We start from the raw sequence: 72,089 nt of genomic DNA, 5'->3' as shown, positions 1-72,089 counted from the left end.
ATAGACTGGCAGGAGGAGAAAGAGAGGGACTGGAGAGAGAGAGACTGGTGGGAGGAGAAAGAGAGGGACTGGAGAGAGAGAGACTGGTGGGAGGAGAAAGAGAGAGACTGGAGAGAGAGAGACTGGTGGGAAGAGAGAGAGAGAGACTGGAGAGAAAGAGAAACTGGTGGGAGGAGAGCGAGAGACTGGAGAGAGAGAAAAAGAGAGCGAGAGAGAGACTGATGGGAGGAGAACGAGAGAGAGAGAGAGCGAGAGAGAGAGACTGGTGGGAGGATAACTACAGATAGACTTGAGAGTGAGAGAGAGAGAGAGAGAGAGAGAGAGAGAGAGAGAGGGAGAGAGAGAGAGAGAGAGAGAGAGAGAGAGAGAGAGAGAGACTGGTGGGAGGAGAACTAGAGAGAGAGAGAGAGAGAGAGAGAGAGAGAGAGAGAGAGAGAGAGAGAGAGACTGGTGGGAGGAGAACTAGAGAGATACTTGAGAGAGAGAGAGAGAGAGAGAGAGAGAGAGAGAGAGAGGAGAGAGACAGAGACACAATGTGTATTATAAAGAGAGCGAATAGAGGAAGTTTCCTCCCCGGCACAGCAGATTAACATCCACATTAACCTCCTGGTGGATCTAATTGTTGGTAAATTGAATGCAGGTCTCAGTGAGAAGGAAGGAAGAGGATCAATATATTGATTGGGTCTGTAGCTCGGTTTCCACTGCTGCTAATCCTGCAAACCTACCAGAGCTCCTGAAGTGCCCTATTGAATAAGTGAATCATCTAGCTGCACTGCTTAAGCATAATTCATGTAATGCAGTGGGCTCTGTGTCTGAATTAATTCATGCCCCAATTATTTCAGAAGATCACTAGACCTTTCTAAGTTTTTCTCTTTGAGATGTATTCAGTTGCAATGGTCGTTAACTACTGCTGCCCTGCTGCCATAGAACATTGTAGCCATGTCTCTGTGTGGTGACCTGGAGGGCTTTGTCTGTGTGTTGACCTGGAGGGCTTTGTCTGTGTGTTGACATGGGGGGCTTTGTCTGTGTGTTGACCTGGAGGGCTTTGCCTGTGTGGTGACCTGGAGGGCTTTGTCTGTGTGGTGACCTGGAGGGCTTTGTCTGTGTGTTGAACTGGAGGGGTTTGTCTGTGTGTTGACCTGGAGGGAAGGCTTTGTCTGTGTGGTGACCTGGAGGGAGGGATTTGCCTGTGTGGTGACATGGAGGGAAGGCTTTGTCTGTGTGGTGACATGGAGGGAGGGCTTTGTCTGTGTGTTGACCTGGAGGGAGGGCTTTGTCTGTGTGGTGACCTGGAGGGCTTTGTCTGTGTGATGACATGGGGGGCTTTGTCTGTGTGTTGACTTGGGGGGCTTTGTCTGTGTGTTGACATGAGGGCCTTTGTATGTGTGTTGACATGGGGGGCTTTGTCTGTGTGTTGACATGGGGGGCTTTGTCTGTGTGTTGACCTGAAAGGAGGGCTTTGTCTGTGTGGTGACCTGGAGGGCTTTGTCTGTGTGGTGACCTGGAGGGCTTTGTCTGTGTGGTGACCGGGAGGGAGGGCTTTGTCCCTGTGTTGACCTGGGGGGATTTGTCTGTGTGGTGACCTGGAGGGAGGGCTTTGTCTGTGTGGAGACCTGGAGAGAGGGCTTTGTCTGCGTGGTGACCTGGAGGGAGGGATTTGTCCCTGTGTTGACATGGGGGGCTTTGTCTGTGTGTTGACCTGGAGGGCTTTGTCTGTGTGTTGAACTGGAGGGCTTTGTCTGTTTGTTGACCTGGAGGGCTTTGTCTTTGTCTGGATATATTGCTGGTAGTGGATATATTGCTGGTAGTGGAAGGATGTAATGCTGGTAGTAGAGTGATGTAATGCTGGTAGTGGAGGTATGTAATGCTGGTAGTGGATGTATTGCTGGTAGTGGAGGGATGTATTGCTGGTAGTGGAGGGATGTATTGCAGATAGTGGAGGGATGTATTGCTGGTAGTGGAGGGATGTAATTCAGATAGTGGAGGGATGTAATGCTGGTAGTGGAGGGATGTAATGCTGGTAGTGGAGGGATGTAATGCTGGTAGTGGAAGGATGTAATTCTGGTAGTGGAGGGATGTAATGCTGGTAGTGGAGGGATGTAATTCAGATAGTGGAGGGATGTAATGCTGGTAGTGGAGGGATGTAATGCTGGTAGTGGAGGGATGTAATGCTGGTAGTGGAGGGATGTAATGCTGGTAATGGAGGGATGTAATGCTGGTAGTGGAGGGATGTAATGCTGGTAGTGGAGGGATGTAATGCTGGTAGCGGAGGGATGTAATGCTGGTAGTGGAGGGATGTAATGCTGGTAGTGGAGGGATGTAATGCTGGTAGTGGAGGGATGTTTTGCTGGCAGTGGAGGGATGTAATGCTGGTAGTGGAGGGATGTAATGCTGGCAGTGGAGGGATGTAATGCTGGTAGTGGATGTATTGCTGGTAGTGGAGGGATGTAATGCTGGCAGTGGATGTTTTGCTGGTAGTGGAGGGATGTAATGGTGGTAGTGGAGGGATGTAATGCTGGTAGTGGAGGGATGTAATGCTGGTAGTGGAGGGATGTAATGCTGGTAGTGGAGGGATGTAATGCTGGTAGTGGAGGGATGTATTGCTGGTAGTGGAGGGATGTAATGCTAGTAGTGGAGGGATGTAATGCTAGTAGTGGATGTTTTGCTGGTAGTGTAGGGATGTAATGCTGGTAGTGGAGGGATGTAATGCTGGTAGTGGAGGGATGTAATGCTGGTAGTGGAGGGATGTATTGCTGATAGTGGAGGGATGTAATGCTGGTAGTGGAGGGATGTATTGCTGGTAGTGGATGTTTTGCTGGTAGTGGAGGGATGTAATGCTGGTAGTGGAGGGATGTATTGCTGGTAGTGGAGGGATGTATTGCTGGTAGTGGAGGGATGTATTGCTGGTAGTGGAGGGATGTATTGCTGGTAGTGGAGGGATGTAATGCTGGTAGTGGAGGGATGTAATGCTGGTAGTGGAGGGATGTAATGCTGGTAGTGGAGGGATGTAATGCTGGTAGTGGAGGGATGTAATGCTGGTAGCGGAGGGATGTAATGCTGGCAGTGGAGGGATGTAATGCTGGTAGTGGAGGGATGTAATGCTGGTAGTGGAGGGATGTAATGCTGGCAGTGGAGGGATGTAATGCTGGTAGTGGAGGGATGTAATGCTGGTAGTGGAGGGATGTAATGCTGATAGTGGAGGGATGTAATGCTGGTAGTGGAGGGATGTAATGCTGGTAGTGGAGGGATGTAATGCTGGTAGTGGAGGGATGTAATGCTGGTAGTGGAGGGATGTAATGCTGGTAGTGGAGGGATGTAATGCTGGTAGTGGATGTATTGCTGGTAGTGGAGGGATGTAATGCTGGTAGTGGAGGGATGTAATGCTGGTAGTGGAGGGATGTAATGCTGGTAGTGGATGTATTGCTGGTAGTGGAGAGATGTAATGCTGGTAGTGGATGTATTGCTGGTAGTGGAGGGATGTAATGCTGGTAGTGGATGTATTGCTGGTAGTGGAGGGATGTAATGCAGGTAGTGGAGGGAGGTAATGCTGGTAGTGGAGGGATGTAATGCTGGTAGTGGAGGGATGTATTGTTGGTAGTGGAGGGATGTAATGCTGGTAGTGGAGGGATGTATTGCTGGTAGTGGAGGGATGTAATGCTGGTAGTGGAGGGATGTAATGCTGGTAGTGGATGTATTTCTGGTAGTGGAGGGATGTAATGCTGGTAGTGGAGGGATGTAATGCTGGTAGTGGAGGGATGTAATGCTGGTAGTGGATGTATTGCTGGTAGTGGAGGGATGTAATGCTGGTAGTGGAGGGATGTAATGCTGGTAGTGGAGGGATGTAATGCTGGTAGTGGAGGGATGTAATGCTGGTAGTGGAGGGATGTAATGCTGATAGTGGAGGGATGTAATGCTGGTAGTGGAGGGATGTAATGCTGGTAGTGGAGGGATGTAATGCTGGTAGTGGAGGGATGTAATGCTGGTAGTGGAGGGATGTAATGCTGGTAGTGGAGGGATGTAATGCTGGTAGTGGATGTATTGCTGGTAGTGGAGGGATGTAATGCTGGTAGTGGAGGGATGTAATGCTGGTAGTGGAGGGATGTAATGCTGGTAGTGGATGTATTGCTGGTAGTGGAGAGATGTAATGCTGGTAGTGGATGTATTGCTGGTAGTGGAGGGATGTAATGCTGGTAGTGGATGTATTGCTGGTAGTGGAGGGATGTAATGCAGGTAGTGGAGGGAGGTAATGCTGGTAGTGGAGGGATGTAATGCTGGTAGTGGAGGGATGTATTGTTGGTAGTGGAGGGATGTAATGCTGGTAGTGGAGGGATGTATTGCTGGTAGTGGAGGGATGTAATGCTGGTAGTGGAGGGATGTAATGCTGGTAGTGGATGTATTGCTGGTAGTGGAGGGATGTAATGCTGGTAGTGGAGGGATGTAATGCTGGTAGTGGAGGGATGTAATGCTGGTAGTGGATGTATTGCTGGTAGTGGAGGGATGTAATGCTGGTAGTGGAGGGATGTAATGCTGGTAGTGGAGGGATGTATTGCTGGTAATGGATGGATGTATTGCTGGTAGTGGAGGGATGTATTGCTGGTAGTGGAGGGATGTAATGATGGTAGTGGAGGGATGTAATGCTGGTAGTGGATGTTTTGCTGGTAGTGGAGGGATGTAATGCTGGTAGTGTAGGGATGTTTGGCTGGTAGTGGATGTTTGGCTGGTAGTGGAGGGATGTAATGCTGGTAGTGGAGGGATGTAATGCTGGTAGTGGAGGGATGTATTGCTGGTAGTGGAGGGATGTATTGCTGGTAGTGGAGGGATGTATTGCTGGTAGTGGAGGGATGTAATGCTGGTAGTGGAGTGATGTATTGCTGGTAGTGGAGGGATGTAATGCTGGTAGTGCAGGGATGTAATGCTGGTAGTGGAGGGATGTAATGCTGGTAGTGGAGGGATGTAATGCTGGTAGTGGAGGGATGTAATGCTGGTAGTGGAGGGATGTATTGCTGGTAATGGAGGGATGTATTGCTGGTAGTGGAGGGATGTATTGCTGGTAGTGGAGGGATGTAATGCTGGTAGTGGATGGATGTAATGCTGGTAGTGGAGGGATGTATTGCTGGTAGTGGAGGGATGTAATGCTGGTAGTGGAGGGATGTATTGCTGGTAGTGGATGTATTGCTGGTAGTGGAGGGATGTATTGCTGGTAGTGGAGGGATGTAATGTTGGTAGTGGAGGGATGTAATGCTGGTAGTGGAGGGATGTAATGCTGGTAGTGGATGTTTTGCTGGTAGTGGAGGGATGTAATGCTGGTAGTGGAGGGATGTAAGGCTGGTAGTGGAGGGATGTAATGCTGATAGTGGAGGGATGTAATGCTGGTAGTGGAGGGATGTAATGCTGGTAGTGGAAGGATGTAATGCTGGTAGTGGAGGGATGTAATGCTGATAGTGGAGGGATGTAATGCTGGTAGTGGAGGGATGTAATGCTGGTAGTGGAGGGATGTAATGCTGGTAGTGGAGGGATGTAATGCTGGTATTGGAGGGATGTAATGCTGGTAGTGGAGGGATGTAATGCTGGTAGTAGAGGGATGTAATGCTGGTAGTGGAGGGATGTATTGCTGGTAGTGGAGGGATGTAATGATGGTAGTGGAGGGATGTAATGCTGATATTGGAGGGATGTAATGCTGGTAGTGGAGAGATATATTGCTTGTAGTGGAGGGATGTAATGCTGGTAGTGGAGGGATGTAATGCTGGTAGTGGAGGGATGTAATGCTGGTAGTGGTGGGATGTAATGATGGTAGTGGATGTATTGCTGGTAGTGGAGGGATGTAATGATGGTAGTGGATGTATTGCTGGTAGTGGAGGGCTGTAATGCTGGTAGTGGAGGGATGTAATGCTGGTAGTGGAGGGATGTAATGCTGGTAGTGGAGGGATGTAATGCTGGTAGTGGAGGGATGTAATGCTGGTAGTGGATGTATTGCTGGTAGTGGAGGGATGTAATGCTGGTAGTGGAGGGATGTAATGCTGGCAGTGGATGTTTTGCTGGTAGTGGAGGGATGTAATGCTGGTAGTGGAGGGATGTATTGCTGGTAGTGGATGGATATAATGCTGGTAGTGGATGTTTTGCTGGTAGTGGAGGGATGTAATGCTGGTAGTGGAGGGATGTAATGCTGGCAGTGGATGTTTTGCTGGTAGTGGAGGGATGTAATGGTGGTAGTGGAGGGATGTAATGCTGGTAGTGGATGTTTTGCTGGTAGTGGAGGGATGTATTGCTGGTAGTGGAGGGATGTAATGCTGGTAGTGGAGGGATGTATTGCTGGTAGTGGAGGGATGTATTGCTGGTAGTGGAGGGATGTAATGCTGGTAGTGGAGGGATGTAATGCTGGTAGTGGAGGGATGTAATGCTGGTAGTGGAGGGATGTAATGCTGGTAGTGGAGGGATGTATTGCTGGTAATGGAGGGATGTATTGCTGGTAGTGGAGGGATGTATTGCTGGTAGTGGAGGGATGTAATGCTGGTAGTGGAGGGATGTAATGCTGGTAGTGGAGGGATGTATTGCTGGTAGTGGAGGGATGTAATGCTGGTAGTGGAGGGATGTATTGCTGGTAGTGGATGTATTGCTGGTAGTGGAGGGATGTATTGCTGGTAGTGGAGGGATGTATTGTTGGTAGTGGAGGGATGTAATGCTGGTAGTGGAGGGATGTAATGCTGGTAGTGGATGTTTTGCTGGTAGTGGAGGGATGTAATGCTGGTAGTGGAGGCATGTAAGTCTGGTAGTGGAGGGATGTAATGCTGGTAGTGGAGGGATGTAATGCTGATAGTGGAGGGATGTAATGCTGGTAGTGGAGAGATATATTGCTGGTAGTGGAGGGATGTAATGCTGGTAGTGGAGGGATGTAATGCTGGTAGTGGATGTATTGCTGGTAGTGGAGGGCTGTAATGCTGGTAGTGGAGGGATGTAATGCTGGTAGTGGAGGGATGTAATGCTGGTAGTGGAGGGATGTAATGCTGGTAGTGGAGGGATGTAATGCTGGTAGTGGATGTATTGCTGGTAGTGGAGGGATGTAATGCTGGTAGTGGGGGGATGTAATGCTGGTAGTGGAGGGATGTAATGCTGGTAGTGGATGTATTGCTGGTAGTGGAGGGATGTAATGCTGGTAGTGGAGGGATGTAATGCTGGTAGTGGAGGGATGTAATGATGGTAGTGGAGGGATGTAATACTGGTAGTGGAGGGATGTAATGCTGGTAGTGGAGGGATGTTTTGCTGGTAGTGGAGGGATGTAATGCTGGTAGTGGATGTTTTTCTGGTAGTGGAGGGATGTAATGCTGGTAGTGGAGGGATGTAATGCTGGTAGTGGAGGGATGTAATGCTGGTAGTGGAGGGATGTAATGCTGGTAGTGGATGTTTTGCTGGTAGTGGAGGGATGTAATGCATCAACATACGCTAGTGCTGTTACAAATAAGTGTTTCAGTCTGAAAATGAAATGCTCTTTTGCACACCAGTATCTCTACCTGCACATGACCATCTGATCATTTATCACTCCAGTGTTAATCTGCAAAATTGTAATTATTCGCCTACCTCCTCATGCCTTTTGCACACAATGTATATAGACTCTTTTTTTTCTCTTTCCACTGTGTTATTGACTTGTTAATTGTTTACTCCATGTGTAACTCTGTGTTGTCTGTTCACACTGCTATGCTTTATCTTGGCCAGGTCTCAGTTGTAAATGAGAACTTGTTCTCAACTAGCCTACCTGGTTAAATAAAGGTGTTCTCAACTAGCCTACCTGGTTAAATAAAGGTGTTCTCAACTAGCCTACCCTGTCTCTTATCGATGGCGGTTATGATATCGTTAAGGACCTTGAGCGTGGCAGAGGTGCACCCATGACCAGCTCGGAAAATTAGATTGCATAGCAGAGAAGGTACGATGTGATTCAAAATGGTCAGTAATCTGTTTTTTTAACTTGGCTTTCGAAGACCTTAGAAAGACAGGGTAGGATATATATAGGTCTGTAGCAGTTTGGGTCTAGAGTGTCACCCCCTTTGAAGAGGGGGATGACCGCAGCAGCTTTCTAATCTTTGGGGATCTCAGACGATACGAAAGAGAGGTTGAACAGGCTAGTAATAGGGGTTGCAACAATTTCGGCAGATAATTTAAGAAAGAGATGGTCCAGATTGTCTAGCCCGGCTGATTTGTTGGGGTCCAGATTTTGCAGCTCTTTCAGAACATCAGCTATCTGGATTTGGGTGAAGGAGAAATGGTCGGGGATTGGGCGGGTTGCTGTGTAGGGTGCCGGGCAGTTGACCGGGGTAGGGGTAGCCAGGTGGAAAGCATGGCCAGCCGTAGAGAAATGCTTATTGAAATTCTCAATTATAGTGGATTTGTCAGTTGAAACAGTGTTTCCTAGCCTCAGATCAGTGGATAGCTGGGATGAAGTGCTCTTATTCTCCATGGACTTTACAGTGTCCCAGAACCTTTTTGAGTTTGTACTGCAGGATCGAAATTTCTGTTAAAAAAAGCTAGCATTAGCTTTCCTAACTGCCTGTGTATATTGGTTCCTAACTTCCCTAAAAAGTTACATTTCACGGGGGCTATTCGATGCTAATGCAGAATGCCACAGGATGTTTTTGTGCTGGTCAAGGGCAGACAGGTCTGGAGTGAACCAAGGGCTATATCTATTCCTGGTTAAAAAAAAAAATTGAATGGGGCATGCTTATTTAAGATGGTGAGGAATACACTTTTAAAGAATAACCAGGCATCCTCTACTGTCGGGATGAGGTCAATGTCGTTCCAGGATACCCCGGCCAGATCGATTAGAAAGGCCTGCTCGCAGAAGTGTTTTAGGGAGCGTTTGACAGTGATGAGGGGTTGTCGTTTGCTTGCAGACCCATTACGGATGCAGGCAATGAGGCAGTAATCTTGGTTGAAAACAGCAGAGGTGTATTTGGAGGGTGAGTTAGTTAGGATGATATCTATGAGGGGTTATATCTGGTAGGTTCATTGATAAGGTGTGTGAGATTGAGGGCATCAAGCTTAGATTGTAGGATGGCCGGGGTGTTGAGCATGTCCCAGTTTAGGTCACCTAGCAGCACGAGCTCTGAAGATAGATGGGGGGCAATCAATACCCATGTGGTGTCCAGGGCACAGCTGGGGGCTGAGGGGGGTCTATAGCAAGTGGCAACGGTGAGACTTGTTTCTGGAAAGGTGAATCTTTAGAAGTAGAAGCTCAAATTGTTTGGGTACAGACTTAGATAGCCTGCAGATTTCTGTATTACTAACTTTCAGACCTGGATAGTAAGACAGAACTCTGCAGGTTATCTTTGCAGTACATTGCAACACCGCCCCCTTTGGCAGTTCTATCTTGTCGGAAAATGTTAACATGCATGAAACCAAGGCTTTTACGGTTGCAGAAGTCAACAAATTTGGGAATGGGAGTAGAGGTGGACACTGCAGGGCCTGGATTAACCTCCACATCACCAGAGGAACCGAGGAGGAGTAGGATAAGGGTACGGCTAAAGGCTAACAGAACTGGACGCCAAGTACGTTCAGAACAGAGAGAAAAAGGAGCAGATTTCTGGGCACGGTAGAATATATTCAAGGTATAATGTACAGACAAAGGTATAGTAGGATGTGAATACAGTGGGGGTAAACCTGTGCATATAGTGATAATGAAAGAGATATTGTCTCTAGAATTAGCATTTAAACCAGGTGATGTCACTGCGTGTGTGGGGGGTGGAATTAAATTGTTAGCAGAGGCGTGTTGAGCAGTGCTAGAGGCATGGTGACGTTAAGAAAAGGCATGCGTAGCCGGGTTATCATACAGTGCGTGGCTTCAAGCAGCTAGCGGCACGGGGCTAGCAGGCTAACAGAAAGGCCTTAGAGGGATGACGCGACGGAGGGAAGTCTGTTGTGCCCCCCTCGTGCAGTTACATCAGCGGACAGATCAGCATGGCTCCGAGTGGTAAACCAGGCCAATTGGCAAAATATGCATAATGGCCGAAGAAATATGTCCGAAGGGCCTCTTAAGCCAGCAGTCCAATGTGCTTTAGATAGCTAGCAGTCCAATGTGCTTTAGATAGCTAGCAGTCCAATGTGCTTTAGATAGCTAGCAGGCCGCAGATTAGCCGCTGTGCGTTCAGGGGTCGTTAGCTGCTATAATTCCAGGTGGAAAAAAATATATAAAAAAATATCATAAGAAAAATGTAAATAAAATAAAAAATAGGTTCAGAACTTGCGGTAGGAATCCGGAGATATCGAGAAGAATACGTCCGACTAGCTCTGGTTTGAGTCACGCTGTACAGACTGGCGAGAGTTGTCCGGGATAAAGGTAGCTGATGACCGCTACCAAAGGATAGCTGACTGCTAGTTAGTGGCTTCGGAATGTATTCGATGGGCCTCGTTAGCCAACAGTCCGTTGTGCTCTAGACAGCTAGCATTCAGGGGACGTTAGCTGCGAAGGTCGGAAGGTGAGAAGGTTCAGAGCTTGCGATAGGAATCCGGGAATATGGAGAGAAAAAATAGGTCCTTTATGCTCTGGTTGAATCGCGTTGTACAAACTGGCGAGAGCTTTCCGAGCTAAGGTTAGCTGATGACCGTTAGCTGGCTAGTTAGCTGGCTAGTTTATATTGGAGAGATTCCAGTAAGAGGCAAAGAAAAATGTGTTAGAGAAAAAGCAGGTCCAGACCACATTGAGTGAGGCGGGTTGCAGGGGAGTATTTTGAAATAAGGGGTTAGAAAAATAAAAAAATATATGCGAAGAAAAATATATATACATGGGACACGACAAGACGAAGGACAAAGACGTCTGACTGCTACGCCATCTTGGATATAGAGACAGTCTGGACAGCTGTAGGTAATTCCCCATATTATCATGTTCCAGTGAGAGGAGAGGACATTACCTGCTTCACTACCATCCCATTTATCATCAGCTAGAAATGTAGACCCTCATATTACAGCTGTGTTTGTGTGTGTGTGTCTTCAGTATAGCCTAAATAGCAACATTTCTACTTGTGTTCAATTAGCTACGCATATCTATTTCAGTCTTTAATTACTGATCAATAAGAATTAAGGATGAAAGGATTTGAAGGCGGACTGAGGAGACTGGGTTAACCCAGTGATCAACACTCCTAAATCTTCAAAAACGTACGGTTCCAAGTGCCAATTTATTCGCTAATGATAATGATAGAACCAGGAAGTCCCAAGGTGCACCTCTTCACAGAACCAGGAAGTCCCATGGTGCGCCATGATGGATCAAGCCTCTCCACTACCTCATGTTTATTCAGATTCTGTAAAGATCTAATAGTATCATAATCCCTGTGATCACTAGCGGGAGTATTAATGAGGAACAACCAGACAAGTGGGATTAAAAAGCATGAGATTGTATGGCAATTCAGAGATACAGTTGGACATAGAAAGGATAAGTAGACTAAAACTAATCAACCAATCACAGATCACACCTCACCCAGGAGCAGCAAAGCAGGAAGTCATTATGTTTACATGCACACACACACACACAATGCCAGGGTAAGATTCGTTGTTATTGTAACGCTGACAGTACACTGTTGGGGTAAACGGAGATATGAGCGCTTGAGTTTATGGCGAGGGTTCAGATTTGATTCACATGCGACTGAAGATAAAATTTCAAATGATCTGATAAAGAGAAGACGTTTGAAATGTTCATATAACCATATAATATATGCATCAAATAAAATATTTTTTCAAAACATTTTTATTCCTTAAAAAAAAAAAAAATCCCAAATCCCATATCCTAAATACACTGAACAAAATAGAACATGTAAAGTGTTGGTCCCCGTGAGCTGAAATAATAGATTTAATTCATTTCATTACACACCAAAAGCTTATTTTTTTCACATTTTGTTTCCATCCTTGTTTTTTGAGCATTTCTCCTCGGCCAAGATGATCCATCCACCTGACAGGTGTTGTAACGAGTAACGCTGAGAGTCGGCAAGCAAGTTCAGGCAGTGAGTGTTTTAATAAACAAACAAAACAAACGCACCGACATGAAACAGAGGCAATAACACCTGAGGAAAGAACCAAGAGGAGAGACAGATAGAGGGAAGATAATCAAGGAGGTGATGGAGTCCAGGTGAGTGTTATGAGGCGCAGGTGCGCGAGACAATGGTGACAGGTGTTGGGGGATAATCAGCAGCCTGATGACATAGAGGCATATCGAGAAGCTGATTAAACAGAATGATCTGGGGACAATAAACAGCCACTCTAAAATGTGCAGTTTTGTCTCATGAGAAAATGCCACAGATGTCTCAAGTTTTGAGGGAGCGTGTAATTGGCACGCTGACTGCAGGAATGTCCACCAGAGCTGTTGCCAGAGAATTGAATGTGGATTTCTCTACCATAAGCCACCCCAGATGCGTTTTACAGAATTTGGTAGTACGTCCAACCGGGCTTCACAACCGCAGACCACATGAATGGCGTTGTGTGGGCAAGCAGTTGCTAATGTCAATGTTGTGAACAGAGTTCCCCTTGGTGGCGGTGGGGTTATGGTATGGGTCAGCATATGCTACAGACAACGAACACAATTTAATTTTTAAAGATTTCAATTTGAATGCAGAGGGATACCATGGTGAGATCCTGAGGCTCATTGTCGTGCCATTCATCCGCTGCCATCACCTCATGTTTCAGCATGATAATGCACGGCCCCATGTCGCAAGGACCTGTACACAATTCCTTGAAGCTGAAAATGTCCCCAGTTCTTCCATGGCCTGCATACTGAACAGGCATGTCACCCACTGAGCATGTTTGGGATGCTCTGGATCTACGTGTACGACAGCATCCAGCAACTTCGCACATTCATTGAAGAGGAGTGGGACAACATTCTACAGGCCACAATCAACATCCTGATCAACTCTATGTGAATGAGATGTGTCACGCTGCATGAGGCAAATGGTGGTCACACCACACGGGTTTTCTGATCTACGCACCTACCTTTTTATAAGGTATCTGTGACCAACAGATACATATCTGTATTCCCAGTCATGTGTTTCATTCTTACCATACTCCACCTATTAAACTATTACACTACCCTCGGTACTATGGCTGTGGAGAGGAGAGGAGAGGAGAGGAGAGGAGAGGAGAGGAGAGGAGAGGAGAGGAGAGGAGAGGAGAGGAGAGGAGAGGCTAAAAATTGACAACTAAGTAGTCAGGAGAGAAGCAAAGAGGAAAGGTTGGCTAAACTGAGTTCAGACAATGGTACCCTATTCCTTATGAGTCTGGCGCTGCGGTCTAAGGCGCTGCATCTCAGTGCTAGAGGCGTCACTACAGACACCCTGGTATGATTCCAGGCTGTATCACAGTTGTCTAAGGCGCTGCATCTCAGTGCTAGAGGCGTCACTACAGACACCCTGGTTCTATTCCGGGCTGTATCACAGCGGTCTAAGGCGCTGCATCTCAGTGCTCGAGACGTCACTACAGACCCTGGTTCGATTCCAGGCTGTATCACAACCGGCCATCATTGTAAATAAGAATTTATTCTTAACTGACTTGCCTACTTAAATAAGGGTTAAATACATATAAATATATAAATATATATAAAGTAGTGCACTACAGGGCAGTGGTTTCCAAACGTTTTTGGGTCCGGGGACCCCTTTTGTGACAGCAAATTCATCAGAAACCTCCTCAAAATCAAAACTCCTGCTTCAGAATGCAATGAAAATAGCATACCCCTACCTCTTCGCATCAGAGCATAAATATTGCAGTTTTTAAGCTAATTTCCTCCAGTTCTACAAATGTTCACGTAAGGCAGAGAGACAATTTAGCAGCTTTAACATTTAAATTACAGTGCATCTATGTGTAAAACAGCAGACCCTGGTCAAATGTAATGCACCGTATAGGGAATAGGCAGTCATTAGGCACAGAACCATGTGTTTCTACAAAGCAGCGCTAAATCCTTTCAACTGGCTGGGGGCTGTGGAGAGGGTTGGACTTTTACGTAAGATTAGCTTGGTTATAACTGTGCCACTCGCTGCCAAAATGTATTAATTTAGCAAGGCGGGGACTTGAGGAGGTAAGCAGCTCTATAATTTCAATTATGATTTCTTTTGGGGAGATTGAATTTTGGTGGATGGACTACTTGGAATCGCAGTACATAATCAAACTGCATGGTTATATAGAGAGAGAAACATAGCCGAGATGAAATCAGTCACATACTGGAAAACTCAGTCACGTCGCTCAAGATCCAAGGCGAAATTTAATGTCAGTCCAGGCAACCAGGATATCGGGAGACTACTTAAAAACCAGCCACTAGGGGTGAGCGCTACTACCATCAAGCCGCTTGTGGATTGCAAGGGTGTTGTTGATGGGGATGAAGGGTAGTCGTAAAACGCGATCTCTGGTTCTGAGGGTCGTGTGTTCAATCCCAGTGGGACTTTTTATCGCATTTTGTTATCTTTTATTTTTTTTAATCCTATTCCAAACCTTTACCTAAACCATTCAGAATTAATCCCTAAACGTAGTGGTTTAATCCTATTCCTAACCTTTACCTAAACCATTCAGAATTAATCCCTAAACGTAGTGGTTTAATCCTATTCCAAACCTTTACCTCAACCATTCAGAATGAATCCCTAAACGTAATGGTTTAATCCTATTCCAAACCTTTACCTAAACCATTCAGAATTAATCCCTAAACGTAGTGGTTTAATCCTATTCCAAACCTTTACCTCAACCATTCAGAATGAATCCCTAAACGTAATGGTTTAATCCTATTCCAAACCTTTACCTAAACCATTCAGAATTAATCCCTAAACGTAGTGGTTTAATCCTATTCCAAACCTTTACCTCAACCATTCAGAATTAATCCCTAAACGTAGTGGTTTAATCCTATTCCAAACCTTTACCTCAACCATTCAGAATGAATCCCTAAACGTAGTGGTTTAATCCTATTCCAAACCTTTACCTCAACCATTCAGAATTAATCCCTAAACGTAGTGGTTAAATCCTATTCCAAACCTTTACCTCAACCATTCAGAATTAATCCCTAAACGTAGTGGTTTAATCCTATTCCAAACCTTTACCTCAACCATTCAGAATTAATCCCTAAACGTAATGGTTTAATCCTATTCCAAACCTTTACCTCAACCATTCAGAATTAATCCCTAAACGTAATGGTTTTTAATCCTATTCCAAACCTTTACCTCAACCATTCAGAATGAATCCCTAAACGTAGTGGTTTAATCCTATTCCAAACCTTTACCTCAACCATTCAGAATTAATCCCTAAACGTAGTGGTTTAATCCTATTCCAAACCTTTACCTCAACCATTTAGAATTAATCCCTAAACGTAGTGGTTTAATTAATCCTATTCCAAACCTTTACCTCAACCATTCAGAATGATTCCCTAAACGTAATGGTTTTTAATCCTAATCCAAACCTTTACCTCAACCATTCAGAATTAATCCCTAAACGTAGTGGTTTAATCCTATTCCAAACCTTTACCTTTACAACCATTCAGAATTAATCCCTAAACCCTGCCTATTCCCAGTAGTGGTTTTTAATCCTTTACCTCAACCATCAGCAAAACTGATGCTTTTAATCAACATGACCGAATAAAGGCTATCAAACAAGCTAAGCGCCAGTACAGAGACAAAGTCTCAAACCTTTACCAGTCAATCACGGATTCACGAATGAAGACTAAATAACCCTTTACCTACCTGACACCCTAGACCCAACCATTCAGAATGAATCCCTAAACGTAATGGTTTTTAACCCTATTCCAAACCTTTACCTCAATCATTCAGAATGAATCCCTAAACGTAATGGTTTAATCCTATTCCAAACCTTTACCTCAACCATTCAGAATTAATCCCTAAACGTAATGGTTTTTAATCCTATTCCAAACCTTTACCTCAACCATTCAGAATGATTCCCTAAACGTAGTGGTTTAATCCTATTCCAAACCTTTACCTCAACCATTCAGAATGAATCCCTAAACGTAGTGGTTTAATCCTATTCCAAACCTTTACCTAAACCATTCAGAATTAATCCCTAAACGTAGTGGTTTAATCCTATTCCAAACCTTTACCTCAACCATTCAGAATTAATCCCTAAACGTAGTGGTTTAATCCTATTCCAAACCTTTACCTCAACCATTCAGAATTAATCCCTAAACGTAGTGGTTTAATCCTATACCAAACCTTTACCTCAACCATTCAGAATGAATCCCTAAACGTAATGGTTTTTAATCCTATTCCAAACCTTTACCTCAACCATTCAGAAAGAATCCCTAAACGTAGTGGTTTAATCCTATTCCAAACCTGTACCTCAACCATTCAGAATTAATCCCTAAACGTAGTGGTTTAATCCTATTCCAAACCTTTACCTCAACCATTCAGAATTAATCCCTAAACGTAGTGGTTTAATCCTATTCCAAACCTTTACCTAAACCATTCAGAATTAATCCCTAAACGTAGTGGTTTAATCCTATTCCAAACCTTTACCTCAACCATTCAGAATTAATCCCTAAACGTAGTGGTTTAATCCTATTCCAAACCTTTACCTCAACCATTCAGAATTAATCCCTAAACGTAGTGGTTTAATCCTATTCCAAACCTTTACCTAAACCATTCAGAATTAATCCCTAAATGTAGTGGTTTAATCCTATTCCAAACCTTTACCTCAACCATTCAGAATTAATCACTAAACGTAGTGGTTTAATCCTATTCCAAACCTTTACCTCAACCATTCAGAATGAATCCCTAAACGTAATGGTTTAACCCAAACCTAACCGTAAAAATGTGCTATTTGGAGGAACGTCGTAATATGAAGTCAAAATAGGTTAAACCATTAGATCTTTTGAGGGGAAAACTAGATATGATCTAGTATGTGAGAGTTATTGGAAAAATGTGATCCTCATCTTATTACCTTGCTACATTTTTAGATTACATTTTTATCTTGTTATATTCTTGAGACAAAACTCTTGTTCACACAATGATGTGTTTGTCCTATGAAATATATTCAGACTGTGTTAGAATGGATGTGAGCGTAAATGTTACTTGCACCCTGAGGGAAACAGCTGGGGATTTGAAAGATTTATCTGTTAGTGATGCATTACGCTAATCACACTTGCTATTTATCCCCCCGTAGCGTAGCCTGGTATACCTGTCATAGCCTGTCATAGCCTGTCACAGTCTGGTGTAGCGGCATGGCCTGATTAAAAGCCTGGGTGTTGGCAACCTCTCACTGAGAGGGGAGAGAGAGGGAGCAGGGCTGAGCATAGCACTTTGTAGAAGTACTCTGAAGTGGAGGTACATACAAAAGCAATCAGGCAGGCAGGCAGGCAGGCAGGCAGGCAGGCAGACAGACAGACAGACAGACAGACAGACAGACAGACAGGCAGGCAGGCAGGCAGGCAGGCAGGCAGGCATGAGCAGCCTGTCCTCCCAACTCCAAGGCAGGCAGCTCTGCGTCTTTCACAGTTGATAGTATGAAGTAAGAGAGCCCCTCTCTACTCTCCCTCCCCCTCTCTCCTCTCCTCCTCTCTCCCTCTCTTCTCTCTCCCTGACCCCAGGGTCTGATATAATGTTACTAAACATGATCATTAGCTGTCCTCACATATAAGCAACTAGAAACAGAGCCTGAAACACAGCTGGCTAGTTCCAGAAACAGGGCCTGAAACACAGCTGACTCGTTCCGGGAACAGGGCCTGAAACACAGCTGGCTCGTTCCAGAAACAGGGCCTGAAACACAGCTGGCTCGTTCCGGGAACAGGGCCTGAAACACAGCTGGCTCGTTCCGGAAACAGGGCCTGAAACACAGCTGGCTCCTTCCGGAAACAGGGCCTGAAACAAAGCTGGCTCGTTCCAGAAACAGGGCCTGAAACACAAACACCTCCTTAGGGAGGGTTTGGCCGGTAGTGATATCCTTGTCACATTGTGCACCAGCGACTCCTGTGGCGGGCCGGGCGCAGTGCGCGCTAACCAACATTGCCAGGTGCACGGTGTTTCTTCCTTCCGCTAACCATTATTATTATATCATTATCGCCATTATTATTATATCATTATCGCCATTATTATTATATCATTATCGCCATTATTATTATATCATTATCGCCATGTTTCTATGTTCTGAAGGTAGAGGGAATGTCTGCTGTTCAATCAAGATGAATTCGGACCAAAACGGTGCAGCCGCTGATTTGAAGCCGTCTGACTGGCTATCGATCCACTAACAGTTTATCAGGAATGTGGTCTAAGCTGAGCTTGGAGATTTGTTCCATGTTGAAACCCTTCTCCCACTCAGTTGTAGACATATTATTGGCTGACTTTAGAGTGGGTCTCTTCTCATTCTAACCAGTAAGACTTTCTAATTTAGAGTTAAATATTGACCAGTGGTGATATGTAAATGCCGATATTGAGGACAGACTTGAAAGACAGACCTCAGAGTACACTGCAATGAAACTCTGAGAAATCAGCTATTGGATTAATAGAAAGGTAATGAGACAGAACCTTTAAAAACGTTATCTCTCTTACTTAGATAAATGCTTTAGGCTTTTTCTTGACTATTTTTGCCAGCCGAGTGAATGGTATGGTAGCTTCTGGGGCCAGCAGAGCAGCTGTAGCTGCAGTGGACAGTCAGGGATCAAGCTTTGCTACAGTCCTCGTACTCAAACAGCAGCCATATCATTACTACAGTCCTCGTACTCAACCAGCAGCTATATCATTACTACAGTCCTCGTACTCAACCAGCAGCCAATACCGTTACTACAGTCATAGTATCCAACCAGTGGCCATATCATTACTACAGTCCTCGTACTCAACCAGCAGCTATATCATTGCTACAGTCCTCGTACTCAACCAGCAGCTATATCATTACTACAGCCCTCGTACTCAACCAGCAGCCATATCGTTACTACAGTCCTCGTACTCAACCAGCAGCTATATCATTAGTACAGTCCTCGTACTCAACCAGCAGCTACACTGTCTCAGGAGGTATTACCATCATCATGTTGTTATAGAGTTTACAGTACTGGACCCAGGTACCAATAGCAGTGTGTCAAGGGTTTGGAAAGGTCTCTCATTTACGTGTTTGAGTCATTAGAACCATGGTTTTGATCCAACAGACAACTGGCATGCATCTTTACATCGTAAACCTACTCACACAAAAAATCTGTCTCGAAGCACCGTGTACAAAAGTACATATTTAGAGGGTTTTAATACAACAGTATTGAAGATTGTCTTTGTTGGCCCAATCTGTATCATTGTAACTTTCTAACCCAATACAGAAACACACAAATCACCCTACTATTACTAGTTAATGACCTGTATGTTTGAATTCTCCTCAGGCAGTGAGACAATCTCTCCCTAGAGAGAACCCGTTTTTATCTCCACTTTCTGCTCATCTCTGAAGTACATACTACACCCCTACTTTTTCTCATGCAAGGGAAGTGTTTTTCAAGAGTGTCTCTCTCACCCTAAACTGTTTCTGAGTCCAGAATGGCACCCTATTCCCCGTAGTGCACTACTTTTGACCAGATTCCTAAGTAAAAAAAAAGGGGGGGGGGGGGGGGTATAGGGTGCATTTTGGGACACAGCCTTTTAGTCAGTTCCCACTGGGTCTGCCGTCCATTGCGATAACAGAGACACGTCAGAACGAAACGGAAGGGGTCAAATAGTGAACCAGTCAGAGTGAAACCGAATCCACTGGGGAAAACTATTGAGGGGAATACTGATTACTTCTGCTACTGAGATTTCATGGGCTGGAGATGTTTCTGTCGTTGTAGATCTATGAGATCTGTTCACGTTTTAAAGCTACAATCTGTGTTTTTCAGTCAAATTTCAACAGCGCCACTTGTTTTGTTGTATAGATAAAGTTACCACTGGATAGACTACCAGATCCCAGATTGCAGATTTACATTAGCATAAACCAAAACAATGTACTTCCTGAATAGTAGAAAACCCCATCAATTGTCATATTATTAAACAACAAGGATGATTACACAACCAACAACATTATCGACAACACAACCAACAACATTATCGACAACACAACCAACAACATTATCGACAACACAACCAAAAACATTATCGACAACACAACCAACAACATTATCGACAACACAACCAACAACATTATCGACAACACAACCAACAACATTATCGACAACACAACCAACAACATTATCGACAACACAACCAACAACATTATCGACAACACAACCAACAACATTATCGACAACACAACCAACAACATTATCGACAACACAACCAACAACATTATCGACAACACAACCAACAACATTATCGACAACACAACCAACAACATTATCGACAACACAACCAACAACATTATCGACAACACAACCAAAAACATTATCGACAACACAACCAACAACATTATCGACAACACAACCAACAACATTATCGACAACACAACCAACAACATTATCGACAACACAACCAACAACATTATCGACAACACAACCAAAAACATTATCGACAACACAACCAACAACATTATCGACAACACAACCAACAACATTATCGACAACACAACCAACAACATTATCGACAACACAACCAACAACATTATCGACAACACAACCAACAACATTATCGACAACACAACCAAAAACATTATTGACAACACAACCAACAACATTATCGACAACACAACCAACAACATTATCTAAAGAACCACCTGTTTGGTTTATTTCACAATCAAACACATGCATACATCTCTTAGCACTGTAAAAAAAAGCATGAACAACAAACACAAGCATTCAAATAGGAGAGAATCTCTGTCTCCCTGCCACCTTCATCATCATCATCATCATCACCGTCATCACCATCATCATCATCAGCACCATCATCATCATCATCATTATCATCTTCATCTTCATCTTCATCTTCTTCATCATCATCATCATCATCATCATCATCATCATCACCATCATCATCATCATCTTCATCTTCATCATCATCTTCATCGGCGTCATCATCATCATCTTCATCATCGTCATCATCATCATCATCACCGTCATCATCATCATCTTCATCTTCGTCATCGTCATCATCATCACCGTCATCATCATCATCATCGTCATCATCATCTTCGTCATCGTCGTCATCTTCTTCATCATCATCACCATCATCATCATCATCGTCATCATCGTCATCATCTTCATCATCATCTTCATCATCACCATCATCATCATCATCTTCATCATCATCATCGTCGTCATCATCATCATCATCATCATCATCATCATCGTCATCATCATCTAATTAAATTAAATCATATTTTATTTGTCACATACACATGGTTAGCAGATGTTAATGCGAGTGTAACGAAATGCTTGTGCTTCTAGTTCTGACCATGCATATCTAACATGTAATCTAACCTAACAATTTCACAACAACTACCTATATACACACACGTTTAAAGGAATCAATAAGAATATGTACATAAAAATATATGAATGAGCGATGGCCGAACGGCATAGGCAAGATGCAGTAGATGGTATAGAGTACAGTATATACTGTATGACATGGGTAATGTAGGCTATGTAAACATTATATAAAGTGCCATTGTTTAAAATGACTAGTGATACATTTATGACATACATTTTTCCATTATTAAAGTGACTGGAGATTTGAGTCAGTATGTTGGCAGCAGCCACTCAATGTTAGTGATGGCTGTTTAACAGTCTGATGGCCTTGAGATAGAAGCTGTTTTTCAGTCTCTCGGTCCCAGCTTTGATGCACCTGTACTGACCTCGCCTTCTGGATGATAGCGGGGTGAACAGGCAGTGGCTCGGATGGTTGTTGTCCTTGATGATCTTTATGGCCTTCCTGTGACATCGGGTGGTGTAGGTTTTCCTGGAGGGCAGGTAGTTTGCCCCCGGTGATGCGTTGTGCAGACCTCACTACCTTCTGGAGAGCCTTACGGTTGCGGGTGGAGCAGTTGCCTTACCAGGCGGTGATACAGCCCGACAGGATGCTCTCGATTTTGCATCTATAAAAGTTTGTGAGTGTTTTTGGTGACAAGCCAAATTTAATCTATATTCCCTTACAGTGGGCTAAGTGTCTGATTCAAGGGAAACAGGAATTTTGAAATAAGCACCAGATTTCACACACAGCTAGGACCTTAGAATAGTTTTTTTTTTACAAAAATAAACTTCCTAAGATATGACCTAGCTGTGTGTTGAGCTTCTATCACCAAAAGGCCCAGTTTCATTTGCTGGCTGCTATTACTGGATAGTAACCCGTCCCAGTAAGGTGAATCTTTAGAGGTTAGTGGACAGTAACCAGTCACAGAAAGGTTAGTGCTTAAAGTATGAACCGCTTGCGGGACACCTACAACAACATCCGGTGAAATTGCAGAGAGCAAACTTCAAAATTGTAATATTAAACATTCATGAAAATTCAAGTTTCATACATAATTTAAAAGCTTATCTTCTTGTTAATCTAACCGCATTGTCAGATTTCAAGAAAGCTTTACGGCGAAAGCATACCATTATCTGAGGACAGTGCCCCAAACCAAAATACTTTTTCAACGAGCACAGGTGTCACAAAATCACAAATAGCGATTAAATAAATCACTTACCTTTGAAGATCTTCCTCTTCCTCTTCCTCAAAAGTCTCAGTTACACAATGAATGGTCGTTTTGTTCGATAAAGTCCTTCTTTATAACCCAAAAATGTACGTTTAGTTGGCCTGCTTGATTCAGTAATCTACTCGTTCAACATCCATACAAACAAATCCAAAAAGTTTCCAGTGAAGTTCGTCCAAACAAGTCAAACGATGTTTCTAATTAATCGTCTAATTTCTAAATAAATTATAATATTTAAGACGGAGAATAGTACGTTCAGTAGGGAAGATAAATAACGAAGAGCGCGCACATCATTCACGCGCCAACGAGACTACATTTCCAATTAGAGACATGTTGTAGTTTTTCCAAACTACTTGCTCATTTTTCAAATAACAAGCCTGAAACCCTTTCTAAAGACTGTTGACATCGAGTGGAAGCCATAGGAACTGCAATCTGGGTCCCATCTATTTATGTATCCCATAGGCAAGCATTGAAATGGCCTGTGACCTCAAAAACAAATAATTCCGGATGGATTTTCCTTAGGTTTCCACCTATCATATCAGTTGTGTTATACGCACAGACATTATTTTAACAGTTTAATAAGAAACTTCATAGTGTTTCCTATCCAATGCTATGCTATCCTAGCTTCTGGGCAGAGTAACAGGCAGTTTATTTTCCGAAATTCCAGACAAAACACAGAATTCTAATGAAGTTAATTTGTGCCAGATCCTGCCAGAACAGGATCCAGCACCTCTCAGATTTGAATCTCGTTCGTTCCGGCACCTATTTGCCTAACTCCGGTACCTCACACAGCATTATTTATACATATTGTTCACTGTTTGCACTATAAACATACAACAACAAAAAGCAATCAGAGTTAAATCAAGTTGCCTCCTGTTTTTTTGAAAAACAGTCATGTAAAAGTGTGGTGATCCTTCTGTGCAATCATCCTAATCCTTCCACACTGATTTCAGATCTGTCCTCTTATTAGTACATTATTGTCACGTTATGACCTTAGTTCCTTTATTATGTCTTTGTGTTAGTTTGGTCAGGGCGTGAGTTGGGGTGGGTAGTCTGTATGTTATTTTTCCTATGTTGTAATTCTGTGTTTGGCCTGGTATGGTTCTCAATCAGATGCAGCTGTTGATCGTTGCCTGTTTTCCCCAGTTTGGTTGTGGGTGATTGTTTTCTGTGTCTGTGTTTTCCATACAGAACTGTTTCGTTTTCATTTTGTGTAGTGTTCAGTTTTAATTAAAAAGATGGATAACACTTACCACGCTGTGTTTTGGTCCGATCCTTCCTACCCCTCCTCTGAAGAGAGGGACGAAAACCGTTACAGAATCACCCACCCAAACCGGACCAAGCAGCGTGGTAACCAGGAGCAGAGGGTTCTGGACTCCTGGACATGGGAGGAGATTTTGGACGGTAAGGGACCCTGGGTCCAGGGTGGGGAATATCGCCATCCCAGGGAAGAGCTGGAGGCAGCCAAAGCAGAGCGGCGGCATTATGAGGAGTTAGCACGGTAGCGCAACAGGCAGGAGAGGCAGCCCCCACAAAGAATTAGGAGAGGCACACAAGGGGTGTAGCAGAGTCAGGTTGGAGAACCGTGTTATGCGGTCAAGTGCACGGTGTCTCCAGTGCGCGTTCTTAGCCCGGTGCGCTACATCCCAGCCCCCCATAAGTGCCGTGCAAGAGAGAGTGGGCATCCAGCCAGGGCATAGCGTGTTTCTTCTCCGGTACATCGTTTTGGCCCAGGGTATCCTGCTCCAGCGCCGTGTGCTGTGTCTCCGGGGCGCTGGGAGGGTGCAGTGCGCCCTATGCCTGCGCTCCGCCCGTGTCGGGCGAAAGTGGGCATTGAGCCTAAGGGAGAGGTGCGAGTGGTATGCACCAGAGCTCCAGTGCTTACCCACAACCCGGTTCAACCTGTGCCTGCACTCTGGAGGGTCCAGCTTGGAGGAGTGGTGCCAAGGCTGCGCACCAGAGCAGGTGTGGTGCCCAGAGCAACTGCAAGACCAGGCAAATTTATAACCCCTGGCTTGTCAAGCAAAATTCAAAGATGACCTATCCAACATGCAGAAATGTAGGGCATTTGGGCCTGGAAATACTGGAAGGATGAAACTAGCCAAAGAGTGGGTAGAATATATAGTAAAATCCTCTGCCTCCAACATAAAAAAAGAGACAAAGAGCCCTCAGATAAAAGGTTTTTTGAACCAAGGCCCGTTTAGCAGCAGCAAGCATTGTAGACAAGGCTAAAGAGGACACTTTAACACAGGTTGTAGTTAACGCTCAAAATAAAAAGCATTAGACACTACAGCCAGACTCTTCCGAAGCTTGCAAGGAAGCTAAACGTCACAGACCCGCTCACGGTTTTGTCAGGAGTTAAATGGATTTGACTTGGGGAGTATTCTCCATTTCAATGTTGCATACATACAGATACAAATGTAATCCGAAATGGAGCGAAAACTATTTGAAAGAATAGTACAGTGTTCTCCCAAAATCAGCCAGACATTCAGCTGTGCAAAATCGGCAGGATCTTGGACACTAAATGGGTGGCATCCAGTTTTAAAACTGTAGAGTCTGTGTGGAAAAATGACCCGACTCTTCACTAGCATTTCACCACAGCAGCTGAGGATGCCTTAAGAGACAGCGAGACCCATCAGAGTTATAGTGGCCTGGGCCTCGCCATGAGCATATCCTCGCATGCATTTGTTAACAATCTAGACCCTGCAGTGCCTTGCAGAAGTATTCATCCCCCTTGACGTTTTCGTATTTTGTTGCATCGCAACCTGTAATTTAAATATATTTTTATTTGGATTTCATGTAACGGACATACACAGAATAGTCCAAATTGGTGAAGTGAAATTTTAAAAAGTACTTGTTTCAAAGAATTCTAAAAAATTCAAAACGGAAAAGTGGTGCATGCATAGGTATTCACCCCCTTTGCTCTGAAGCCCGTAAATAAGATATGGTGCAACCAATTACCTTCAAAGGTCACATAATTAGTTAAATTAAATACATTTGTTAAATAAAGTCCACCTGTGTGCAATCTAAGTGTCACATGATCTGTCACATGATCTCAGTATATATACACCTGTTCTGTAAGGCCCCAGAGTCTGCAACACCACTAAGCAAGCGGCACCATGTAGACCAAGGAGCTCTCCAATCAGGTCAGGAACAAAGTTTTGGAGAAGTACAGATCAGGGTTGGGTTGTACTAAAATATCAATCTTTGAACATCCCACGGAGCACCATTAAATCCGTTATTTAAAAATTGAAAGAATATGACACCACAACAAACCTGCCAAGAGAGGGCCGCCCACCAAAACTCACAGACCACACAAGGAGGGCATTAATCAGAGAGGCAACAAAGAGACCAAAGATAACCCCGGAAAGAGCTGCAAAGCTCCACAGCGGAGATTGGAGTTTCTGTACATAGGACCACTTTAAGCCACACACTCCACAGAGATGGGATTTACGGAAGAGTGGCCAGAAAAAAAGCTATTACTTAAATTAAAAAATAAGAAAACAGGTTTGGTGTTTGCCAAAAGGCATGCCCAAACATGTGGAAAAATGTACTATGGTCAGATGAGACAAAAATTGAGCTTTTTGGCCATCAAGAAAAATCTCTGGCACAAACAAGACCTCTCGTCACCCCGAGAACACCATCCCCACAGTGAAGCATGGTGGTGGTAGCATCATGCTGTGAGGATGTTTTTCATCGGCAGGGACTGGGAAACTAGTCAGAATTGAAGGAATGATGGATGGCGCTAAATATAGGGAAATTCTTGAGGGAAACCTGTTTCAGTCTTCCAGAGATTTGAGACTGGGAAGGAGGTTCACCTTCCAGCAGGACAATGACCCTAGGCATACTGTTAAAGCAACACGTGAGTGGTTTTAAGGGGAAACATTTAAATGTATTGGAATGGCCTAGTCAAAGCCCAGACTTCAATCCAATTGAGAAGAACCCATCCAACTTGAAGGAGCTGGAGCAGTTTTGCCTTGAAGAATGGGCAAAAGTCCCAGTGGCTAGATGTGCCAAGCTTATGGAGACATTCCCCAAGAGACTTGCAGCTGTAATTGCTGAAGTTCTGAATCTTTTTCTTATTTCTTGTTTTTTTCCACAATAAGAATATTTTGCAATTTTAAAGTGGTATGCACGGTGTGTAAATCAAATGATACAAACCCCCCCAAAAAAATATATTTTAATTCCAGATTGTAAGTCAACAAAATAGGAAAAATGCCAAGGGGGTGAATACTTTCTCAAGCCACTGTTTGTGTGATGCACTTCAGCAACTATCTGAATTGTCACTCAAGCTTCAAAAGTGAAACTGCACAATTTTTTCTGCACACAGGGCATTCACCAAGGAAGCGAGGGTGTTCAGTGCCTTGTCAGAGCAGCCATGCCGACACACACACAACTCAGCCAGAGAGGGATTCAGGAGAACTTTTTCCAGGGTGTCAAACTGAATGGTGGAAGACACAGAGACAGAGTCCTCATTCAGAAGGGTTTTTTCAATAGCTTGGCGAGAAACATGGAGCCTAGAATGTTCTCTCAAGGCGGTCGGGCAGAGGACAATACAGGATACAACCAGTTCATAGAGGAGCTGAAGGTGCTTTAGGCGCAATAGGAGGAGCACTCTACGGAGAAACAGAGATAGAATCTGTCTGGTTTGGATTGACTGTCCAAATACGGTCTTACAGATCTACAGACAGTACAGGAACACTGATGGTAAAGATAAAGGAGAGATTCGAGATGGACTTAAAGATCTGGCGGTCAGCACCTTCCCCATCTCCAGTGCAGAATGCCAGCAGGATTTTTCTAAAATGAATCTGATTGGCTCCTGAACCTGCACCTCAATACCTCCACCATATCAGGGCTACTGTTTCTGAACCTTGTTGACTCAACCCCGGACCAAATTCATCTTGGTACTCTACGTGAAGTCATGGTTTGTTAAAGAAGAAAGACGTCTCAGATGGCTGAACGTGTCAGATGCCGTCTTCAATGAGGTAGGCTGAACGTCTCAGATGCCGTCTTCAATGAGGTAGGCTGAACGTCTCAGATGGAGTCTTCAATGAGGTAGGCTGAACGTGTCAGATGCCGTCTTCAATGAGGTAGGCTGAACGTCTCAGATGGCGTCTTCAATGAGGTAGGCTGAACGTCTCAGATGCCGTCTTCAATGAGGTAGGCTGAACGTCTCAGATGCCGTCTTCAATGAGGTAGGCTGAACGTCTCAGATGCCGTCTTCAATGAGGTAGGCTGAACGTCTCAGATGCCGTCTTCAATGAGGTAGGCTGAACGTCTCAGATGCCGTCTTCAATGAGGTAGGCTGAACGTCTCAGATGCCTTCTTCAATGAGGTAGGCTGAACGTCTCAGATGCCGTCTTCAATGAGGAGCAAAAACGAGAAATAGGGAGGAGAAGACTCACGTGAAAATGGCTGTTTTGGAAAACTAAGGTAGGGATATTTCTTTCCTTTACAAACTTGTTCTGTGAAGTTAATCTGAAAATGGACTTCATACTATCATAGGCAGGAGGCCTGTACATTATCAATTGTGTTCTGCAGTAGCCTACATTGACACATTTTATTGGAAGTATATGATATATATGTATATGATATTGTGATATAAAATCTAATTATTGTGATATTATTTGTTCTACTGCTACATTGATGTCTTTAAAAAGTATATGAAATTCGGGTCTTGTAAGCCCCACTGCTGAGTATGCATGCATATGGTGGGTGTTCTGTCCCCCCCCCCCCCCCCCCCCCCAAAAAAAAATGTTTTGCTGTACATTGATGTCTTTAAAATTAGGTTTATAAGAAATTCAGATTTGTAAGCCCCACAGCTATACTAGATTATGTGGGCACAGTATATGTTTGAGACCAACGCGTGGCCGTCACGTGACGGTGGCTGTGTGAGAAGCGTGCCAGTATCTCTCACATAAATAGAATGAGATTCACTTTCTATGATCTCTCTCCCTCTCTGCTCCGAAAGACATAAGCCTGAACTCTCATCTCTCAAGCGTTACACTTAATCATTTACTTAGACTCTATGCTGTAGGCACCCAAAATATTTGATCAACTTCCAAATTGTGTTTTACAAAAAAAAAAGAGAGAGAAATAGGCTTTTGGCAGGAGTGCATCGTTCATCGTCAGTGAGTGAACTCCCCATCATTGGGAGAATCAGTGAAACTGGAAAGCGTGTTTAGAGTTATAATTTCCTCCTCGTATTGTAGCCTAGCTGTTTGATAGATTCAAGACAAGGTTGTTTTTATTGATCTCAGGTTCTCAGTTTGTCAGTGTCAAAGTAGCTAGTCATTTCCATTATTTGTGTGGTGTTAACAACGATCAACGTCTCCAGTCATGTCAAAATGACGAAGAATTGCGTTATAAGCGTTTATTTCAAAAGGCCAACATTATTCTGCTAAAAATGTACGCCATTGTGTGCAACTTCTGTAAGTGCCTCTACTCTACTGCTCCGATACCGATACGCTAAAACCATGATATGATGCATTCCGGAACTTCACAACACCCCAGGTTAACCCGTAATCACGTGCTCACTGTTTGATCCGGCAACTGCCGATCTACAACTGATGCACAGAAAGGGATGAATCTGTAGCAGTTTAAGGACAGTTACCAGTCCCAGTAAGGTGAATCTATACCAGTTAATAGACAGTAACCAGTCCCAGTAAGGTGAATCTATTCCAGTTAGTAGACAGTAACCAGTCCCAGTAAGGTGAATCTATACCAGTTAATAGACAGTAACCAGTCCCAGTAAGGTGAATCTATTCCAGTTAGTAGACAGTAACCAGTCCCAGTAAGGTGAATCTATACCAGTTAGTGGTTAGTAGACAGTAACCCGTCCCAGTAAGGTGAATCTATTCCAGTTAGTAGACAGTAACCAGTCCCAGTAGCAAAAGAAAAGGCTGCCTCATATCAAAGTAAACAAAATAACAATAATAATCAACAACGGCTCTTACAATGGTAACTCTTTTTTTTTACTGATATTTTTAATACGTTGATAATTTGTCAAAATAGTGACATTGAACCATTGCAGTTTTGCCGTCTGTCTCTTTTTGTGACATATCTTCTTTACAAATACATAATTTCTCACATACCTGTAACCGTAGGGCTACGCGAGTAAGTGTTTGGTGTTTCAATATCAACATTGTCTCTTAATTGTCACCAGTTCTAAAATATAAATATTGATGTTGGGGGGGGGGGGGGGTGCTTTGTGAAGTGCAATTCATTGGCTAAAACAGAGAGCGATCAATCAATTGAGTCGTAGCAGGGTGTTGCGTTCCGTCTTCACAGAGGCGTGCGTAACGTCAATCAATCAATTCATAGAATATATTAGGCAGTGAAGTATTGCTGTTCTGTATATATCATGTGCATCATGTGCAAGCATCAACATAGGAAACATATAGCATATTAGTCATAAGATACCCTCTGAGCTATATATTACACTATATACAGTGCATACACACATTGGGGCTGGGAGTTGATTTAAAAAAAAATAATAGATTCACGATTCCTAACAGTGGTGAGAAATTGGAGAAAAAAAAACTCCTTCACACGGAGTCAATTCCTTTTTTAATCTGAATTCCTGTAATCTAATCCAATGATGATCCGTTCCAGTGAGATGTCTGTTGTTGAGTTATTTGAGGTGAAGGAGTCCGTTTGAGGCGAAGAACTCGTTGAACAAACAGCTGACCATCCACAGTACCAAAAGTAAACCCGGCAAACAAAATTAAGTTCTTAGGACGTCCTCAGGACGTCTTGAAATGGTCCCCATAAAGTGGTCAGGACTTTGTGTCATGGTCCCCTGGAGGTTTTGTCTAGTTCCCGACTTGTTCATGATGGTCAGAAAGAGACGGTCCCCCCATTACACATCAACCCTTGTTTCTTTTGTCTATTCCTGATTGGTGATCAACTGATCCATTTACAACTCATACTTTTTTTGGTAATGTTTAGGGACACTTACACAAAAAGGGACGTTCTAATGTACGTTGTTTCAACTTCCATACGTGACACACTTTGACGTAGATTTAGTACGTTGTGTACGTTTATTCACACACAGAAATTATTATTCCACACGTCCTCACCTGGAATGTGTAAGGGACTTGTGACAATCTACAGACTTTTTGGCACAGCATACTGCAAATCCAGCGGTTGTGTGTCCAAATTCTAGGTGGGGTCATGTTGAAAAGTCTGTACGATCATGTCAATCCATCACGTGACAAAACAAACCTCTAGGGGACCATGACACAACGTCCCAGGAATGTCCTTAAAATATCCTCGGGGACGTCCCCATGACCAGGACCATGACACAACGTCCTAAAAACGTCCCCCGGGACCAACTGGGAACTAGAAAAAGGTCCCCCAGTGAACGTTCCATTGGGACCATCATGCGTTGTTCTTAGAATGTTATCAGAGCGTCTGTGAGATAACGTTGTGCAGAAACCCTTTTAAGGGACCTAGTGGAAATGTCCTCAGGATGTCCCCTGTTTGCTGGGAATCCTCAATCATGAATTGTTAAATTCCAAAATTCCGCATATAAAGAAAGAGAGAAAAAGACAAATATTTATAGAACGTACAAAGTCAGCAATGGAATAGTGTGTCATCACAATGGTGACAGCCAAGCACTCGCAAAGGAAGTGTCATCTAGATCAATCCATTCTCATTCAGTCCTCGCAATGGACATGTTTCACCCATCAAACCAAAGTCAGTAATAAGTACTATAAAAACAAGCACATCTCCATGGGCATCAAAGTCACTCCGGGATGACGTTTCCTCTAGGTACAGATCTTGGATCAGTTTCCCCTACCTTAATCCTAACCTTAACTACTAGTGGGGCAAATGTAAAACTGACCCAACATCAGCGACTTGGGGCAACTTTTACCCTACTTCACTAAAGTCAGTAATGGTAATATCCATTTCATTGTGTTCCTTTAGGCGTAGAAAATGAGTTCAGGTATCTGACCGCCCTGTACTCCTGTCCCATTGGTGCTGTCTGACGAACATTGGAACTGGTAGGTCACCTTCCCACACTGCACCTCTGTCATTCCTTCCTGACCAAAGTAACTCAACTCGTTCCCATCCAGAACTACAGAAGCCGTGTAGAACGTATCGGGTTCTATCTGCACGGGGTACTCAAACCACACGGGGAACGTGTTACTAGAACCGTCAGAGAAGTATTTACTCAGGTTATGTCCAAGGAGAATGCCTTGGCGCTTGAGCTCGATCTTAGCCGAGTACTCTGCCGAGCCGCAGCTGGAGCCATAGAGTCCGAACCCGGCGATGAAGACGCGTTTGTCCACGGCGAACTGGATGCTGTCGCACCGCCCTCGGTAACGCCATTGGTTGCTGCGGTAGGCGCAGGATTGGAACCGGTGGCAGCGTTGCGGAGATAACCCCTTCCGGGGCTGGCTGGCGAACAGGAGTTCCGGTTTCCTGGCAGCGGTGTACCACAGGAAGATGTCGTTTGTCTCATTCAGGGTCAGGACGCCCGACTGGGCGGCACCATTGGCGAAGTCGTCCAATGCCATGGTGGGGATACGGATCAGGAACACGGCCTTACCGAGAACCTTGAATAGAACACAGTACACATTGGAACCATATAAACGTTGCTTTGCTACAAGTATGTTAGCGTGTCGGGGGAAATGCAAGGGAATATTAGACTTTTTATTTTCTTTTATTTATACTGTATGTTTTGTTTTACTCCATGTGTAACTCTGTGTCGTTGTATGTGTCGAACTGCTATGCTTTATCTTGGCCAGGTCGCAGTAGCAAAATGAGAACTTGCTCTCAACTAGCCTACCTGGTTAAATAAAGGTGTTCTCAACTAGCCTACCTGGTTAAATAAAGGTGTTCTCAACTAGCCTACCTGGTTAAATAAAGGTGTTCTCAACTAGCCTACCTGGTTAAATAAAGGTGTTCTCAACTAGCCTACCTGGTTAAATAAAGGTGTTCTCAACTAGCCTACCTGGTTAAATAAAGGTGTTCTCAACTAGCCTACCTGGTTAAATAAAGGTGTTCTCAACTAGCCTACCTGGTTAAATAAAGGTGTTCTCAACTAGCCTACCTGGTTAAATAAAGGTGTTCTCAACTAGCCTACCTGGTTAAATAAAGGTGTTCTCAACTAGCCTACCTGGTTAAATAAAGGTGTTCTCAACTAGCCTACCTGGTTAAATAAAGGTGTTCTCAACTAGCCTACCTGGTTAAATAAAGGTGTTCTCAACTAGCCTACCTGGTTAAATAAAGGTGTTCTCAACTAGCCTACCTGGTTAAATAAAGGTGTTCTCAACTAGCCTACCTGGTTAAATAAAGGTGTTCTCAACTAGCCTACCTGGTTAAATAAAGGTGTTCTCAACTAGCCTACCTGGTTAAATAAAGGTGTTCTCAACTAGCCTACCTGGTTAAATAAAGGTGTTCTCAACTAGCCTACCTGGTTAAATAAAGGTGTTCTCAACTAGCCTACCTGGTTAAATAAAGGTGTTCTCAACTAGCCTACCTGGTTAAATAAAGGTGTTCTCAACTAGCCTACCTGGTTAAATAAAGGTGTTCTCAACTAGCCTACCTGGTTAAATAAAGGTGTTCTCAACTAGCCTACCTGGTTAAATAAAGGTGTTCTCAACTAGCCTACCTGGTTAAATAAAGGTGTTCTCAACTAGCCTACCTGGTTAAATAAAGGTGTTCTCAACTAGCCTACCTGGTTAAATAAAGGTGTTCTCAACTAGCCTACCTGGTTAAATAAAGGTGTTCTCAACTAGCCTACCTGGTTAAATAAAGGTGTTCTCAACTAGCCTACCTGGTTAAATAAAGGTGTTCTCAACTAGCCTACCTGGTTAAATAAAGGTGTTCTCAACTAGCCTACCTGGTTAAATAAAGGTGTTCTCAACTAGCCTACCTGGTTAAATAAAGGTGTTCTCAACTAGCCTACCTGGTTAAATAAAGGTGTTCTCAACTAGCCTACCTGGTTAAATAAAGGTGTTCTCAACTAGCCTACCTGGTTAAATAAAGGTGTTCTCAACTAGCCTACCTGGTTAAATAAAGGTGTTCTCAACTAGCCTACCTGGTTAAATAAAGGTGTTCTCAACTAGCCTACCTGGTTAAATAAAGGTGTTCTCAACTAGCCTACCTGGTTAAATAAAGGTGTTCTCAACTAGCCTACCTGGTTAAATAAAGGTGTTCTCAACTAGCCTACCTGGTTAAATAAAGGTGTTCTCAACTAGCCTACCTGGTTAAATAAAGGTGTTCTCAACTAGCCTACCTGGTTAAATAAAGGTGTTCTCAACTGGCCTACCTGGTTAAATAAAGGTGTTCTCAACTAGCCTACCTGGTTAAATAAAGGTGTTCTCAACTAGCCTACCTGGTTAAATAAAGGTGTTCTCAACTAGCCTACCTGGTTAAATAAAGGTGTTCTCAACTAGCCTACCTGGTTAAATAAAGGTGTTCTCAACTAGCCTACCTGGTTAAATAAAGGTGTTCTCAACTGGCCTACCTGGTTAAATAAAGGTGTTCTCAACTAGCCTACCTATTTAAATAAAGGTGTTCTCAACTGGCCTACCTGGTTAAATAAAGGTGTTCTCAACTAGCCTACCTGGTTAAATAAAGGTGTTCTCAACTAGCCTACCTGGTTAAATAAAGGTGTTCTCAACTAGCCTACCTGGTTAAATAAAGGTGTTCTCAACTAGCCTACCTGGTTAAATAAAGGTGTTCTCAACTAGCCTACCTGGTTAAATAAAGGTGTTCTCAACTAGCCTACCTGGTTAAATAAAGGTGTTCTCAACTAGCCTACCTGGTTAAATAAAGGTGTTCTCAACTAGCCTACCTGGTTAAATAAAGGTGTTCTCAACTAGCCTACCTGGTTAAATAAAGGTGTTCTCAACTAGCCTACCTGGTTAAATAAAGGTGTTCTCAACTAGCCTACCTGGTTAAATAAAGGTGTTCTCAACTAGCCTACCTGGTTAAATAAAGGTGTTCTCAACTAGCCTACCTGGTTAAATAAAGGTGTTCTCAACTAGCCCACCTGGTTAAATAAAGGTGTTCTCAACTAGCCCACCTGGTTAAATAAAGGTGTTCTCAACTAGCCTACCTGGTTAAATAAAGGTGTTCTCAACTAGCCTACCTGGTTAAATAAAGGTGTTCTCAACTAGCCTACCTGGTTAAATAAAGGTGTTCTCAACTAGCCTACCTGGTTAAATAAAGGTGTTCTCAACTAGCCTACCTGGTTAAATAAAGGTGTTCTCAACTAGCCTACCTGGTTAAATAAAGGTGTTCTCAACTAGCCTACCTGGTTAAATAAAGGTGTTCTCAACTAGCCTACCTGGTTAAATAAAGGTGTTCTCAACTAGCCTACCTGGTTAAATAAAGGTGTTCTCAACTAGCCTACCTGGTTAAATAAAGGTGAAATAAAATAAATACAACATAAAAATAAAGTATTTCTTCAAGGAATGTAGTGAACTGTAGTTAAACATTTATAAAAAATATAAATACTTGAGTAAAGTACAGATACACTCGAAAGTACTTAAGGACAGTACAAGTATATGTACTTTACTCCACAGATACATTTCATCAAAATCTACCATCAGAAATACCTTTCTCTTGTTGTCTATGGAGGTGGTGAGGTCCTGTCTCTGACACTCTGCCTCGGCCCAGCTCAGCGCTGCCTCAAACACCACCTCCTCTTTGGCGTTGAGGGTCTCTCTCTGGAGGATACTCTCTAGTGTCTGGGAATCGATGTCAGTGAAACCCTCCGACCGCAGGGCCAGCTCTGCCTGAGCGTCAATAACCTGGTGGGATGGAGGTGGACAGCAGAATGTAGCTAGTCTGGAATGATTCATTGCATTTTCTACACAGAGATCGTTTTGGCCATAACTAAAGGGCCAAGTTTCCTATTTTAGCCAAATGACTCGTCACTGAACTAGGACTCAAGTATAAAGGACTTATGATGGAGTTAACCCTAACCCTTATTCTAATCCTAAAATTAACCCTTATTCAAAACATAACCCTAACCCTTATTCTAACCCTAACCTTTACCCAAACCCTAACACTAACCCTAACCCTAACCCTTATTCTAACCCTTACCCTAACCCTAAACCCTTATCCTATCCCTAACCCTATCCCTAACCCTTTATCCTAACCCTAAACTTAACCCTTATTCTAACCCTAACCATAAACTCAACCCTTATTCTAAACCTAACCTAAACCCTTATCCTAACCATAAACGTAACCCTTATTCTAACCCTAACCATAAACTTAACCCTTATTCTAACCCTAACCTAAACCCTCATCCTAACCATAAACTTAACCCTTATTCTAAACCTAGCCCTAACCCTTATTCTAACCCTAACCTTTACCCTAACCCTAACCTCTTATCCTAACCCTAACCCTTATTTTAACCCTTACCCTAACCCTAACCCTAACCTTAACCCTGACCCTTATTCTAACCCTTACCCTAACCCTAACCCTTATTCTAACCCTAACCCCTTATCCTAACCCTTCTTCTAACCCTAACCCTAACCCTAAACCCTTATCCTAACCCTAAACTTAACCCTTATTCTAAACCTATCCCTAACCCTTATTCTAACCCTAAATCCTTATTCTTACCCTATCCCTAACTCTTATTCTAACCCTAACCTAAACCCTTATTCTAACCCTAACCCTAACCCTTTTTCTAACCCTAACCTTAGTAACAGAACCGGAGTAACCAAATAAAGTGTGACCCCATATACATCACTCACCTCCCAGCAGCGTTGTGTGAGTTCGGGCTCTTCGAACAGACAGCTCTGTGACAGCAGGACGCAGGCATTCTTAGCGGACAGGCTGGTCTCTAGGAAGTTAACACAGGCTCTGGCCAGGTGAGGCACAATGTACTTCTTAGCAGCGTAGAGCGTGGCCAGCACTGTGTCAGCACTCAGGTCTATCTCGTCACAATAGATGTACCTGGGGGACAGGTAGAGGAGTTGGTTTAGTCGACAGGTAGTCAACAGGTTGTCAACAAAACATATTACCAATAAGGGCAGTGGATATATATAAAGTGCATTCAGACCCCATTTTGTTAACTTACAACCTTGTTCTAATACCCCATGAGGACAAAGTGAAAACAGGTTTTAAGAGATTTTGGCAAATGTATTAAAAACTAAAACAGAAATAAGTTATTTACATCAGTATTCAGACCTTTTGCTATGAGACTCAAAATTAAGCTCAGGTGCATCCTGTTTCCATTGATCATCCTTGAGATGTTTTCACAACTTGATTGGAGTCCACCTGTCATAAATTCAATGGATTGGACATGATTTGTAATGGCACAGTTGACAGTGCATGTTAAAGCAAAACCAAGCCATGAGGTTGAAGGAATTGTCCTTAGAGCTCCCAGACAGGATTGTGTCGAGGCACAGATCTAAGGAAGGGAACCAAAACATTTCTGCCGCATTGAAGGTCCCCGGGAACACAGTGGCCTCCATCATTCTTAAATGGATGAAGTTTGGAACCACCAAGACTCTTGCTAGATCTGGCCGCCTGGGGAGAAGGGACTTGGTCAGGGAGGTGACCAAGAACCCTGATGGTCACTCTGACAGGACTCCAGAGTTCATCAGCGGAGATGGGAGAACCTTCCAAAAGGACTTCCATCTCTGCAGCACTGCACCAATCAGGTCTTTATGGTAGAGTGGTAAAAGGTACATGACAGCCCACTTGGAGTTTACCAAAAGGCACCTAAAGAATCTCAGACCACGAGAAACACGATTCTTCGGTCTGATGAAACCAAGATTGAAATCTTTGGCCTGAATGCCAAGCGTCAAGTCTGAAGGAAACCTGGCACCATCTCTACGGTGAAACATGGTGTTGGCAGCATCATGCTGTGGGGATGTTTTTCAGCGGCAGAGACTGGGAGAATAGTCAGGATCAAGGGAAAGATCAACTGATTAAAGGACAGAGATCCTTGATGAAAAACTGCTCCAGAGCGCTCAAGACTTCATACAAAGGTTCACCTTCCAACAGGACAATGACTCTAAGCACTCAGCCAAGACAAGGTAGGAGTGGCTTTGGTACAAGCCTCTGAACGGCCGGACTTGAACTCGATCTAACATCTCTTTAGACCTGAAAATAGCTGTGCAGCGACGTTCCCCATCCAACCTGACAGAGCTTGAGAGGATCTGCAGAGATGAAACTCCCCAAATACCAAGTGCCAAGCTTGTAGCGTCATACCCAAGAAGACTCGAGGCTGTAATCTCTGCCAACAAAGTACTGAGTAAAGGGTCTGAAAACGTTCTGTTTTAACAATTCACCACCTGTTTTTTGCTTTGTCATTATAGGGTATTGTGATGTCATTATGGGGTAAAGAATGTGACCAACTGTTGACAGTATGTATTAGGTAGAGGTTGCTACAGTACAGATTCATTTACCAAATTTATATTCATGAGAGGACAACACAGACTGCACTGAGGGTCAAACACATAACAACGTCAGCAACTCAAATGGCACCCTATTCGCTGCATAGGACCCTGGTCAAAAGTAGTGCACTACATAGGGAATAGGTTGCAATTTGGCGAGCAAACAGCACTGGATGTATTATTCAGGCAGCCTAGAGGACACCATTTGTTTTCATATTTCAGATGTATCCCGTAAAGCACAACAACAATGTATTTTCTGACACTGGTGTGAGGACTGGGAATATGTGAAAGGTAAAAATAGATATTAACTACAGTGAAGAGATATAGGGCTGGAGGCAGGAACACAGAGTTTAATCCATTTTGCAGTAACACAACAGCTGGTATACTCCTACACACGTATGCCTCCCAAATGGCCCCCACTGTCTCCTACATTGTGAAACACCCTACATAGTGCACTACTTTCGACCGGAGCCCCTATGAAGGCCTATTGGACGCTGGCCTAAAGCAGTGCACTACATAGGGAATAGGGCACCATTTGGGAGTTAGACACTGAGCTTCTATACCACTCAGTACCCACACAGGGGCAGGAACAACACGACTCACACAGGAGAGAAACAGCAGAGAGAGAGAAAGGGAACAATGTTTATATATCTATAAATTTTTATAGCACTGTATATAACCATAATATTACATTTGAAATGTCTCTATAACTACGTAACTTTTGCAAGTGTAATATGTATTGTTTATTTTGGATTGTTTATTATCTATTTCACTTGCTTTGACAATGTTAACATATGTTTCCCATGACAATTAAGCTATTTGAATTTAATTGAGAGAGAGAGAGAGAGAGAGAGAGAGAGAGAGAGAGAGAGAGAGAGAGAGAGAGATTGACGGGTGGCTGTGTGGAAATGTGACCATTGCTTCAATTTATCCAATTTTCTCATCTTCACAAGTGTCTTATGTGTTAGTAGGGGGGTATATAGTGTCTATGTGTTAGTATATATATAAATATATATATATATATATATATATATATATATATATATATATATATATATATATGTAGTGCCTATGTGTTAGTATATATATATATATAGTGCCTATGTGTTAGTAGGAGGTTTATTTGTGCTACAGAGATACAGGAGAACAATGGGAGAGAGAGAACAATGGGAGAGAAGAGTAGAGTAGAGTAGAGTAGAGTAGAGGAGAGGAGAGGAGAGGAGAGGAGAGGAGAGGAGAGGAGAGGAGAGGAGAGGAGAGGAGAGGAGAAAGAGGGAGGTGAAAGACGAGAGGAGGAAAGAGCAGAGGAAGAAAGGAAGCGAGGGGAAGAGTGAGGTGAAAGAGGAGAAAGGAAGAGGAAAGTGAAAGAAGAGAGAAGAGAGGAAGAGGGAGTTGAAAGAGGAGAAGAAGAGAGGGGAGGTGAAAGAGGAGAAAGGAAAAGGGAAGTGAAAGAGGAGAGAAGAGAGGAAGAGGGAGTTGAAAGAGGAGAAGAAGAGAGGGGAGGTGAAAGAGGAGAAGAGGAGAGGAGAGAGGAAGATGGAGGTGAAAGAAGAGAGGGGAGGTGAAAGAGGAGAGGAGAGAGAGAGGATGAGGGAGGTGAAAAAGGAGAGGAGAGAGGATGAGGGAGGTGAAAGAGGAGTGAAGAGAGGAGAGAGGAAGAGGGAGGTGAAAGAGGAGAAAGGAAAAGGGAAGTGAAAGAGGAGAGAAGAGAGGAAGAGGGAGTTGAAAGAGAAGAAGAATAGAGGGGAGGTGAAAGAGGAGAAGAGGAGAGGAGAGAGGAAGAGGGAGGTGAAAGAAGAGAGGGGAGGTGAAAGAGGAGAAGAGGAGAGGAGAGGAGAGAGGAAGAGGGAGGTGAAAGATGAGAGGAGAGAGGAAGAGGGAGGTGAAAGAGGAGAAGAGGAGAGGCGAGAGGAAGAGGGAGGTGAAAGAAGAGAGGGGAGGTGAAAGAGGAGAAGAGGAGAGGATAGAGGAAGAGGAAGGTGAAAGAGGAGAAGAGGAGAGGCGAGAGGAAGAGGGAGGTGAAAGAAGAGAGGGGAGGTGAAAGAGGAGAAGAGGAGAGGAGAGAGGAAGAGGGAGGTGAAAGCGGAGTAGAATCCTTCCTTACTTCAACATGGCCAGGAACGCTGCAGGCTCCACGTCCGGAATTCGGATTTCATCCTTGTTTTCCGCCAGCTCTCCATAAAACATGGCATGGAACACAGAACTACCAACAGCCAGAACATACTGTTGGACAGAGAGAAAATAAGTTAAGGAGAAAGAAGGAGAGAGAGAGAGAGGGAGAGATAGAGAGAGAGCGAGAGAGAGAGAGAGAGATAGAGAGAGAGAGAGAGAGAGAGAGACTCGTTCTGCCCCTGAACAGGCAGTTAACTCACTGTTCCTAGGCCGCCATTGAAAATAAGAATTTGTTCTTAACTGACTTGCCTAGTTACATAAAGGTAAAAATAAAAAGAGAGAGAGAGATTTGGAAAACACTAAACAAACAACAACACGAAGAGTTATCTACCCAAAATTGAGATGTTTGGATAAACAACTTCTCCATTATTTTTGGCCCTATATCAAAGAACAAACAGCAAAAACATAGACATGATAAAAAAAAAATCTTAGAATCAACTATTAAAGACTACCAGAAGCCACTGGATTCTCCAATTACATTGAATGAACTACAGGACAAAATACAAACCCTCCAACCCCAAAAAGCGTGTGGAGTTGATGGTATCCTCAATTAAATGATTCAATAAATAGTTGATGGTGTCCTCAATTAAATGATTAAATAAATACCGACAGGCTCAAATCAGTCTTTTGTGGCAATGATTGAAACTGTGTTTTTTTACATAATAAATAAATAAAATAAATAAAAGTGGAGACTCAAGAGCTAATAAAATGATACAGTGGCTTGTGAAAGTATTCACCCCCCTTGGCATTTTTCCAACCTGGAATTAAAATTAAAAAATGAAAAACAAACTCAACAAATATTTTGGAATTTTATACACAATACAGTGGCAAGACAAAGATGACTGCGAGAGCACAGTGCCGAATGCTCAACGAGGTTAAGAAGAATCCTAGAGTGTCAGCTGAAGATTTACAGAAATCCCTGGAACATGCTAACATCTCTGTTGATGAGTCTAGTAAAACAATAAACAAGAATGGCGTTCATGGGGAGGACACCACGGAAAGAAGCCATTGCTGTCCAAAAAAAAACATTGCTGCATGTCTGAAGTTTGCAAAAGAGCACTTGGATGTTCCACAGCGCTTCTGGCAAAAATATTTTGTGGACAGATTAAACTACAGTTGAGTTGTTTGGAAGGAACACAACACTATGTGTGGAGAAAAAAAGGCACAGCACACGGACGTCAAAACCGACTGTAATGTATGGTGGAGGGAGCAGCATGGTTTGGAGTTGCTTTGCTGCCTCACGGCCAGGACAGCTTCCTATTATCAAAGGATAAATGAATTCCCAAGTTTATCAAGACATTTTTCAGGATATTGTTTTTTGATTGAGGATTGGCTGCCATTTGTCCATAATAATCTGACCGTCTATGACAGTGACCCAAAACACAGAAGTAAATCAACAACAAAATGACTTCAACAGAGGAAAATATACCTTCTGGAGTGGGCCGGTCTCTAAGCACTTCTGGGAAAATTGGAAAACACTAAACAAACAACAACACGAAGAATTATCTATCCAAAATGGAGATGTATGGGTAAACCACTTCTCCAATCTTTTGGGCTCTATAACAAAGAATAAAGAGCAAAAACATATACATGATCAAATACAGATCTTAGAATCAACTATTAAAGAACCCACTGGATTCTCCAATTACATTGAATGAACTACAGGACAAAATAAAAACCCTCCAACCCAAAAAGGCCTGTGGTGTTGATGGTATCCTCAATGAAATGATCAAATATACAGACAACACATTTAAATTGGCTATACTAAAAGATTTGTGATCTGTTGCCACAAGAAAAGGGCAACCAGTGAAGAACAAACACCATTGTAAATACAACCCATATTTATGTTTATTTATTTTCCATTTTGTACTTTAACTATTTGCACATAATATGACATTTGAAATGTCTTTTTTCTTTTGGATCATTTGTGAGTGTATTTTGTTATTGTTCATCTCATTTCTGTTCATCCATTTCACTTGTCAACATATATGTTTCCCATTGAATTGAATTGAATTGAGAGAGAGAGAGATAGTTGAACTGTACTAGTACATTTAGATAGAGAAAGAGATAGAGGCGGAATGTATGCTGATTCATGCAATCACTCCAATCACTCTAGTTGTTTTTAGTCTATACAGTACATCCATATGAATCATTGTCTTGTACAGCTTCATCCCTCTCCCTCTCTCCTCTCTCCTCTCTCCTCTCTCTTCTCTCCTCTCTCCCCTCTCCCCTATCCTCTCTCCCTTCCCCTCTCTCCACTCTCTCCTCTCCACTCTACTCTCTCCTCTCTCCACTCTCTCCTCTCCACTCTACTCTCTCCTCTCTCCACTCCACTCTACTCTCTCCTCTCTCCACTCTCTCCTCTCTACACTCTCTCCTCTCCACTCTCTCCACTCCACTCCACTCTCCTCTCTCCTCTCCTCTCTCCTCTCTCCTCTCTCCTCTCTCCTCTCTCCACTCTATCCTCTCCTCTCCACTCTCTCCTCTCCACTCTCCTCTCCTCTCTCCTCTCTCCACTCTCTCCTCTCCACTCTACTCTCTCCTCTCTCCTCTCTCCTCTCTACACTCTCTCCTCTCCACTCTCTCCACTCCACTCTCCTCTCTCCACTCTCCTCTCTCCTCTCCACTCTATCTTCTCCCCTCTCCTCTCCTCTCTCCTCTCTCCTCTCTCCTCTCTCCACTCTCTCCTCTCTGCGCTCTCCACTCTCATCTCTCCTCTCTCCACTCTACTCTCTCCACTCTCTCCTCTCCACTCTCCTCTCTCCTCTCTCCTCTCCTCTCTCCTCTCTCCTCTCTCCTCTCTCCTCTCTCCTCTCTCTCCTCTCTCCACTCTCCACTCTCTCCTCTCTCCTCTCTCCACTCTCCTCTCTCCTCTCTCCTCTCTCCTCTCTCCTCTCTCCTCTCTCCCCTAGAGTTTATTTGACCGTGCAATATGCTGGAGCACTCACAAAGATTCCCCACAATCAGCAGCAATGCTTAACTACAGTTGTAAGAATCATAATTGCCCCCCGGGGGGCCAGAAGGATACACAGGCAGAGTCCCAAATGGCAAAGTAGTGCACTATATAGTGAATAGGGCTCTGGTCTAAAGTAGTGCACTATATAGATAATAGGGCTCTGGTCTAAAGTAGTGCACTATATAGATAATAGGGCTCTGGTCTAAAGTAGTGCACTATATAGAGAATAGGGATCTGGTCTAAAGTAGTGCACTATATAGAGAATAGGGCTCTGGTCTATAGTAGTGTTCTATATAGGGAATAGTGCTTTGGTCAACAGTAGTGGACTATATAGGGAATAGGGCTCTGGTCAACAGTAGTGCACTATATAGGGAATAGGGCTCTGGTCTAAAGTAGTGCACTATATAGGGAATAGGGCTCTGGTCTAAAGTAGTGCATTATATAGGGAATAGGGCTCTGGTCTAAAGTAGTGCACTATATAGGGAATAGGGATCTGGTCTAAAGTAGTGCACTAAATAGGGTGTCATTTTGAACATACCCCCTGGAGAAGAACCAGAGTATCCCAATGACACCCTATTCCCGTTAGAGTGCATTAGAGCCCTAAGTAGTGTGCCATGTAGACAATAGGGTGCAATTTTACACCTCCAGTGTTTTATAATGAGAAGAGAAGATTGTGAAGAGGGTGCTGAAGACTCTTTTCTATGTTGCTAATGAACTGTCTCTGGTAATGATCACCACACCGCAGATGATACACAGAAAGAGAGGACAGACAGAGGAACAGAGAAGAGAGAGAAGACCGAGAGGGAAGTACCTTGTCAGTTGTACAACTGAAATGTGTCTTTCACACTTAACCCAACCCCTCTGAATCAGAGAGGTGTGGAGGGCTACCTTAATCGACATCCACAGTGCCCGGGGAACAGTAGGTTAACTGCTTTGCTCAGGGGCAGAAGGACAGATTTTAAATGGTCAGCTCGGGGATTTGATCCAGCTACCTTTTGGTTACTGGCCAAACGCTCTAACTACTAGGCTACTTCTGCTGCCCCGAGAGGAGAGACATTAGGGAGAAGAGAGGGAGAAGAGAGGGAGAGGAGAGGGAGAGACGTTAGGGAGAAGAGAGGAAGAGGAGAGAGAGAGACGTTAGGGAGAAGAGAGGAAGAGGAGAAAGAAACATTAGGGAGAAGAGAGAGAGAGAGAGAGAGGAGAGGAAGAGGGGAGAGACAGGCGTGAGGGAGAAGAGAGGAAGATGAGAGAGAGACGTTAGGAAGAGGAGAGAGGGAGAGGTTAGGGAGAAGAGAGGAAGAGGAGAGAGGAGAGGAAGAGGAGAAAGAGAGATGTTAGGGAGAGAGAGGAAGTGGAGAGAGAGAGAGAGGTTAGGGAGAAGAGAGGGAGAGGAGAGAGAGACATTAGGGAGAAGAGAGGGAGAGGAGAGAGAGAGGAGAGAGACATTAGGGAGAAGAGAGGAAGAGGAGAGAGAAACATTAGAGAGAGAGAGAGAGAGAGAGAGAGAGAGAGAGGAGAGGAAGAGGGGAGAGACAGACGTGAGGGAGAAGAGAGGAAGACGAGAGAGAGAGAGAGAGAGAGGAGAGAGGGAGAGGTTAGGGAGAAGAGATGAAGAGGAGAGAGAAACAGACGTGAGGAGAGAGAGAGAGGAAGACGAGAGAGACAGACGTGAGGGAAGAGAGGAAGACGAGAGAGAGACGTTAGGAAGGAGAGAGGTTAGGGAGAAGAGAGGAAGAGGAGAGAGGAGAGGAAGATGAGAAAGAGAGATGTTAGGGAGAGAGAGGAAGTGGAGAGAGAGAGAAGTTAGGGAGAAGAGAGGGAGAGGAGAGAGAGACATTAGGGAGAAGAGAGGAAGAGAGAGAGGGAGACGTTAGGGAGAAGAGAGGAATAGGAGAGAGAGAGACATTAGGGAGAAGAGAGGAAGAGGAGAGGAAGAGGACAGAGAGAGACATTAGGGAGAAAGAGAGAGGACAGAGAGAGACATTAGGGAGAGAGAGAGGGAGAGGACAGGAGAGAGAGAGAGTTTAGGGAGAAGCGAGGGAGAAGAGAGGAAGAGGAGAGAGATACGTTAGGGAGGAGAACTAGAGAGGAGATCGAGAGGAGAATAGAAATGCATGACTCAAGTGGAATCAATTTTAAGTAGGGGACAGTTGATGTGTTAAAAAAACCCATCTCAAATAGGACTAATCGGTCAGCAAATATCAGAAATGTGACTTCTAACTGACCCTAACTGACCCTGTTAAATATGACCCAGTGTTTACAGTAATATGACCCAGTGTCTACAGTAATATGACCCAGTGTCTACAGTAATATGACCCAGTGTCTACAGTAATATGACCCAGTGTCTATAGTAATATGACCCAGTGTTTACAGTAATATTACCCAGTGTCTACACTAATATGGCCCAGTGTTTACAGTAATATGGCCCAGTGTCTACAGTAATATGACCCAGTGTTTACAGTAATATGACCCAGTGTCTACAGTAATATGACCCAGTGTTTACAGTAATATGACCCTGTGTCTCCAGTAATATGACCCAGTGTCTACAGTAATATGTTCCAGTGTCTACAGTAATATGACCCAGTGTCTACAGTAATATGGCCCAGTGTCTACAGAAATATGACCCATTGTCTACAGTAATATGGCCCAGTGTCTACAGTAATATGCCCCAATGTCTACAGTAATATGACCCATTGTCTACAGTAATATGACCCATTGTCTACAGTAATATGGCCCAGTGTTTACAGTAATATGCCCCAATGTCTACAGTAATATGACCCAGTGTCTACAGTAATATGGCCCAGTGTTTACAGTAATATGGCCCAGTGTTTACAGTAATATGACCCAGTGTCTACAGTAAAAAATAAAATAAAATAAAACTTTGAGTAAGATCTTATTTTGATAAAAGTGGACATCTATCAGGGTTGGTCAAGCTGGTATAGGTAGAGATGGTTATTATTGTTATGTTCTTTAGAGAGAGGCCAATTGAAATTCAGCTGGACACAGACTTCAGAGTACGGTATCGTACTATTGTAAATCGTTAACGTTGCCAGTACAGTTACTGCTGCTCACCCCATCATAACTTGGTCAATGAAATCATAATGCATATCTGAACGCCTGCAAAATGGATATCAGACACACACACACACACACACACACACACACACACACACACACACTCACACACACACACACACACGTCATAAAGTCCTGCTCTACAGATCGTCATAATCGCATGCTCCCATTTGCAGACTGTACTGGCTCTGAATGGGTTTGTCATGGTATCCTTTTCCCGGTGTAGTGCACTACTTTCAACCAGGGCCTTACGGACTCCAATCAAAAGTAGTGCACTATGTAGGGTTATAGGAGGCTATTTGAGATGTAGACTCAGCCAATTATCCACAATGCCTTTCCATAACTGCATTCCATAAAATGAGCAAAGTGCATCCCTGCCAACCAATCACGGGCCAATATATTTCACCCTAAAATGAACAGAGCGATGACTCATGCTTGGCTCAGCTCTTGTATGTATTCTGGGAATGAATATGGGCAGAAGGCTGCAGTCAGAGTCAATTTTAAAAGCACAACCCTTAATTCAGGAGTCAATTGGTATACCGTATATCCTTCAAACTCAACTCTGGACATCGATGCCAGTTCCAATGCATTTAAAAAATATATATATATACAGTGCCTTGCGAAAGTATTCGGCCCCCTTGAACTTTGCGACCTTTTGCCACATTTCAGGCTTCAAACATAAAGATATAAAACTGTATTTTTTTGTGAAGAATCAACAACAAGTGGGACACAATCATGAAGTGGAACGACATTTATTGGATATTTCAAACTTTTTTAACAAATCAAAAACTGAAAAATTGGGCGTGCAAAATTATTCAGCCCCCTTAAGTTAATACTTCGTAGCGCCACCTTTTGCTGCGATTACAGCTGTAAGTCGCTTGGGGTATGTCTCTATCAGTTTTGTACATCGAGAGACTGACATTTTTTCCCACTCCTCCTTGCAAAACAGCTCGAGATCAGTGAGGTTGGATGGAGAGCATTTGTGAACAGCAGTTTTCAGTTCTTTCCACAGATTCTCGATTGGATTCAGGTCTGGACTTTGACTTGGCCATTCTAACACCTGGATATGTTTATTTTTGAACCATTCCATTGTAGATTTTGCTTTATGTTTTGGATCATTGTCTTGTTGGAAGACAAATCTCCGTCCCAGTATATATATATATATAGTTCCCGTCTAATCAGGGACCTCTGCCTGGGACACCAGGTGTGTTCAATTCATTATCAGGTAAAACAGAAAACCTGCAGGCTGCAGGGTTTGAGGTGAATATATATCTATTTATTTAACCTTTATTTATCCAGGCAAGTCAGGTTAATTAAGAACAAATTCCCTATTTACAATGACGGCCTACCCCGGGCCAAACCCGGACGACGCCGGGGCCAATTGTGCGCCTCCCTGTGGGCTCCCGATCACGGCCGGATGTGATGCAGCCTGGTATACCTCTGCACTAGATCATAAGTCATATGTACATTGAACAGCTAGTAACTATTGCAGCCCATTGCCACCCACACCGACTCTATGGGTCTTTTTCCCTGACCCCCCATGAAGCCTAGTTTCTGGACTAACAAACCACCCAATTAGCACATTTGGTTCCTTGGAATTTGTGGGAACGTACGTTTTCAATTTCCCCATTGGTTTCCCATTGGTTTCCCATTGGTTCTGGGAACAAAGCGTTTCCTGACTGGTTAAACTGAACGTGTTTTGTTTTTAAACATGCTGAGAACGGAACTAGAAATGTTGCATGAACGTTCATTTTTGGTTGCAGAGATGTTCTAAGATGAATTCACTATGGTTCCCTGGAAGTTTTCCCGGGAGATTCTATGAACGTTTCGAGAACGTCAATTCTAGGTTATTAGTTGAAGGTTGTGTTAACGTTCTGATAACGTGTTTCAATAAGGGCTGTTAGTAACAGTGGTTAACTGTTTTGAACTCCAAGCACAATTAAGACCCATGGGAACTACATTTGCTCAGGCATTACTCTTGTAAACACATGTATTTGCATTGTGGCGCGGCATCAGTGAGATCCCAACCAATGATCATCTGTTCTCTATCCATGGATTGAGTCCACTGCACCACCAGGATGGAGATAGAATGCTGTGTTTTTTTTGTTAACTCATACGAAGCTGTTCATTTTTTGTCTATTCAAACAGACCCCATTTCAACGGAAACAAGGACTCATTAAGATCAGCTGTGGACAATTAGTGGGTTACGGCCAACACACCTGAACACACTTAATTAACAAGATTAGAGGATAGAGAGAGAGTTTGTTGTAACGCTGAGAACGGAATGTACGTGTTTTAAAATTAACATTCTTAGAACGTTCTTTGAACGTTTACTAAAGTTGTCTTGTGGTTTTTATATGGAACGTTTTCTTAATGTTCTGAGAACAGTGATGATAATGTTCTTAAATAGAACCATGAGGAAACATGCAGAAAAAAAACGTTATGCTCAAGTACTAAACATCCAACAGAAGAACGTTGTTTCTTAACGTTCTCTGAACATTCTGAGAACATGACTTTAAATAGAATCATGAGGAAACCTGCCTAAAATGTGATGCTGCATTCCCACCTAAGAAACACATGGTTCTCAGAATGTTATGTGCTAGCTGGGTAAACACATTTGATCAATCTCCGTTGATAATGCTTTTGATTCCAGCACTATAGGCGTAATATGTGTCTCGAAAACTGGCCATGTGTGGAGATTCTCCATTGAGCGTCCTTTAAACCCAGCACCAGGTATAATCTGGGTCAGGGAAAACTGGCCTTATGTGTTTTAGCAGAGTATGTTGTCGCTAGCCAGTCATATGTGATGATAATGTTCTGTTCATGGTGAAGCATGGGTCCATGAAAATGTTATGAACGGGGGGGGTGGGGGGGGTGAGTAATAATTAATGCAAACATCTGGTAAACACAATGATGTCAGGCAGAGAAGGTCGGGGTACAACAGCACGTAGAAATATAATTACTAGAACGGTAATAGCCCTTCAGTATAGTCATGACCTTTCTATTTAATCTATTTCTATGATCAGACAGTCTACGAAATAGTAAGACAGTCTAAGAAAATCACAGAGATCCTTTTATGTGTAATTCTATGCTCACAGGGCCGGACTACCGCACTTGGGTCCCTGGGGGAGACAGCAATATATGTCACAATGTCCTAAAATAATAAAACACAGTGTGGTCCCAGATCTGTCTGAGCAGCTATACACTAATGCACATAAATGGAAGGTAATTCCCTTTTTATGCACTTTTCTCTCTATGCGTATTCTGACCTTGAACTTAAGCAGGAGAATAGCATGTTATTCATCCACTATTTGTAGGCGCTAGAGATCAAAGATAAGAAGGTGTGGTGGAGGTGTGTCTACAGACATGTCGTATTCCAGTCTATCCATCCTCCTCCTCCTCCACCTCCTCCTCCACTACACTCTCTTCATCTCTCCATCCTCCTCCTCGTCCACCTCCTCCTCCACTACACTCTCTTCATCTCTCCATCCTCCATCTCCTCCTCCACTACACTCACTCCCTTCATCTCTCCATCCTCCTCCTCCTCCTCCTCCACCTCTTCCTCCACTACACTCTCTTCATCTCTCCATCCTCCTCCTCCTCCTCCTCCTCCTCCTCCTCCTCCACTACACTCTCTTCATCTCTCCATCCTCCATCTCCTCCTCCACTACACTCACTCCCTTCATCTCTCCATCCTCCTCCTCCTCCTCCTCCTCCACCTCTTCCTCCACTACACTCTCTTCATCTCTCCATCCTCCTCCTCCTCCTCCTCCTCCACCTCCACTACACTCTCTTCATCTATCCATCCTCCTCCTCCACCTCCTCCTCCACTACACTCTCTTCATCTCTCCATCCTCCTCCTCCTCCATCTCCTCCTCCACTACACTGTTTTCATCTCTCCATCCTCTTCCTCCACCTCCTCCTCCACTACATTCTTCATCTCTCCATCCTCCTCCTCCACCTCCACTACACTCTCTTCATCTCTCCATCCTCCTCCTCCACCTCCTCTTCCACTACACTCTCTTCATCTCTCCATCATCCTCCTCCACCTCCTCCTCCAATACACTCACTCCCTTCATCTCTCCATCCTCCTCCTCCACCTCCTCCTCCACTACACTCACTCCCTTCATCTCTCCATCCTCCTCCTCCTCCTCCTCCTCCTTCACTACACTCTCTTCATCTATCCATCCTCCTCCTCTACCTCCTCCTCCACTACACTCTCTTCATCTCTCCATCCATCCTCCTCTACCTCCTCCTCCACTACACTCTCTTCATCTCTCCATCCATCCTCCTCCTCCTCCTCCTCCTCTACCTCCTCCACTACACTCACTCCCTTCATCTCTAAATCCTCCTCCTCCTCCTCCTCCTGCACTACACTCTCTTCATCTCTCCATCCTCCTCCTCCAGCTCCTCCTCCACTACACTCTCTTCATCTCTCCATCCATCCTCCTCTACCTCCTCCTCCACTACACTCTCTTCATCTCTCCATCCATCCTCCTCCTCCTCCTCCTCCACTACACTCACTCCCTTCATCTCTCCATCCTCCTCCTCCTCCTCCTCCACTACACTCTCTTCATCTCTCCATCCTCCTCCTCTACCTCCTCCTCCACTACACTCTCTTCATCTCTCCATCCATCCTCCTCTACCTCCTCCTCCACTACACTCTCTTCATCTCTCCATCCATCCTCCTCCTCCTCCTCCTCCTCCTCTACCTCCTCCACTACACTCACTCCCTTCATCTCTAAATCCTCCTCCTCCTCCTCCACTACACTCACTCCCTTCATCTCTCCATCCTCCTCCTCCCCATCCTCCTCCTCCACTACACTCTCTTCATTTCTCCATCCTCCTCCTCTACCTCCTCCTCCACTACACTCTCTTCATCTCTCCATCCATCCTCCTCCTCCTCCTCCTCCTCTACCTCCTCCACTACACTCACTCCCTTCATCTCTAAATCCTCCTCCTCCTCCTCCTCCTGCACTACACTCTCTTCATCTCTCCATCCTCCTCCTCCACCTCCACCTTCACTACACTCACTCCCTTCATCTCTACATCCTCCTCCTCCTCCTCCTCCTCCACTAAACTCCCTTCATCTCTACATCCTCCTCCTCCACTACACTCTCTTCATCTCTCCACCCTCCTCCTCCACCTCCTCCTCCACTACACTCTCTTCACCTCTCCATCCTCCTCCTCCTCCACTACACTCTCTTCATCTCTCCATCCTCCTCCTCCACCTCCTCCTCCACTACACTCTCTTCATCCCTCCATCCTCCTCCTCCTCCACCTCCTCCTCCACTTCACTCCCTCTCTTCATCTCTCCATCCTCCTCCTCCACCTTCACTACACTCCCTCCCTTCATCTCTCCATCCTCCTCCTCCTCCTCCACCTCCACCTTCACTACACTCCCTCCCTTCATCTCTCCATCCTCCTCCTCCACCTCCTCCACTATTCTCCCTCCCTTCATCTCTCCATCCTCCTCCTCCTCCACCTCCTCCTCCACTACACTCCCTCCGTTCATCTCTCCATCCTCCTCCTCCACCTCCTCCACTACATTCCCTCCCTTCATCTCTCCATCCTCCTCCTCCTCCACCTCCACCTCCACCTTTACTACACTCCCTCCCTTCATCTCTCTATCCTCCTCCTCCACCTCCTCCTCCACTACACTCCCTCCCTTCATCTCTCTATCCTAGCCTAGTGGTTTGCGCTTTGGACTAGTAACCGGAAGGTTTCATGTTCAAATCCCCGAGCTGACAAGGTACAAATCTGTCGTTCTGCCCCTGAACAGGCAGTTAACCCACTGTTCCTAGGCCATCATTGAAAATAGGAATTTGTTCTTAACTGACTTGCCTGGTTAAATAAAGGTAAAATAAAAAAATAAAAAACATTTAAAACTACACTCCCTCCATTCATCTCTCCATCCTCCTCCTCCACCTCCACTACACTCCCTCCCTTCATCTCTCCACCCCCCTCCTCCTCCACTCCCTCTCTCCATCTCTCCTCCTCTTCCTCCTCCTCCTCCTCCTTCACTCAACTGTCTTTCTCAGTCTCTCTGTCCCTCCCCTCCTTCTCTTTCTCCTCCTCCTCCACTCCCTTTCTCCATCTTTCCTCCTCTTCATCTTCCTCCTTCACTCAACTGTCTGTCTCAGTCTCTCCGTCCTTCTCCTCCTCCTCCACTCCACTCCCTCTCTCCATCTTTCCTCCTCTTCCTCCTTATCCTCCTTCACTCAACTGTCTGTCTCAGTCTCTCCATCCTTCCCCTCCCCCTCATCCTCCTCCTCCTTTTTGACTCCTGTCTCCCTCCCTTCATCCTTTAGCCTCATGTAGTTAAATAATTGAGTGGAGTCTGAAAGACACATGGCGAAGGAAGTGAGAGAGGAACACAAAGGATTCCTCCTTCTAAACCTACAGTGTTGTCTGCTATGAAGCGACGAAGCAGAGTCTATGTGATGATAGTAACGGTACCGATACTGACAGATGATGATGTAATGATACTAACAGTAATGATACTAACAGTAATGATATTAACAGTAATGATACTAACACTAATGATACTAACACTAATGATATTAACAGTAATGATACTAACAGTAATGATATTAATGGTACTAACAGTAATGATACTAACAGTAATGATACTAACAGTAATGATACTAACAGTAATGATATTAATGATACTAACAGTAATGATACTAACAGTAATGATATTAATGATACTAACAGTAATGATAATAACAGTAATGATATTAATGATACTAACAGTAATGATACTAACAGTAATGATATGAATGATACTAACAGTAATGATACTAACAGTAATGATACTAACAGTAATGATAATAATGATAGTAGCAGTAATGATACTAACACTAATGATATTAACAGTAATGATATTAATGATACCAACAGTAATGGTATGACTGATACTAACAGTAATGGTACTAACAGTAATGATACTAACAGTAATGATACTAACAGTAATGATACTAACACTAATGATATTACTGGTACTAACAGTAATGATACTAACAGTAATGATATGGATGATACTAACAGTAATGATACTAACACTAATGATACTAACAGTAATGATACTAACACTAAGGATATTAACAGTAATGCTATTAATGATACTAACAGTAATGATACTACTGATACTAACAGTAATGATACTAACAGTAATGATACTAATGATACTAACAGTAATGGTACTAACAGTAATGATACTAACACTAATGATATTAACAGTAATGATACTAATGATACTAACAGTAATGATACTAACAGTAATGATACTAACATTAATGATACTAACACTAATGATATGAATGATACTAACAGTAATGATACTAACAGTAATGATACTAACAGTAAAGATACTAACAGTAATGATATTTAACAGTAATGATATTAATGATACTAACAGTAATGGTATGAACGATACTAACAGTAATGATACTAACAGCAATGATACTAACAGTAATGATACTAACATTAATGATATTAATGATACTAACAGTAATGATATTAATGATACTAACAGTAATGATACTAATGATACTAACAGTAATGATACTAACAGTAATGATACTAACAATAATGATACTAACAGTAATGATATTAATGATACTAACAGTAAAGATACTAACAGTAATGATACTAACAGTAATGATATTAACAGCAATGATACTAACAGTAATGATACTAACAGTAATGATACTAACAGTAATGGTACTAACAGTAATGATACTAACAATAATGATATTAATGATACTAACAGTAATGATACTAACAGTAATGATACTGACAGTAATGATACTGACAGTAATGATACTAAGGATACTGGCCCTTACCCTGTGTCCTGGTAGTCTCTGCGTCCCTCCTGTTTGTCCAACCACAAAGTGAACGTCGGCCATCAACTCATTGTTGAACATCACAGAGTTCCTGAGAAACAGATCAGAGAATGATTGAAGGACTTCATTGGACAGAGTAGTAACCTGTTCGGTATTTTATGTCAACCCCTAATATATTACTGGTCGACAGAGAGAAAGGTTGTGTCAGGGGATCTTTGATCGTACTGTCACTGTTTTGATCGAATCTGTCACATAGAGTAATATCTAGATTGAGAGAGAGAGGGAAAGAGAAAGGAGGAGAGAGAGAGAGAGAGAGAGAGAGAGAGAGAGAGAGAGAGAGAGAGAGAGAGAGAGATCTCAAGAGAGGGATTGACAAGGACAATTAAAAATGGAATTAAATAAATCAAGGAGAATCAATATGAAAAAGGTAACTCCTACTACTACACGGATTTATAGCCACAGGCAATCACATTCAATCTCACACAATTTAATTTCAGAAACTGAATTGACTACATGGCCTGTACTTTGTTCTGTTGCTCAGGAGAAACCAGAAGAACTCTGGATGCAGCTGTTAAATGGTCTACTAGCTTTTGGCAAGAATTCAATACTCGGTTAATTACAACTCTTTAGCTTACAGAGATGGGAATCATTCCTCACATTAACACCCCTTAATGCAGAATTCAGCACACTCGGAAAGAATATAACGAATGTCATTACCCGATTGTTAACTTGAGTGTGTCAGAGTATGATCGCTGATCCAAGATCAGTTTTGCCTTTTAAATCATAATGAATAAGAGAGCGGATCTGATACTAGATCACCTACTCTGAGACTCTTTCTGACCTGATCCTAGATCACCACTCCTACTGAGACTATGACCTGATCCTAGATCACCTACTCTGAGAATCTTTATGACCTGATCCTAGATCACCTACTCTGAGACAATGAATGACCTGATCCTAGATCACCTACTCTGAGGCACTTTATGACCTGATGCTAGATCACCTACTCTGAGGCACTTTATGACCTGATCCTAGATCACCTACTCTGAGACTCTTTATGACCTGATCCTAGATCACCACTCCTACTGAGACTCTTTATGATCTGATCCTAGATCACCTACTCTGAGACTCTGTATGACCTGATCCTAGATCACCTACTCTGAGACTCTTTATAACCTGATCCTGGATCACCTACTCTGAGACTCTGTATGACCTGATCCTAGATCACCTACTCTGAGATTCTTTATGACCTGATCCTAGATCACCACTCCTACTGAGACTCTTTATGATCTGATCCTAGATCACCTACTCTGAGACTCTGTATGACCTGATCCTAGATCACCTACTCTGAGACTCTTTATAACCTGATCCTGGATCACCTACTCTGAGACTCTGTATGACCTGATCCTAGATCACCTACTCTGAGATTCTTTATGACCTGATCCTAGATCAGCACTCCTACTGATACTCTTTCTGACCTGATCCTAGATCACCTACTCTGAGACAATGTATGACCTGATCCTAGATCACCTACTCTGAGACTCTTTATGACCTGATCCTAGATCAGCACTCCTACTCTGATACTGACCCTGGTCCTCACCGTCCATATACAATAGTGGTGTTCGTTGTGATCTACAGGTTAAACTAATCCTATATCTGCACTCCTACTAAAAGGGTTTCTGGAAAACCAGGGAGTTTGGGGAACGTTACTGTAATGTTTTAACTCTACTCAATACCCTGATAACCTGCTCTGTGTCCTGGCTCTAGAGGAGAGTACCCAGGCTGGTCCAGGCTCTAGAGGAGAGTACCCAGGCTGGTCCAGGCTCCAGAGGAGAGTACTCAGACTGGTCCAGGCTCTAGAGGAGAGTACCCAGGCTGGTCCAGGCTCTAGAGGAGAATAACCAGGCTGGTCCTGGCTCTAGAGGAGAGTACCCAGGATGGTCCAGGCTCTAGAGGAGAGTACCCAGGCTAGTCCAGGCTCTAGAGGAGAGTACCCAGGCTTGTCCTGGCTCTAGAGGAGAGTACCCAGGCTGGTCCTGGCTCTAGAGGAGAGTACCCAGGCTGGTCCTGGCTCCAGAGGAGAATATCCTGCTCTGTGTCCTGGCTCTATAGGAGAGTACCCAGACTGGTCCAGGCTCTAGAGGAGAGTACCCAGGCTGGTCCTGGCTCTAGAGGAGAGTACCCAGGCTGGTCCTGGCTCCAGAGGAGAATATCCTGCTCTGTGTCCTGGCTCCAGAGGAGAGTACCCAGGCTGGTCCAGGCTCTAGATGAGAGTACCCAGGCTAGTCCAGGCTCTAGAGGAGAGTACCCAGGCTGGTCCTGGCTCTAGAGGAGAATAACCTGCTCTGTGTCCTGGCTCTAGAGGAGAGTACCCAGGCTGCTCCAGGCTCTAGAGGAGAATAACCAGGCTGGTCCTGGCTCTAGAGGAGAATAACAAGGCTGGTCCTGGCTCTAGAGGAGAGTACCCAGGCTGGTCAGGCTCTAGAGGAGAGTACCCAGGCTGGTCCTGGATCTAGAGGAGAGTACCCAGGCTGGTCCAGGCTCTAGAGGAGAGTACCCAGGCTGGTCCTGGCTCTAGAGGATAGTACCCAGGCTGGTCCAGGCTCTAGAGGAGAATAACCAGGCTGGTCCTGGCTCTAGAGGATAGTACCCAGGCTGGTCCAGGCTCTAGAGGAGAGTACCCAGGCTGGTCCTGGAGCTATAGTAGATGCTTTCTCAGTGCTCAGTCCAAGTTACAATATGATTGCCTGTGCGTGGGTCTACAAGATGATGATTCCTGTTCAGCCTGTGGTACACAGTTACTGTACCTATCTCACTCATATAGTAGTGTACAAACCTGTTCTGGGTTGAGAGCCCCCAAACTGAGCTCTGGACCTTGAAGTCAGATCCATTATGTTTTGCATTCTTCCTCTCATATAAGGGACTGATTAAGACCACCACTACTACAGACTTCGTGGGGCAAGATATGAATACACCTGCTCTACCAAGTGCTGAGGTAACATTACAGTATGATTCCCTGGTCTGTGTTCTTGAAGATGCTGAGGTAACATTACAGTATGATTCCCTGGTCTGTGTTCTTGAAGATGCTGAGGTAACATTACAGCATGATTCCCTGGTCTGTGTTCTTGAAGATGTTGAGGTTACATTACAGTATGATTCCCTGGTCTGTGTTCTAGAACATGTTGATATTCTGTTACAGTATGATTCCCTAGTCTGTGTTCTAGAAGATGTTGAGGTTACATTACAGTATGATTCCGTGGTCTGTGTTCTAGAACATGTTGATATTCTGTTACAGTATGATTCCCTAGTCTGTGTTCTAGAAGATGCTGAGGTTACATTACAGTATGATTCCCTGGTCTGTGTCCTAGAAGATGTTGAGATTCTGTTACAGTATGATTCCCTGGTCTGTGTTCTAGAACATGTTGAGATTCTGTTATAGTATGATTCCCTGGTCTCTGCTCACTGTCCAGCCTGGGACCTGACCCAGAACAGCAAAGTGTAAATATCCAAAAGGAACTAGTGAACATGAGTAAGTTAGTGTCACCTACTTCTGTAGCATATGAGTTAGTTAGTTAGTTAGTTAGTGTCACCTACCTGTCTAGTATATGAGTTAGTTAGTTAGTTAGTTAGTGTCACCTACCTGTCTAGTATATGAGTTAGTTAGTTCGTGTCACCTACCTGTCTAGTATATGAGTTAGTTAGTTAGTGTCACCTACCTGTCTAGTATATGAGTTAGTTAGTTAGTGTCAACTACCTCTCTAGAATAGGGGTTAGTTAGTTACTTAGTTACTTAGTTAGTTAGTTAGTTAGTTGGCGTCACCTACCTCTCTAGAATATGAGTTAGATAGTTAGTCACCTACCTCTAGAGTATATTAGTTAGTTAGTGTCACCAAGCTCTCTAGTACACACATTAGTTAGTGAGTTAATTAGTTACTTAGTGTCACCAACCTCTCTAGTATATGAGTTAGTTAGTTAGTGTAACCTACCTCTCTAGTATGAGTTAGTTAGTTAGTGTCACCTACCTCTCTAATATATGAGTTAGTGTCACTTACCTCTCTAGTATATGAGTTAGACAGTTAATGTCACCTCCCTCTCTAGTATATGAGTTAGTTAGTGTCACCTCCCTCTCTATTATATGAGTTAGTTAGTGTCAATTAGCTCTCTATTATAAGAGTTAGTTAGTGTCACATACCTCTCTAGTATATGAGTTAGTGTCACCTACCTCTCTAGTATATGAGTTAGATAGTTAATGTCACCTACCTCTCTAGTAAATAAGTTAGTTAGTGTAACCTAACTCGCTAGCATATGGGTTTGTTATGGGTTAGTTAGTTAGTCTCACCTACCTCTCTAGTATACGACTTAGTTAGTGTCACTTAACTCTCCAGTAAATGAGTTAGTTAGTTAGTGTAACCTACCTCTCTAGTATATGAGTTAGTGTCACCTACCTCTCCAGTATATGAGTTAGATAGTTAATGTCACCTCCCTCTCTAGTATATAAGTTAGTTAGTGTAACCTAACTCGCTAGCATATGGGTTAGTTAGTTAGTCTCACCTACCTCTCTAGTATATAAGTTAGTTAGTTAGTGTCACCTACCTCTCTAGTATATAAGTTCGTTAGTGTAACTTAACTCGCTAGCATATGGGTTTGTTATGGGTTAGTTAGTTAGTCTCACCTACCTCTCTAGTATACGACTTAGTTAGTGTCACCTAACTCTCCAGTAAATGAGTTAGTTAGTTAGTGTAACCTACCTCTCTAGAATAGGAGTTAGTTAGTTAGTTAGTGTCACCCACCTCTCTAGTATATGGTATAGTTAGTTACTGTGTTAGTGTAACCTAACTCTCTAGTATATGAGTTTATTAGTTTGTGTCACCTACCTCTCTAGTTAATGATTTAGCTAGTTAGTGTCACCTACCTACTAGGTATATGGGTTAGTTAGTTCCAAAGTTAGTGCCACCTAACTCTCTAGTGCATGAGGTAGTTATTTATTTAGTTAGTACATGCATTAGTTAGTTAGTTAGTGTCACCAACCTCTCTAGTATATGAGTTAGTTAGTTAGTGTCACCTATCTCTCTAGTTGATGACTTCGTTAGTTCGTGTTCCCAACTGTCTAGTGTATGAGTGTGCTAGTTAGTCAGTTAATTGTTCAGTTAGTTAGATAGTTTGTTATTTAGTGTCACCCACCTCTCTAGTTAATTACTTACTTAATGACTTACTTACTTAGTTAGTTGTTAGTGTTACCTACCTCTCTAGTATATGAGTTAGTTAGTTAGTTAGTTCGTGTTACCTACCTCTGGTATATATGAGTTAGTTAGTTATTGTCACCTACCTCTCTTGTGTATAAGTTAGTTAGTTAGTGTCACCTACTTCTCTGGTATATGAGTTAGATAGTTAGTGTCACCTACCTCTCTAGTATATGCGTTATCTAGTTAGTGTCACCTACCTCTCTGGTATATGAGTTAGTTAGTTAGTTAGTTTCACCTACCTCTTTAGTATATGAGTTAGTTAGTTAGTTAGTTAGCTAGTTAGTTAGTTAGTGTCACCTTCCTCTCTCATACATTAGGGTAGTTAGTTAGTGTCACCTATCTATCTAGTATATGAGTTAGTTAGTTATCTAGTTAGTGTCACCTACCTCTATGGTATATGAGTTAGTTAGTTAGTTTTACCTACCTCTTTAGTATATGAGTTAGTTAGTTAGTTAGTTAGTTAGTTAGTTAGTTAGTTAGTTAGTTAGTTAGTTAGTTAGTTAGTGTGACCTACCTCTCTAGTATATGAGTGAGTTAGTTAGTGTCACCAACCTCTCTTGTATATGAGTTAGTTAGTTATTTAGTTAGTTAGTTAGTTAGTGTGACCTACCTCTCTTGTATATGAGTTAGTTAGTTCATTGGTTAGTTAGTTAGTTAGTGTCACCTATCTATCTAGTATATGAGTTAGTTAGTTATCTAGTTAGTGTCATCTACCTCTCTAGTATATGTATTAGTTAGTTTGTTTCAACTATATATCTATTATATGGGTTAATTAGTTTGTTAGTTAGTAACTTGGTTAGTTAGTTAGTGTCACCTACCTCTCTCGTATAGTAGAGTACAGCCCCTGCCAGTTACAGTTCTGAATTGTATTGTTATTATTCAGGTTCTGTTGTTGGTACTCCTGCACTGTGGCCGACGACCCTCCGCCCTGCTTCTTAGCACTGGGGAATATATCTGCTGCCATCTTCTTCTTCTTCTTCAGGGTAATGATCTCGTAGCACACCGGCGGCAGCTTGGACCCGGTACTGCCCCCGGAAGCGCCACCGACGTTAACTGTCTTTTTGGAGCTCTTCGAACTCGCCGACTTGCTCTTAACTGACTCTGGGAGCATCAAGAGGAAGGTCAGACATTTCATTTTACGGTCCTTGGCATCGACCATGAGTGTGTTGTTCTGCAGAGCAGTGGGAGAGTATGCAGAGAAAAGACATCAACTGGCAGAGTAGAAGTGGAAGAGGAGGACAGAGGTGCCGAGGAGGGGGAAAAGGAGGATGCTCAGACAGGACAGTGGTATCAGAGAGTTGTGCAGTAGCAGAAAAACAGCAGCAACAACGAGCAACGAGCTCAGTCAGTCAAAAAAAAATACTTGAGTAGGAAATCAGTTAGTAAGAATGTGTCAGACATTGGGAAATCCTCTCCTACTCCAAATGTGTCTTCAGTAGCAGAATAAGAGAGTAGTGCAGAGAAACCAGCTCAGAAACACCCCTGCACTCCTACTGTATGATTGACTCAGCTTTTAGGGAGCAAACAGTCCCAGTACGGGTTATCCTTCTCTCGCCATGACTTTTTTCTGAATATAGACAGAATCCAATGTTTTTTTCTGAAGAGAAACAGGAACAATCTGACAATCCAATGGATGATCCTAAGGGACGTTTCCTTTCACCTAGTTTTCCTTTTTTAAGTTTGATCTTTGTGACAGACGATGTTTGTCCCAGATAACGTACCAATGATGTCCTTATTGAAATCACTCTTCGCCGCTCTCTCCTCCTCTCCTCTGCTGTGCGCTGGTGTGACAGCCTAGAGATTTAGTGGAGATGCAGTGGTCCTGAGGCAGACAGCCTGTTTTTTTTATCTTCCTCTCTCTCTCTCTCTCTCTCTCTCTCTCTCTCTCTCTCTGTCTCTCTCCGTTTCTCAGCTCCTGTCTCTCCGGTCTCTGGCTCCTCTCCCCACCTCCTGTATTATGCTGACTACAGCGGATGAATGGATGAGCACAGAAAAGAGGAGAGAAGAGAGAGAAAACTAGAGAACCCCCCCCCCCCCCCATCAAACGGCACAAGGCATCCTCCGCAGCCTCGGCCAATAGGCACGCTCAGGCCTCCTGATTGGCCGCAGCTGAGTGCGGTACCTACTAGGATATGCTAAGTGAACTCCTTCTATTAAAGTGACAGCCATGGCCCCTAATAATGATACACTATTTGGCTGCACCCTATTCCCTATTTAGAGCTCTGATCCTATCTAATGTGGTTTATAGTGAATAGGGTGACATTTTGGACGAGAACACATACAACATATTCATATACTGTTTTATTTACATACTCTGTTTTAGCTTCAATCTAAACTTCAAGCATTCTGCCTCTCCCACATATGTATCTGATATTGTTAATATTGTAAATACAAATGCTGATTTCTAAGCGTCTTTGTAAGGGGTGGAATTTGCTTTAAAAAAAATAATATCTTTTTTTTTTTTTACATTCTATATTCATAAAGTTGAATTCCACACGGGGATTCAGTCACACGAATGTTAATACAGTATATTTACATAGTTAGGGACATTTGAAGAAAGGTCGTTTAATTGTAGGATTGTTCGTTTTTTTAGGATATAATAATCAGTTATTTACTACTATAATTATTATATCTGTGTTTATAAGGGAGCCAATGTCACTGCAGGTAATTCTTCTTTCTTTCTTTCTTTTTATTTTACCTTTATTTAACCAGGGAAGTCAGTTAAGAACAAATTCTTATTTTCAATGACGTTCTAGGAACAGTGGGTTAACTGCCTGTTCAGGGGCAGAACGATAGATTTGTACCTTGTCAGCTCAGGGTTTTGAACTGACCAACGCTCTAACCACTAGGCTAGCCTGTCGTTCCCGGCCAAAACATGCTGCTGTCTTTGACCTGCCTTGGTCTCTTTGGGCTATAAGTCCAAGCCACTCTATGTGTAACACACTAAAGCAGCTATTATCTAAGTAAGACTGTTCTCATTCAGTTCAACGGGCATGACGGTTTGGTATTGCATCGATTTTCTAACGTGAAGTTTTGAAGTTAAGTGAGATTTTACACGGGATGACAAAAAAAAGAAGTTACTCTCGTTAGATGAATCGTAGCACCTTTAACACCAGGACAATGTGTACAACACTGTAATATTTTCGTATGTTTTTAAATCTAACTGTAGCACACTGGAAGTAGTCTACAGTTATGTGCTTCCTTATCACTGCCGAAGAGGTATTTGGTCATGTTTGTGAAGTTAACTGAAAAGAAAATCCAGTATCATTGCTGTTTACTCTTACATGTCAGCCTCTTTGGTCTTAGTCTGAGATTTATGGTTCAGAGGAAAATAATAACCAACCCTATGCCAACATATAACTTCATCTAGAAGATACCAGGTTGACTAGTGCCAATATATAACTCCTCTAGAAGATACCAGGTTGACTAGTGCCAATATATAACTCCTCTAGAAGATACCAGGTTGACTAGTGCTAACATATCACTCCTCTAGAAGATATCAGGCTGCCTAGTGCCAACATATCACTCCTCTAGAAGATATCAGGCTGCCTAGTGCCAATATATCACTCCTCTAGAAGATATCAGGCTGCCTAGTGCTAACATATCACTCCTCTAGAAGATATCAGGCTGCCTAGTGCCAACATATCACTCCTCTAGAAGATATCAGGCTGCCTAGTGCTAACATATCACTCCTCTAGAAGATATCAGGCTGCCCAGTGCCAATATATCACTCCTCTAGAAGATATCAGGCTGCCTAGTGCTAACATATCACTCCTCTAGAAGATATCAGGCTGCCCAGTGCCAATATATCACTCCTCTAGAAGATATCAGGCTGCCCAGTGCTAATATATCACTCCTCTAGAAGATATCAGGCTGCCCAGTGCCAATATATCACTCCTCTAGAAGATATCAGGCTGCCTAGTGCTAACATATCACTCCTCTAGAAGATATCAGGCTGCCCAGTGCCAATGTTTCACTCCTCCTTGCAGCAACGCTGTATAATACTGTACCCTGTGTGTGTGTTCTCCCATCATGCAACAACATTATAAACTACTGTAACCTGAAAGCCACTGGAGACGTTACCTTGGTAACCATATCCACAGCAGCATCAAGACTGGCAGAAAAAGGTGGCGGTAGACATGGGGGGGATGTGGACTTAATGATAAGGGGGTGGAATGGGACCTAATGGTATAGGAATGTAATGGTAAGGGGGAGGAATGGGACCTAATGGTATAGGAATTTAATGGTAAGGGGGAGGAATGGGACCTAATGGTATAGGAATTTAATGGTAAGGGGGAGGAATGGGACCTAATGGTATAGGAATTTAATGGGAAGGGGGAGGAATGGGACCTAATGGTATAGGAATTTAATGGGAAGGGGGAGGAATGGGACCTAATGGTATAGGAATTTAATGGTAAGGGGGACCTAATGGTATAGGAATTTAATGGGAAGGGGGAGGAATGGGACCTAATGGTATAGGAATTTAATGGTAAGGGGGAGGAATGGGACCTAATGGTGTAGGAATTTAATGGTAATGGGGACCTAATGGTATAGGAATTTAATGGTAAGGGGGAGGAATGGGACCTAATGGTATAGGAATTTAATGGTAAGGGGAGGAATGGGACCTAATGGTATAGGAATTTAATGGTAAGGGGGAGGAATGGGACCTAATGGTATAGGAATTTAATGGTAAGTGGGAGAAAAATGTATACACTCACTACTGTAAGTCGCTCTGGATAATAGCGTCTGCTAAAGGACTAAATTGTAAATGTAAACTCCGAAATCTTGTGGATAGGTATTAAATGTGAATGTTTAAAGTCAGTGTTAAAGTTTGGGATAGGCTTCAAACAAACACAACTATCCACCATCCACAACGCCCTAGCAAAACCCGAAACCTACCTGAAGGTAACAGCACTCCTTGTTGCCCCTAGTGACCGGTTTCCACCTCATCTCGCGACGTTCTCAGACAAGGGTGGACGTTGTATACGGACTTGTATCAAGTGTGACCTGGCTTTCTTTTGAACGAATCTCTTCCTTGTTTCACGCCTGGTAGTTTAAAGGATGGGAACACTTCCTCCATGCCATGTTTCCTGTAGGATGACAATTTCTGTATTTCAAATTTTTATTTGATGAATTCTGGGTTCCTGTTCTTTAGGCCAAAGGCAGATGACCTCTGACCTTGTATATTCCAGAATGAGACAGTAAAATCGTTGTGTTCCGTATTGTCTAGTGTTGTTTTTGTGTGGTTTAGAAGCACACCATTCACAGTAGGTGTGAGCAGAGTGTGTTGGACATTCGATACATGGAAGAGAAGAGGAGAGCCGCACACTCTAGGAGCTCAGACGCAATCATTTAATAACCAATGTGAAACCCTGATGAAGACAGCTTGTCTGTCGAGACCTTGGTTATTAGGGTATTACATTATTGCATCTGAGCTCCTAGAGTGCGCGGCTCTCTTTTTCTCATGCTTTTCTCTTCCAGGTGTTCTACTCTGCTAGCCTCTCCTAAACAGGTGTTCTACTCCGCTAGCCAGCACCTCTCCTAAACAGGTGTTCTACTCCGCTAGCCAGCACCTCTCCTAAACAGGTGTTCTACTCCGCTAGCCAGCACCTCTCCTAAACAGGTGTTCTACTCTGCTAGCCAGCACCTCTCCTAAACAGGTGTTCTACTCCGCTAGCCAGCACCTCTCCTAAACAGGTGTTCTACTCCGCTAGCCAGCACCTCTCCTAAACAGGTGTTCTACTCTGCTAGCCAGCACCTCTCCTAAACAGGTGTTCTACTCTGCTAGCCAGCACCTCTCCTAAACAGGTGTTCGACTCTGCTAGCCAGCCCCTCTCCTAAAAAGGTGTTCTACTCCGCTAGCCAGCACCTCTCCTAAACAGGTGTTCTACTCCGCTAGCCAGCACCTCTCCTAAACATGTGTTCTACTCTGCTAGCCAGCACCTCTCCTAAACAGGTGTTCTACTCCGCTAGCCAGCACCTCTCCTAAACAGGTGTTCTACTCTGCTAACCAGCACCTCTCCTAAACAGGTGTTCTACTCTGCTAGCCAGCAACTCTCCTAAACAGGTGTTCTACTCTGCTGGGGGGGGGGGGTGCATTTGTGGGGGTTGGGCCTGTTGCTCTGCTCACAACCTGGGCATATATGAGGCTGTCATGTTGTGGTCCTTGCTGAAGGGGGAGAGGGGGCAGAAGGGGCATAGGCCTGATTGGGGGGGGGGGGTCTATAAAGGGTGTGGCCAGGATTTGTTTTTGGGGGGGGTCTCGGCTGGTTGGGGTGGGGCTGTGACTGGTGATGCTGTGGTCTGGGTGTAGGTCCTCTTGGCGTGGATTCTCGGGACTGAGTCTCTCTCTGTATCTCTTCACCCACTTCCTTTTTGTCTCTCTCTGTCTCTCTCTGTCTCTCTTTCTCTCTCTCTCTCTCTCTCTCTCTCTCTCTTTTTCTCCCACTCTCTCTCTCCCTGTACAGCTTGATTGTTGATAGAGTATTTGTGCTAATCACTCTGCATACAGGATACAGGATGCTGCCCCATCAGTCAGGGTGATGGATAGCGAGGTCAGATCTCTGACAGGCTGTTATCTATAATCCACTCTAGCATGCATTATACTGACTAGGTCTCAGCTGGACAGGCCTGGACTGAGGTTGGCTGGGGTGGTTTCAGTAGATGGTTCCTGGATTGATTTTATATAACATTTTGACCTTTGCTGTACATAACAGTACAACTGGGTCCTGTTTATCTTAATTAACCTTGCTACAATAATAAATCCTCCCGTTATAAAAAAATACAGTTATTATTATTTATTATTCAAAACGGCATATTTAAACTTTTCTGATCTCTGGAAGCAAAACCTACTTGAAGGCAACAGAGCTCACTGTTGCCCCCAAGTGGCCTGTTCTCCACGTCATCTCCCGACGTCCTCAGATATGAACGTTGAATACTGATTTGTACCACGGGTGACCCGCGGTACTCACACCCCCCCCCCCGTCTCTAATGCCTGCATTATTGTATGCCGCTTGGCCTAAAAAATATATGTACCAGTTAGATTTTCCTCGGTTGCCCATGCTATTTCAATATTTCAACAATAAATCATTATTTTTTTTTTTTCATTTTCCTTGTGGATTGATTGATTTCCACGTTATAGGTGTTTTTCGAGATGAGTGATGAGTGATGAGAAGAGAATCGTCCAGCTCGTTGTGTATTTCACTACACCCCCCCCCCCCCCCCCCCCCCCATATGCCGTGTCTTTAAATATGCAGACAGACGGATTAAAAGTATGTTTACGTTGTAATACTTCTGACAGTCGCCTTTCTATCTCCGCCCACAACTTCCGGACTTTATAGCCCAGAAAGCATGGATTATTGAGTCTATATTGGTTTTACATTTAAGACATGACTCGGCTGTTGTGCTGCAGAATTTGAGATGTTTGTCTCTTGTATAATAAATTATATACATGAGTAAATACTGGATTAATCATACATTTTCATGAAGTATAATTTTTGTTAGTTATGTTCCAACATTCCCTCCATCATGTGTCAATATCCGTTGTTTTTGAGTTTTCCAAGAGATTGTCAGCTGGATTTGTGTATCTTACCTGTCATATTCTGACTCAAAGTTGTATGTATTTCAACCAAAATTACGTTTGACCTCTTCTTCGGGATCTGTGTCCCGTCCATGGCACGGTTGAGCTAACGTAGGCTAATGTGATTAGCATGAGGTTGAGCTAACGTAGGCTAATGTGATTAGCATGAGGTTGAGCTAACGTAGGCTAATGTGATTAGCATGAGGTTGAGCTAACGTAGGCTAATGTGATTAGCATGAGGTTGAGCTATCGTAGGCTAATGTGATTAGCATGAGGTTGTAAGTAACAAGAACATTTCCCAGGACATATCTGATATGGGTAGAAAGCTTAAATTATTGTTAATCTAACCGCACTGTCTAATTTACAGTAGCTATTACAGTGAAATAATATCATGCTATTGTTTGAGGAGAGTGCACAGTTTTGAACATGAAAAGTTATTAATAAACAAATTAGGCACATTTGGGCAGTCTTGATACAACATTTAGAACATAAATACAATGATTCATTGGTCAGTTCATCAGTCTAAATCGTTGCACATACACTACTGTCATCTAGTGGCCAAAATCTAAATTGCACCTAGGCTGGAATAATACATTACGGCCTTTCTCTTGTATTTCAAAGATGATGGTACAAAAATAAATACGAAAGAACGGTTGGTTTATTCGTGTTATTATCTTTTACCAGATCTATTGTGTTATATTCTCATATATTCCCTTCACATTTCCACAAACTTCGGCAGTTAGATATGGGTATTTAATTTTAGGCAAAAATGGGAAAAAATGGTCGGATCCTTAAGATAAACAAATCAAAATGTATTTGTCAAAATATGTTAAACTTATTTCCCCTTTTTCACAAACAAGCATTTTCTGTTTGGAGCAAATTTGACTGTCAGAGATCTGCTGCTCTCGCACTGAGAAAGAGAAGCTTGGGAAAGCTGCTTTTTACTCAAACATAATTATAAAAGTGCAACCAGAACCATGTCAAAAACAAAATACATCAGACCTGTTTATTTTGGACCTGTACAAATATCTACACACATGAAAGCCTCCAGGTCAAAATGACCCACAACATCATGTTTGCATACAAAATCTACACAGACATTCCACAACACATCAGTGTCCACATTTTGAAGTTAGGTTCATGACCCTAAATAAGGAAAAGTCATTTAATTTCATGGAGAAAAGGAGAGCTTAACTAATATTTTATACAACTCAAAAGTGGAAATGGGTCAAATTGACCCGCAACATAATTAGAGGGTTCAGTCAGTTCAGATGGTAGAGCCTGGTGAGAGGAAGGCTCAGCCGGGGTTTAGTCAGTTCAGAGTGTAGAGCCTGGTGAGAGGAAGGCTCAGCCGGGGTTTAGTCAGTTCAGATGGTAGAGCCTGGTGAGAGGAAGGCTCAGCCGGGGTTTAGTCAGTTCAGATGGTAGAGCCTGGTGAGAGGAAGGCTCAGCCGGGGTTTAGTCAGTTCAGATGGTAGAGCCTGGTGAGGGGAAGGCTCAGCCGGGGTTAAGTCAGTTCAGATGGTAGAGCGTGGCGAGGGGAAGGCTCAGCCGGGGTTTAGTCAGTTCAGATGGTAGAGCGTGGCGAGTTGAAGAGAGAGGCACAGGTGCAGCAGATGATCTAGCAGCGACTGCAGAAGGTTAAGGTGATCAAACTCTCAGTAGGTCTCAGAAAAGCGAGACAGGGAAAGAGTTAGCAGACAGCAAACACGTCTTCACTGCTCTGGTGCGCTCCAGAAAGGGCAGAGTTATTACATTGACGTGGTTGGGAGGTACAGTAAGCAGAGAGCAGCAGAGAGGCAGGCTGAAAGGCTCATCATTAAAGACAATGTGGAACTCAATTATAAAATGGACTGACGATCCATTTTAATATTAAGCATGACTTACGCAGAAAACCACATGCAAGTAGATATTTATTAAACCGTACTTTGCTGTGGGAATTATCTTATCTCTAGGCAGAGTCTAGACTTGAGGTAGGTGATTGTCCTGCTGGTTATGTTTTCCCCTTGCAGTTTAAGGTTTAAGACTATTTCTTATTCACATCAGCCACAGTTTCTGTCTTGCTGCCCCACCTCGTTCACTGCAGCGGTGACACTCTCCCAAGATCCCTGTTTGTCAACCCACTATTTAGTCCACCGAATAATACTTGTTGCCTATGTTCAATCTCCTCGACCGACGCCGTGATCTCCTCTTCCAGAATTATTTTCCCCCTGTTTTAGTCCATGGCTATTCCTGACTAAACACTCATTTGTGATAGAATTCTATAAGGGGACATCGCTGATTGAAAGGCACGTTCAGTTGCCATACATTTTAAGTTAATTTGAGATTTATAGATCACAGGAGCGTTAGTTACAAGTGGGCTTCTTAGAACCTGCGTAAGTAAGGTTTTTATGCTCAGTATCTTTTATGAATCGAATGTAAGCTTTGCGAACAGAGAATTGATGGCTTCTGTGTCTCCGCTTAAGAATAAATTCACGAAAGAAATTAAGAATTTGTCTGACATTCTTGTTTTTATGAGAAATATTAATTGTGTTGAAAATTCAAAACTGTCTGTATAGTTAACGTATATATTGCTCAGCTAGAATGATTAATTACGTTTAAAAAACAAATAAACCTCAACACCTCAGAACTATAAGGCACTATAAGGTATGTACAGTAGCTAAAGTGTTTACACATTACAACAAAATAATGAATATTTGGTGTTTAATATAGTCATGAATATTTGGTGTTTAATATATTCATGAATATTTGGTGTTTAATATATTCATGAATATTCAGTGTTTAATATATTCATGAATATTTGGTGTTTAATGAATTCATGACGAAGAGGAGGAAATCCGTTATAACTACCGGGCAAAAGGACATGACAAAATGACCGTTACTGGTATAAGACTTGCTGCCACTCTAAATCTGTCCCCTACACAAATTGATAGGGCACTATAACCACCTGGGAAATACAGAATTCTCACTCACGGGTGAAACCAATAGAGCAGGGTTCCCCAACTGGCGGCCCACCAGCTGAATTTGGCTCATGGGTGGATTTTTTTGTCCCTCCAAGTTTTTTGAGCCAAAGATATGTACATACATATTTAGTTCAGTGGAGGATGCGGAGGGGAGGACGGCTCATGATAATGTCTGGAATGGAGTCAATTGAATGGTATCAAGCACATCAAACCTTTGGTTTCCATCTGGAAACCATTCCGTTGACTCCATTCCAGCCATTGTCAACTCAGCAGCCTCCACTGATTTGTTTAACGGGAGTAAAATCTGTTCCCGAGTATTCTCACGCATCATAGGAGAGACGCGTGATCGGATACAACTGTAAACAAGGTTTGAAATGATTGTTTTAGACAAACACATCTGTCAATTTGGAGTCTAGTCACAATTTGCACAATTTCCCCGTACCATCCGCTCAAGGACAAATCGTCCCTTGGCTGAATCTAGTTGATGATCCCTGAAATATAGCCTCTTACAAGTCACTCCCTAAATATGTCAATGAGCCAGAAACAACAATACCATGCACCTACTAGTGGTCAAAAGGTTTTTGGCGCTCCAAAGACACGGTGAGGTACTGTGTTCTGTGGGGTGGAATTACATTACCATTTGAAATACAGAAATAATTTTCCCACAATGCACCATCATTTACAATATGCTGGAGTAAAATATTTCAGAGTATTGTACTGTTGATAATACCTCAAATGACCAAATAATTGATAGTTTTCCGTGACAGAGTGGGTTAGGGGACGGTGAGATAAGACAGAGGGCAGACAGAGAGGGAGAAAGGGAGGACAGGATCTGTCTGACAGAAATGTAGCAGACAAAACAATCACTTCCATCACACAGACAGGAACATTTTGAAGAGTGACATTATTGGAGACAAAATAGTTGACATTTCATCCTGTATTTCTCCCTCTCCCCTCTTCCCTCTCCTTCCCATCTTCCCCTCTTCCTTCTCCTCTTCCCTTCTTCCTCTCCCCTCTTCCCTCTCCTTCCTATCTTCCCCTCTTCTTCCTCTCCTTCCCATCTTCCCCTCTTCTTCCCATCTTCCTCTCTTCCTTCTCCTCTTCCCTTCTTCCTCACCCTCCTTCCTCTCCTCTTCCCTCTCCTTCTTCCTCTCCTTCCCTTCTCCTCCTCCTCCTCCTCTCTACTTTCCACCTCTCCCCCTTCTCCTCTCCCTTTTGCAATTCAACGTCTGACACGAAATTAACATTAACATTTAACAAATTAATAGGACCCTACACATCATGTCGCAGTCACCTTCATATTTACCCATTATTCAGAGCCAGCCAAATTAACCTTCTCAGGACTAATTCCTAGTGATTTCTCTGAAGTGTCACCACACACACACACACACACACACACACCACAACACACCACACCAAACTGCTGTTTTATCATTAGCAGCATGAACAAAGTGACAGTAATCACACTAATGAGGTGTTAGCATGAAGCTAACATACAGAAGCCCTCTGCCTTTCTCTGTAGATATTTTGTTAGTATTAATTAAGCTAACAATCAGAAGCCTTCTGATTCTCTCTGTAGATACGGTGTTAGTATTAAGCTAACTTACAGTTAGCCCTCTGACTCTTAATATACCTGTATATAGGGTTAGCATTAAGCTAACAATCAGAAGCCTTCTGATTCTCTCTGTAGATACGGTGTTAGTATTAAGCTAACTTACAGTTAGCCCTCTGACTCTTAGTATACCTGTATATAGGGTTAGCATTAAGCTAACATTAAACTAACGTACAGATAGCCTTCTGCCTCTTTGTAGTTATAGGGTTAGCATTAAGCTCCTGGTAATATTGATAGCGAGAGAGATAATATTATAGCCAATAATTATAAATATCTGTATTTATTTAAAATTCTTGACTGTTTAAAGTTTAATGATTTCTTTGTCTCTTTCCATTTTGTTTATTGTCTATTCCACTTGCTTTGGCAATGTAAACATATGTTCCCCATGCAAATAAAGCCAGTTGAAATGAGAGAGAGAGAGAGAGAGAGAGAGAGAGAGAGAGAGAGAGAGAGAGAGAGAGAGAGAGAGAGAGAGAGAGAGAGAGAGAGAGAGAGAGAGAGAGAGACAGAGAGAGTTACAGAGAGCTTGTAGTCCCATCCACCAAACTACCAGGTGTGAAACAGGGAAGGGACTCAGGGGGTATGCTAATTTGGTATAGAGCAGACCTAACTCACCCTGAAAAAAAAAAATCAAAACAGGAACCTTTTACATTTGGCTAGAAATTCAAAAGGAAATGATCTCAACAGTGAAAAATGTTC

General features: G+C 43.3%; 1 protein-coding gene across 1 annotated transcript; it reads right to left on the bottom strand.

Moving 5' to 3' along the window:
* Window positions 1–31,481: 31,481 nt before the first annotated feature.
* Window positions 31,482–61,122, bottom strand: LOC139367408 (BTB (POZ) domain containing 3b). Its single transcript, XM_071105611.1, has 6 exons — window positions 60,055–61,122; window positions 53,994–54,084; window positions 40,048–40,166; window positions 36,294–36,495; window positions 35,148–35,342; window positions 31,482–32,135 (listed from the first exon to the last, which is right to left on the bottom strand). The coding sequence occupies exons 1-6, from the start codon at window positions 60,393–60,395 to the stop codon at window positions 31,500–31,502; spliced, it is 1,584 nt and encodes a 527-aa protein (XP_070961712.1). The 5' UTR covers window positions 60,396–61,122; the 3' UTR covers window positions 31,482–31,499.
* Between the last annotated feature and the right edge of the window lie 10,967 nt (window positions 61,123–72,089).

This window comes from Oncorhynchus clarkii, chromosome 16, assembly GCF_045791955.1.
Source record: "Oncorhynchus clarkii lewisi isolate Uvic-CL-2024 chromosome 16, UVic_Ocla_1.0, whole genome shotgun sequence".
NCBI classification, from domain to species: domain Eukaryota; kingdom Metazoa; phylum Chordata; class Actinopteri; order Salmoniformes; family Salmonidae; genus Oncorhynchus; species Oncorhynchus clarkii.
This window is presented reverse-complemented; position numbering and strand designations above follow the sequence as displayed.

Bases quoted from the DNA above. Each gene is read 5' to 3' on its own strand.
- LOC139367408 (XM_071105611.1), bottom strand. From the start codon at position 60,395: ATGGTCGATGCCAAGGACCGTAAAATGAAATGTCTGACCTTCCTCTTG. The intron at 54,085-60,054 runs GTAGGTGACACT...TCTGTTTCTCAG, and splicing joins TACTCTACTATACGAGAGAG to GAACTCTGTGATGTTCAACA. The intron at 35,343-36,293 runs GTGAGTGATGTA...CCATCCCACCAG, and splicing joins TCACACAACGCTGCTGGGAG to GTTATTGACGCTCAGGCAGA.